Source organism: Nicotiana sylvestris, chromosome 4 (genome assembly GCF_000393655.2).
Source record: "Nicotiana sylvestris chromosome 4, ASM39365v2, whole genome shotgun sequence".
Classification (NCBI taxonomy): Eukaryota; Viridiplantae; Streptophyta; class Magnoliopsida; order Solanales; family Solanaceae; genus Nicotiana; species Nicotiana sylvestris.
Window position 1 is genome coordinate 33249660 of NC_091060.1, and position 72089 is coordinate 33321748.

General features: G+C 40.5%; 2 protein-coding genes across 2 annotated transcripts; both read left to right on the forward strand.

Moving 5' to 3' along the window:
* Positions 1-10731: 10731 nt before the first annotated feature.
* On the forward strand, positions 10732-13804 carry LOC104210009 (uncharacterized protein At4g22758-like). The gene is made up of 2 exons (XM_009758798.2): positions 10732-11560; positions 13364-13804. The coding sequence occupies exons 1-2, from the start codon at positions 11329-11331 to the stop codon at positions 13540-13542; spliced, it is 411 nt and encodes a 136-aa protein (XP_009757100.1). The 5' UTR covers positions 10732-11328; the 3' UTR covers positions 13543-13804.
* Positions 13805-39627: 25823 nt separating this feature from the next.
* LOC138889402 (uncharacterized) lies at positions 39628-41150 on the forward strand. Its single transcript, XM_070172706.1, has 2 exons — positions 39628-40142; positions 40235-41150. Exons 1-2 carry the CDS (start codon positions 39628-39630, stop codon positions 41148-41150), a joined length of 1431 nt encoding a protein of 476 aa, XP_070028807.1.
* Positions 41151-72089: the final 30939 nt, after the last annotated feature.

Sequence of the window (72089 nt, forward strand, 5' to 3'; positions counted from 1 at the left end):
TGGGTGAGAGTCTCTTGGAGTGCTGGTGAAGTAACAGGCATCTCAGGTGCCTGCTTTCTAATTAGAGCTACTGGTGGCTCCTCTGTAGCAGCTCGTGCAAGTGCTCTGGCTGCACCATATGGATGTACTCGGCCTCTACCTTGGCCTCGGCCTCTCGCGGATCTAGCAGGGGGCGCAGGTGTCTGGTCATCTGATTCGACTGTGCGTGTCCTCAACATCCGCGAGAGAATAGAAAGACAGAAGTTTAGAATCCCGAAATCAACAAATTTTGCACGATAAGGAATAAAAGAAGTGAAGTTTTTCCTAGTAGTTCCATAGCCTCCCGAAGATAAATACAGACGTCTCCGTACTGATCCGCGAGACTCTACTAAACCTGTTTGTGACTCATAATACCTATGAACCTAGAGCTCTGATACCAACTTGTCAAGACCCTAAGTTCCCTCCGTAGGATGTCGTGACGGCACCTAGTCTCTAAGACTAGGTAAGCCTAACAACATGCGAAAACATTGAACAAAAACTTGAAATCTCAAAACTTCAGCAACTACATAAATAAATCTGTAACTCAATATGTACAACTCCCCAAACCTAGTGAAATATAAGTCACAAGCTCTAAACAATAGTACTGAACAATTCTTATACATCACTATCTAAAGTAGCATAATGAAATAAGGAAAAAAATAGGATAGAAGGGGACTCCGAGGCCTGTGGGCGCTAGCAGGTGTACCTTGAAGTCTCCAAAGCAAACTCAGCTCATTAACATCTGGACTAATAAGAAGTACCTGGATCTGCACAAAAAGATGTGCAGAAGCATAGTATGAGTATACCACAACGGTACCCATTAAGTGCCAAGACTAACCTCGGTAGAGTAGTGAGGAGGTCAGGTCAAGGCCCTACTGGAGATAATAAGAAACAAGATGAAAGATATAATGATTAATGATATGAGAAAGGAAAATGAAGCAATAAGGAAATTTACAGAAAGTTAACAACACAGAAGCAAGATAGTTAATATAACACGGAAGGAAGCAAGGATTTACATGTTAAGGAAACAAACAACCAAGACAAATACTACAAGTAGAGAAAGATCAACAGAAAGCCACTACTAAGGTACCACCTCGTAGTCCCAAATCATAAAAATAACTCATAATCTTTCCTTATATCACCACATGAGCCTTTACATTTAGTTTTGAATTTTTTTCTGGAAATAGCACCCCATATTTTAGCCCACCTTATCACACCACATGGCTTCTAGTAGTTCCCCTACTAGCCACGCATATCAAGCCTACCTTATCTCACCATATGCGTTTTAACACCCATATCTTATACCCCGCATGCGTATCAATATCACAATGTATCACAATTCGCACCTCAAGAGCCCAATATAACAACTTGCAAGAAAAGCCAACAATAACAAAATTTCACAATAAGGAGCCCACGTCTCAACCACAATGTACACAAAGTCTCAACAATAACAACCGAAGAGTAACTAAGTAAAATAATATTTCACAACTTACACTTTGCCTCAATAGAAACCATGGCCTTTGCATCTCAATACCCAACTCAACAACAAGATTGTCACGACCGTAAAACTGACCCGGTCGTGATGGTGCCTATCATGAAACTAGGCCAGCCGACGCAAATCCCAAATCAAATCAGTATTTCTTAAAAGACATTTTGAAGCTATTTATTGATAAAAATTCCATAACATGAGTGTAATAACAAGTGCGGAAAAAAAACAACATAAGCCCGACATCGGGGTGTCACTAGTCATGAGCATCTACTACAACTGTCAGACAACACCAAGACCAACATGGCCGGGAAAATCACTGAATACACTAAGGAAGAATAAGGAGGGAGAAAAGCATGGCTGTGATCGCCAGGCAGCTACCTTGCTTACTCTGATGGACCTACCACTAAGTAATCAACAGCCGCTACCGGGTTCAGATATACCTGAATCTGCACACAATGTGCAGGAAGTAATGTGAGTACGCCAACTTAGTAAGTAATAAAAGTAAATAAAGATTGAGCAGTAAGAAAACACATAATCCACGTCATAATACCACAGTAAGTACAGGATGTTTTCCAAAATAGTATATAAATCAAGTCATCTCGGTAATATCAAATTTCAGTAAAAATCCTTTGAAACTGCCTTTCAACAACTTTTCAAAATGAAGTGATAAACTAATGAGTAAAAATAGTGAAAACATGATCAACCCCTCGGTCAAAACTCACTCGTATACAGCCCTCGGGCAACATAAATCACAACGTAAACCGTCCCTCGGGCATAATATCAATAGAACCAGCCCCTCGAGCTACCTCACAATCACTCGTAATCGGCCCCTTGGGCAACACCATAAATCAATATCAACCCCTCGGGCAACATCACATCACTCACACTGGGTACCCGCGCTCATAGGGGGTGTTCAGACTCCGGAGGGGCTCCTATAGCCCAAGTGCTATAACAAGCCATCTCGTGGCATAAATCAGTCAGGCCCTCGGCCTAATAGCAACAATCCACCTTGTGGCATAAATCAATCAGGCCCTCGGCCTCACAGTATCATGAATCAGTAACAACCTGCTGCGGCGTGCAGCCCAATTCCATAATATCCTCACAACACAGGCCCTTGGCCTAACTTAGTCAGAAACCTCTCAAGCCACTCGGGCTAACAGTGAAAAGGGTGCTCAGCCCAAAATATCATTTTATATAACAAACAGAGTAAATAAGACTGAGTTATGAAATTAGTAAAAGTATAGCATGACTAAGTACAGATATTAAATCAAAACTGTGAGGAGCAGTAGTAAAAAGCCCCTAAGGGTCCAAACAACTTGGCACGAGGCCCAAATATGGCATTCAGCCCAAAACATAGTAATACTTTCCAAAGCACAATAGTATCAAATAATTTTCAGTCAAATGTGCGACTGAATAGTCATACGGGATGGACCAAGTCACAATCTCCAACAGTGCACACCCCCACGCTCGTCATCTAGCATGTGCGTCATCTCAAAGTAGTGAAACGATGTGAAATCCGGGGTTTCATACCCTCATGACAACATTTACAATCATTACTTACCTCAAACCGGATAAAACTCTAACCCGCGATACCCTTGCCTCTCGACTCGTCCTCCAATCACTCCGAATCTATTCATAACCAGAACAATACCATCAACATGTGCTAATGGAATGAATTCCACAAGAAAAACTATCAAATTAAGCATAAATCCCGAAATCTACTCAAACTCGGCCCTCGGGCCCACGTCTCAGAATCCAACAAAAATGACAAAATAGAAATCCCATTCACTCACGAGTCTATCCATACCAAATTCATCAAAATCCAACATCAAATGGTTATTCAAATCCCCAAAATCATCTTTCCAATTCTCTTTCATCCCCCCCCCCCAATTTTCACCCCAAATTCCAAATTTAGATGATAAAAATCAATATACAATCATGGAATTTAACCAAAAACAAGTGAAGAATACTTACCCCAATCACTTCTCTGAAAATCTCTTCAAAAATCGCCTCAATCTCAGCTCCATAGCTCCAAAAATGCAAAAATGGCCAAAACCCTCGAAATAGAGTACTTTATAATTTGCCCAGGTATTTACCCTATGCTATCGCGGACAAACTAATGCGATAGCAAAGCACAAAATTTTCCAACAGCCTTGTCCAACTCTTCCATACAACCTCTAGTATAATGGTCATAACGTTTTGTACAAAACTCCAAATTACAATTGGTTTACCTTTCTGACAACTAGACATCAAGGGCTACAACTTTCAATTTTGGATCATCTTCAAATTCCTTATAGATTGTGAGATATAAGCTTCCAGAGCCGGGTCAATGCAGCAGAGATTTTACTCTATGCGATCGCTAGAAGACTTACGCAATCGCATAGCACAGCTCCATTTTTCCAAATTTTCTCTATGCTAATGCGGCCAGATCTGTGCTAACGCTCTGTAAACCCCTGAAGCCAAAAACCAGCAACTAGAAATGGTCCGAAACCACCCCAAAACTCACCCGAGCCCCTCGGTATCCCGCCCGAACATACCAACTAGTCTCAAAACAAATCACAGACTTAGTGAAGGCCTCAAATCACATCAAACAATGCTAAAAACACGAATCAAACCTCAATTCAAAATCAATGAACTTTGAAACTTTAACTTCCACAACCGATGCCGAAACCTATCAAATCACGTCTGATTGACCTCAAATTTTGCACATAAGTCATATTTGACATTACATACCTACTCCAACTTCCGGTATCGGAATCCGACCCCGATATCAAAAAGTCCACTCCCGGTCAAACCATTTCAAGCAAAATTCTACTACGGACCTCCAAATCACATTCCGGACGCATTCCTAAGTCCAAAATCACCCAACGGAGCTAACCAAATCATAAAAATCCAAATCCGAGATCATATACTAAAAAGTTAAGACTAGGTCAAACCTTTAAAATTAAAAGCTTCAAGCTGAGAATCATTCTTCCATATCTATTCTAATTAACGTTAAAACCAAAATCGACGATTTACATAAGTCATAATACATCATACGGGGTTAGTCATGCCCACGAACTGGCGAGCAAACTGAAAATGCTCAAAACAACCGGTCGGGTCATTACATCCTCCCCAACTTAAACATATGTTCGTCCTCGAATGTGCCCAGAGTTGTTCCAAAAGCCAACAAATCACTGTATACCCTTACCATGCACATATCCTGGGGGTGATACCATGTCACCTTACCCTATATAAGCCGATAGTACAACATAACTAAAATTTCACAATCCAACTTAGCCCATTAGCCTTAGAACCAAATTTTCACTTCCGAAATTATCTATAAGATCAGAACCTCACATCTATACTCGGAACAAGTCCGAACAAACTGTATTAAACCATATCCGTAACCCAAGATGTAATCACATGATATACCACATGACCCAAACACTCGTAGAACTAACTCCTAATCATAATAGCTGCTTAAAATAACCCAATACCGGTAATATCCTCTTATCAAGCAAAGCCTCGTTCTAACACTTTCATATACTACCAATGATGAAAGAAACACATAGAAACTCGTAACCATTCATCCGATCAACCAGTCATGGAGCTCCCCCTTCTCCGACAAGAACTATAGTAGATTTCTAAGCCGACTTCCGATATTATCCTTCCAACCATGTTGTAGTCAATTCTGATCGTATTCATTCTAGGTTCAATGACCTCTTCTCATCCAACACGATCAGTCTCATAACATGACATATTAATACAATCCAAAGCCATAACCTATGCAATTCATGCACCCAACAGCAACATCCCAAACGTACTCAAATCATAAAAAAGATTCATACGAGAGGACTGTCCCGTCAGCTTAACAAGTGCCATCACAACACCATGCTAAGAGCTTGGCACACATCGTAGAACCAAAACACACGAATCTAACCTGAAGGATCATACCTCCACCTAACTCCGCTACAATGCGTGATCCTATCAAAATGTTGGTCTACATTATATACCTCTAGCCACCCTGCTCAAAATCCACAACCATTTGGAATTCAACATCAAGGACCTAGAGTGCATTACCATAACCACGGAGAAGCAAATGACATAACACCACACAAACCTAAAAGAACATAACCAATACGCCATCCACCGAGCAATACCCAATACTCTTCCCGCTCGAATTCTACTATGAGACCCCAATAGAACCGCACCATATGTGCCTATAACCAATAACTCATAACTCCTCGCAACACAGAAGGGTAACTCATATATCACCCCAGAACACGAATAAGCTCAATAACAATCGAACGACACATCCCCCAAAAATAGCAATTCGGAGTCAACAAAGCCGACTCGAAGCAGAACGCACATCCATATTGGTCTACCAATGAACCCCTTACCAAGGAGTTCTTGAAGTTGCTCCTTTAACTCCACCGGTGCCATACGATATGGTGAAATAGAAATGGGTTGAGTGCCCGGCACCAAATCAATACCGAAATCAATAACCCTGTTCGACGGCATGCTCTGCAGGTCTGCAGGAAACACATCCGTAAAATCCCTCACCACCGCAACTGAATCAATGGTAGGAGTCTCTGCACTGACATCCCTCACTAAGGCCAAATAAGAAAGACAACCCTTCCCAACCATCCCCTGGGCCTTCAAAAATGAAATCACTTTACTGGGAACATAAATTCGCCGAACCTCGCCACTCAATCTGTGGCATCCCCGGCATAGCCAACGTCACCGTCTTAGCATAACAATCCAAAATAGCATGACACGGAGACAACCAATCCATACTCAATATCACATCAAAATCCACCATACTAAGCAATAAAAGATCCACTTGAGTCTACAAACCCCCAATAGTCACAACACAAGACCGATATGCGTGGTCCACAACCACGACATAACCTGTTTATGAAAACTCCCAGTCTCCAACTTCATAAAGCACCCCAATCACTATATCTGATCCCAACTCCACCGCCCGAATATGTAACACACCTCTAATACTCGATCATTCCATGAGGGATACTTCTAAAATTCTTCTGTGCCACCAAGCAACCTCGAATATCAGTAGTCGATCAAACAAGAAAGTGCTGCTATACTAATGAAGTATCCTTAACTCAAACACATTGCCCTTTCTAAAATGGATACTCTCATCAAACCGCATTAATTGGTGATATCATTTACCTAGCCATCTGAAACTACCCATGTTACCTAAGAATTCACGACCTTTTTTCGGAACTGAACTGTGACCTTATACATGCAATTCACAATCCTACACAACGTACCGCATATACCATGCCATCACATGATAAATATGAGAACTTCATAGTCCATTCCGAGCCACAAGCAACTATGTACTCAACTAGCCAAAAACATTCCATTTGATCCCATCTAGAAGAAAATCACTATACATCGCATGCTCATCACGCCAGTAGAAAATATACATCTCTCACCATGGTAGAAACCACCAAGAGCTCTCTGAATCTCATTTGCACAAAACCAAACTGTCAGGACTGAATCCTTCTAATTCGACCAAGCTACGCAGGACTGAATCCTCACGGACTACTACAGAATACTACAATCAATGTCTGAAGGGAAAATACATCATGTTTGTCTGATACAAGATAAACAAACAAAAAACATGGAAAGGGACTTCGGCCTGCGAACGCCAGCTAGGCTACCTCGAGAGTCCCTGGACTGAAGATAGCTCCCAGAAGTCCTACTGCTGCGGTCCGTAAGCTGCTCCCTGATCTGTGCACCAAAAATGCACAGAGTGTAGCATCAGCACAACCGACCTCATGTGCTGGTAAGTGCCTGGCCTAACCCCGGCGAAGTAGTGACGATGCTAGACAATACCTACCACAATTAACCTGTATAGATATATATACAACAAGTGCAAGAAAACAATAACAAGATAATACAAAGTAAAACTAGGAGGGGACATGCTATCGGGGAGTAACAGATAAAAATGAAATATCGGAAATAAATAGAAGAAACTCCGGTTTCCATGATATATATATATATATATATATATATATATATATAGTGGACGGCGTGCCACACGATCCCATAATATCATATATAAGTGGACGGCGTGCCACACGATCCCATAATATCATATATAAGTGGACGACGTGCCACACGATCCCATAATATCATATATAAGTGGACGGCGTGCCACACGATCCCATAATATCATATATAAGTGGACGGCGTGCCACACGATCCCATAATATCATATATAAGTGGATGGCGTGCCACACGATCCCATAATATCATATATAAGTGGACGGCGTGCCACACGATCCCATAATAATATCATATATAAGTGGACGGCGTGCCACACGATCCCATAATATCATATATAAGTGGACGGCGTGCCACACGATCCCATAATATCATATATAAGTGGACGGCGTGCCACACGATCCCATAATATAGATCGTAATATCTGACTTCATATAGTAGACCCCTTCAGGGGAGAATAACAACTCAATACCTTTAACCCGGCAAGGGTACAGCTAACAGCCCAAAATATCCCGACAAGGGAGAATATATATATCAGTCTACACATCCCGGCAAGGGAGTATTCACAACACATTCTCCTTTTAAATCATTCTTCCTCAACCGTTCACATTATATGAAACTTATCAAATAAACAAGGAGCTTGTGTCACATTATTCGAATTAAAAGCAATCAAGACTCACGGTCATGCTAGACTCCGGTGCATAGATAACCGTCACCATGCCTATACACCGTACTCCACATTAGCAAGTAGCAAATATCATCCTAATCCTATTCCCTCAAGCCAAAGTTAGAACAAACACTTACCTCGAATGCTCCAAACTCAACTCACGCTTCTAGTATAGCTTTACCTCTTGATTCCACCACCAATCCGCTCGAATCTAGTCATAAGTTACTTAATCACATTAATAATTACTAAATGAATCATCCCCAATGCATGAAAATAGATTTTTCAAGGTTTTTCCCAAAAAGGTCAAAAATACCCCCGGACCCACGTGGTCGAAACTCGAGGTTCGGACCAAAACCCGGTTACCCATTCCCCCATGAATCCCAATAGATGATTTGTTTTTAAATCGGACCCCAAATTGAGGTCCAACTTCTCAATTTGTAGAAAACCTAGGTTCTACCCAAAACACCCAATTTTCCCTATGAAAATCTTTGATTTGAAGTTGAAATTATGTTAAAAGATGTTAAGGAATAAAGAAATTAAGTTAGAAATCACTTACCAATCGTTTTGGAGAAAAAACGTTGTTTGGAAAATCGCCTCTTAGGTTTTGGGTTTTTGAAAAGTGAAAAATGACTGAGATTTTCTGAACTTGTATACCTTTCTGAGGACCTGGCGCGGACCGCACAAAATTGTGTTGCGGCCGCGCCGAGTGGGAGAAAGTGGGGCTTCTCTGAACCCTTCCAGCGCAGACCGCACTGTTTTGGTGCGCGGCCGCGCTGGCTAACCTGAAACCCTAGCCCTCAGACTCAGCCACGCGGACCGCACAGAAAGGAATCGCGGCCGCGCGGCTCCAGCACGGACCGCGCGGAAATGACCGCGGCCGCGCTGGTGTCTGCAACACCTGAACCTGCATTTTCTTAAGCCCAAGACCTCCTGGGCCCCATTCAAAACTCACCCGAGCCCTCGGGGCTCCAAACCAAACATGCACACAACCTTAAAAACATCTTACGGACTTACTGGTGCGATCAAATCTCCAAAATAACATCATATACATAAGATCAAGCCTCAAACACATGATTTTCTTTCTTCAACTTTCATAACTCAAATTCTCCATTTTTAGTCCGAAACACGTCATATGACGTCCGTTTTTAGCCAAACTTTACAGATAGTGCTTAACACATATTTAAGACTTGTACCGGGCGTCGGAACCAAAATACGAGCCCGATACCTATATTTTCTAACCCCTTTTTCATTTCAAATTTTCATATCAAATTTCAGAAAAACAATTTCTTTCAAAAATTCATTTCTCGGGCTTGGGACCTCGGAATTTGATTCCGGGCACACGCCCAAGTCCCATATTTTTCTACGGACCCTCTGGGACCGTCGAATCACAGGTCCGAGTCCGTTTACCCAAAATATTGACCGAAGTCAACATTATGCATATTAATACCAAAATTCATCAAATGTTTCACATAATTCACATATTCTAACATAAAAACTTTCCGGCTACACGCCCGAACTGCGCACGCCAATCGAGGCAACTAAAAGCGAGGTTTTCAAGGCCTTGGGAGCACGGAACAAGGAAGAATTACGGTGATGACCCCTTGGGTCGTCACACTATGACAAACAAACAAGTCTCGTAATTACAATATTGTATAATTACTACCCTAGTAATTACACCAATTTTAATTATCTGGTGGCTTTCCAAATAGACCCTAAATATTTCCTAGTTGATCTTAATCCTAAAAGGTATAGTGTTGGACAAGTTATTCCACTCCTAACAAGATTAATAAAATGATTCTATTTTAATTCTACCTTATAGATTAACAAACTTTGTGCATTGTATATAACGAAATAATTTTTACAAACAAATTCTTACTCAGTTTTAAAATTTTGAATATTAGAAGTTCTTACATAGTTTAGATAAAAAGATTTATTAATAAGTTTTTAAATTTTAAAGTCTTAACATTAAAAAATAATTAAATGACAAATATTTTATTAATTTCAAAGTTCTAAAGTTTCCTTGTTGAACTTTGCATGTAAATAATAACTGCATACAAATTATGAGAAATGCACGTGCAGATTGTTGTCCAAGTTAAGCCAAAAGATAGCGAACAATATTAGGAAAAATCTTAGTTGATGTTTTAAATATTAAGCCTTCCTACACGGTTTAATAAGAATTTTTTTATTATTATTATTATTTTGCCTTTACAAATATGTTATATGATATAATTTAAATAAGGAAGGATTCAATATATAAATTTAGTTGATTTTGAAATCTTAAATATTAAGAAAATAATTAAATGACTATTCCTAAATTTAAGGAAAATAACTAAATGACGATTTTGTCTAGTGTGAAAGCTATTTTTAAAAGGGTAAAAAATACGAACGACATTTCGCTAAAAGCGTTCGTACTTTTAATATAAAATATAGATACTATCCCACTAAAACTTAAATGACAAAATTATTGGAAAAAGGAAAACAAAGACAGGCGGTTAATATTTCACGAGAGTAGCAAAAAAGCCCGAGTCATGCGGAAAAGCATATAAACAAACAATCACCTCTCTCTTCCAAAAATAGAAATTCCCCAAATTCAGCCAAACCCTAACCCTAAGAACCAATCTTTCTTCTAAACGAATCTTCCCTTATAAATTCTCTCATTCTTCTCCATCCTTTTCCCCTTTACTCTAGAGATCTGATCTCTTCTGTAAAAAGTTATCTGCTAGGTATCCCAAATTCATTTTGGTTGATCCCTTTTTTCTTCTTTAGTTTATTGAATTCCTCTCGTTAATGGTGGAAATTTTCAAGAACTTGTTAATGAGCACCCCTTTATCTTCTATAAGGGGAATCTCCGTATCTTCTTTCTTTTCCTTCGGTTCTTGCAAAGAAGGTTGGTATTATCGTAGCGTCGGCCTCGACCCTTGATCATCTTGGCCCGAATCTTATAGGCCTACGTCCAGGACAGTGACTATTTTTCAAAGGCAAATCAGTCGGCACTATTTCTACTAGAAACTGTCTCTCGGTTCGTAGGCCAGTAAACACATTTCATTTATAAATCCAAAAAATATTTTTTCTCTATAAATTTAGTTGGAAATATTTTTTTGTTTTTTGTTTATTGGGATCGTTGAGATTAATTGATAAGATGTTGCTTTACAAGACAAAGAAGATTCAACAGGGGAAAGGAAACCGGTTGTTGATCAGCATAACGGTTCTTGGGAGTGCCGGGCCGATTCGTTTTGTGGTGAAAGAAGAGGATCTTGTGGCTGATGTTATTAATACTGCATTGAAGAATTATGCTCGGGAGGGGCGGCTTCCTGTTCTTGGGTCGGATTTGAACAATTTTGTGCTATATTGCCCGGCTGTCACAACAGAAGGTATCGTATTGTATTGTTTTTAATTTTTGTGATTATGTGTGCACAATTAACATTGGATTTCCATTGAATTTCTGATATATAATTGAATATTTCATCTGTGGTAGCTTTGGTCGCATGTTTTGGCTGTTGATTTCATCAGGTAGATGTCTTTAAGGGGTTTTCCCCACTAAATCGCTTATTTGGGCAATCAATTACAGTTTGGGAAATTTGTTTCAGTTTGGCTTTGCAGAAAATATTTGGTTGTCGGTCTTATTGCTCAAGTTAACAGGCCTGCCGCAGGGTAGACAGGGCAAGTGAAGCCTTATCTGTCAGAATGTTTCTCTGCCCTGCTTAACTTTTTCCTCCAATACTTCACCTATCAACCCTTACCCTTTATTAGGGGTGGGCTTTCAGTACTCGGTACCGAATTTAAGAACTTTGGTTCGGTGCTTCGTGTTCGGTGTATCATTTGTGCACACCAAATACCGTTCCAAAGTAATTCAGTATGGTTCGGTATTTCTTAGTGTGGTTCGGTACAGTTAACTCAGATAGCCGTTAGTTTACTTTATTTATGACTGGAGTTCTAACTATAGTCCATCCATATAATCCAAATCCATGAGATAGTCAGATTGGTTTGCCATCAACCGATTCGAAGGAATACCGCTTTCATCTATTGCACTTAATCTGTCTTCAAATGTCTTAGATTAGTACTCTAGTTGATCCAAATTTATGGTATATCACTAATCACTCCTTCTAGCCTTTAAAAGCTCCAGCCTTGAAAAATCAAATCTGCCAAATTTGTGTTCTACCTGAGAATCCGCAGTAAGCAAAAAAGGACAGATGAACCAAAGAATCTAAAACAACAATAAAAAGAGGAACTTTTCAAATATTATTTAGTTCCAGAATTAAATATATGAGATATCAACGTATTCCACCAAGTTGGATTGTGTAATCTTGGTATACATATCTGATTGCAATTTAAATGTAGAAGATTGGACTTGGGCTGGGAAATGGGAACTTGGGCTGGGCACTGAAATATTTCTGTATTTTGGTATTTTGATTTATTGAAGTATCAAAAGTTTAATACCGAGAAATGTCCGAAGCACCGAACTTTTGAAATATTATACCGAATAACCGAAGAACCGATACCGAATTAATTCGATCCGGTACGGTTTTTCGGATTTTATGCCCACCCACACCCTTTATGTGTCCTGGCCGGTTAGGTTAAATTATTTTCTTCATTTCCATGTTAGTTATTTCTTTAATATTTGTTGTTTACTTTTTCATCATTTTCAATTCTATTTTCAGCTGTCTTAACTTATTCTTTTTGTAATGTCATCAATCAATAATATTTTTTTATTTGCATGTTTAATGTATAAGCTAAATGAAAGAAGTCAAATTTCAATATATTTGAAGTTTGATATAAAGACTTGAGAATGTTGATAGGAAATAAACAAGGATATTGGAAGCTAAAAAAAAAGTTGCAACACCCCCCCTGCTCCTGCCTCACGCAGCTCTACTTGCAAAATGGAAAATTTCCCTGCCTGTCGTTTAAGGCTTCAGCCTGCCCCTCCCGGTCCAGCCTCGTTGCCATCTCTAAATTTATCTTAGCTCTCTAGTATTGGTTTCTCCACCTGTATCTTTCTGCCAAATATCTACCTTTGTATGATGCCTGTTGTCTAAGTTGCTTATCATATATGACATTGTGAAGTTGTGAACTTGAGGCTGCTTTTTCGTATTATATGTTAGAAAATTTTTGTTAGGCTTTACACCTTTTCAATTTATGTTGACGCCTTTTTGCTTATATTTGTATTGTCATTGCAGTTCTGAGTCCATGGGAGACAATTGGATCCGTTGGGGTTCGTAATTTTGTGCTTTTCAAGAAGCCGCAGGCTGAGAATGCAATTCTTGATGGGAAACAAGCAGCAATGGCTCGGAAGAGAGCTGCGAGTTGGAAGGCATGGTTCAATAAGTCACTCACTCGCAAGATAGTTTCTTACTGAGCAGAGTTGACACGAAGTAGTCTATGTTCTTGTTGGTATTTTGTTCGATTCCTTTTCTGTTTATGTGGCTATGTTTTCGTACTGTGAACTTACAGTGTTCCCTGTGACCTAACAAATGTGAAATCTTGTTGGTGTTTTTCTATGATTGTATTTATTTGATTTAGTCGTTTGAACTAAGCAAATCATGACAGAGTTCCAACTGATTTGCTGTCAAGTCTTCTTTTTATATTCAGCTCATAATAGATATTGGTTGATTTCTGCAGTGGCAGTGCAATGAATGGTTGTTGCTAACAATTTGAGGAGTTTATGCTTCTCCTCCTTTTGCTTCCTGGGAAGGTTCCTTCCCCGTTATGTTTACTTGGGTTTGTAGCAAAGTCAAGATCAAGCAAACATATTCCCGTCTTTAGGCTTTCACCAAATTCCGTTCTTTTAGATTAAGTGAAACCAAAACAAAATCTTCTGTCATTAGATGAAAACTCTACAGTTTTTAATGGAGAATATTTTCTGTGAGATTATTTGTAGATATAAGGAGTCCTAATTTTTTTGCAAATCCTAGATATTTTGTTCTCACTACACAGAGAAGAAGTTTTCTGTTGACTCTGAATTGCTTTGCTTTGGGACCACAAAAAGTGTGAAGCAGCACTTATTGGGTTTCCCATATAAGAATTTCTGGTAGTGATGATCATCATCTGTTGTAAATTTTCCTTTATTCTTTTGAGGGTTGAAGTTTTGTGATGTGGATTTATACATTAAAATGTGACGCCCTTGACGACAAATGGACTGACAAGGCCGGTGTAAACACGTGATTTTTGACCCTCTCCGGGAATTTTTACGTCCTTAAGCTTAAATATCTAATTTAGGACTAGTATAGCCATTTTAACTACTTTTACTTTATTTCGTTGCAAAAAGAAATTCAAAAAAAAAAAATATATATAAATTTTAGTTTATGTATCTCTCATAAACTTGAAAAATACAAAAATTGTACTTTATTTTTGTACTTTATAATTTCGAAAATTACAAAAAAATAAGTAAAATATAGTTCTATTAAGGTTTTATAGTCATTTTAACTTTGAAAAATACAAAAATATTACCTCATATTTTATCTTAATATTTAAAACGAAAATTACAAAAAAAAATAGTTTCATTAATATTTTGTAGCTATTTTAAATCTTGAAAAAATATTTAAAAAGATATAGTTTTGTTTAAATACTAGTCTTATTTTTGGTAGTTATTTTACTTACATAGGACTAGTTAAGCAACGTGTTCCTATTTCTCGGGTCCGGGCAAAAGAATAATATTCGGGTTCAAACTACCCGGTTTTAGGCCTAATTTTCGGACCTAACCCATAATAAACCGTGTCCAGGACACGTGGGGAACCCCACCACGCGTGGGGGACATATGCCTTGAACCCCACCACGCGTGGGGCTCATTTTTTATGGGCATTGTGTTACAAAACACGGACAAAGGCCAAAGGGACGGGGGATTTTTTTTGAAAGAGGAAATACTGTTCACGCTTCTTCTTCTTTAGAAGAAGAAGCAGAAAAACCCTACGACTGGGGAAAAAAGAAAAAAAAACAGTCCAAAAAAACCGTTCAGCTCCCATCACCACCAGTTCCCCTCCCCTCGTCATCACTGTTCATGCTTCTTCTTCCTCCATTGAAAACCAAAAAGACCTACTGAACCCTAATTCATTCATCGTCGACCCTTCCACTGTTCAAGCTTCTTCTTCCTAAAGAAGAAGAAGGAAAACCCACCAAGCGTCCGACAAAACCAGTGACCCCAACCCAGTTCAGCACCACCACCAAACGAACGCCAGGCGTTCGCTGCTTCACTCGTCAAACTCACCGTCAACCTCCAGCTCCCCCCCCCTCCATCGTCGACTGTCCAAAACCAACGCCAGTTCCGTCGACCATGACCACTCCTCCATAGCTGCTTCTTCTTCACCAAGAAAAACTTAGCAAGGAACCCTAATCCATCAACGTCGGAACACCATCAAACACCCATCCTCACGTCCGGAATACCACCAAACGACCCACCATTGTTACCTATCCAGCTTAACCCCGCTGCCCGTCGTCAAACACCACCAGTCGACGGCCAATCAGCACAGTTATCGTTGGTCGTTCACTATCGTCGTGCAGTCCATCGAGGTCGACTTTGGTTCTTCGAGGTCCGGTACGTCGAGGTGTTCGTCCGAGGTTTCATCATTGTTCCTCGTCGAGTGAAGTCCGGTTCGAGTTCCGTAGGAGGCACTGTTTGCCGTTCTAGAATTGTCGAGGTTCGAAGGTTGGTGTTCTTCGTTCCTTTGTTTCATTTGTTCGTTTCGCATGTTATGATTCAACGCGAATGAGAGTATTTGATATTGATGAATGTCGAATGCAATTTTTGTTATTTTGTTAAAAAATATTTATTTTATGGATAGTTACCGCATGCTTAAAGTAAATGTGAGAACGTATGAACGGTGTGTGAGTCTTCTTGGTTGAATCGTTTTTTTCTCATTTTACCATGGATATTATTACTTATTAGAATCGTTGTTTTCATTCAACCTCAGATGACGTCATGGGTAGAAAATCATAATTGTTTTTAGGCTTGCCTTTAATAAAAATGAGACGAGCCTCGAAAAATGCACAAGCTGCGGGGCCCTCTAAATGTATATATTAAATACTTAGATTTCGGGACGAGCCGTTTAGCAAATTTCACGGCCCTACCCAAAATAATAATGCGCTAGTTGCTTTAGGCGCGCCTTTAATAATTTAATTCTCCTAAACTCGGGTGCACATTTATGTGACCCAAATCTAAATCTCAACGAAATCGAAATGTGTCTCTAATCACGGGTGCATTGACTGTGACGTGGTCTGAGATGCATTTTCATGACGTTGCAAATTCATTTTTAAAATAACAAATGGGACGAGCCTCGACAAACAAAAAATGCAACTTGCGGGGCCCTTAGTAAATACTTGTTTAAAATTACTTAGAATTCAGAAGGGTCGTTTAGCGAATTTCACGGCCTCCGCAAAATAATAACGCGATAGTCTCTTTAGGCGCGTGTTTAATAATTTACTTTCTTAAGCTCGGGTGTGCATTTCATGCGACCCAAAGCCAAATCTCAAAACATCAAATAAAATGCGTTCCGGATTGTGGGTGCATTTCATGTGACGCAGTCCAAAGACGTGTTTTAAGCGATGTTCACATTCTTGTAAAAACAATAATAATAAAGCGGTTAAAAGTTAAAATTTGCACATAAGTTCATACTTGTATAAAATCAGATAATCAAGCCGAATATAACAATTGAGCGACCGTGCTAGAACCACGGAACTCGGGAATGCCTAACACCTTCTCCCGGGTTAACAGAATTCCTTATCCGGATTTCTGGTACGCAGACTATAATATAGAGTCATTATTTTCCTCGATTCGGGATTAAAATTGGTGACTTGGGACACCCTAAATCTCCCAAGTGGCGACTCTGAAATAATTAAACCAATCCCGTTTCGATTGTCCTTTAATTGGAAAAAACTCCCCCTGCGCCCCCGCGGGTGCGGAAAAAGGAGGTGTCAGCTCTGGCGACTCTGCTGGGGACTAAGACCCAGAACCACTTGTTCAGGGTTAGAAATTCGAGCTTAGATAAATTGTTATATTTGGTTTTATCTGATTTTTACATGTTTGAGCCTATTGTGCTAAATGCTGCTTTTACCGCTTTGATATTATTTGAACTGTATATAAATTGTGCCGAAACCTTTCTCTTCTTACCTCCGGGGATGTGCTTACTGGTTGAGACTCCCTATTCTGTTAGTGTCATACCCTAAATAAAAGAGGCTCGGAAAGTTTCTAAGCCGGCTGGCCTTTTGGTTCCCGGAAAGGAGCTCCTTCCTCAGCTCGAGTTGTCCGCTCGGGTACACTGTCTAGAACACCGACCCAGGTTTTTGAACCTAGTATAACAAAGCCACATGCCGGATCCCTAGTAGGAACGTTTATTTGCATCATGTGCATTTGACTTAGGGGACTCAACATAGGGGTTGGGTCCGTCTAGGACAAGCAACCTGAAAATAATAGACAATCTTTCGGCATCCTATGTGCTACATGTTGTATTTAGTCAAGGGCGTATGGGTCATTTGGTCATTTCCAGCATGATGTTATTTTAATCAAAGCATGGGGAACATTTGTGGAATCCAAGAAGCCTTGGAATTCCCTATGTCCCCCACGCTTGCTTTTTGGGAAAGCACATGGGGAACATTTGTGGAATCCAAGAAGTCTTGGAATTCCCATATGTCCCCCACGCTTCATATGTTGGGAAAAGCGCATGGGGAGCATTTGCGGAATCCAAGAAGTCTTGGAAATCATTATGTCTCCCATGCCACATTTTTGAAAGAAATAATAAATATAAAAAATAAAATTACAAATAAAACAAAGCATGAAAATTCAAAAAGATTTTGTATGTTTTCATTATTTTCCACAGATTAAAAAATAAATCGTGAAAAAGAGGAGAAAAATGACAGTGTAGAGATGTAACTACTTATTTTTAGAGAAAAATCAATGTCCGAGTAGTATCGAAACTCTGCCGAAATTTTGAGAAAATGAAAATGAATGTCTTATTAGTTTGTTATGTTAAAAGCAGAAAAATAGAGAAAAAATCATCATTGTTCTGTCTTGTTTTAAAAAAAATATAGAAAAGAAAATAGTTTGTTTTGCCATAAAAATAAAAAAAAAAAAGGTTTTGTTTTAAAATGGGTTTTTATTTATTTATCTGTTTATGAAAATGTCAAAATAAAAATAAAAATAATAAAATAAAAAGAGTTGGGCGTTGAAAGTAGTTTTACTATTTGTTGCAAATATATATATATATATATATATATATAAAAAAATCCAAAAAGTTTTTCTTTATTTCCAAAATATGTATATATATATCTTTATCTGTTGCAAGAACATTTGTCTTACCAAAAGTTTTTAGAATCCCAATTTTCAAAACAAATAATCCAAAAATATTTTCCATTATTAACTTCTTTAGAAAGTCTTTCTAGTTGTTTCTTTAAAAAAAAAAAAAAAAGTAAAAAAAAATATATAATATATAAAAAAAAAGAAGAACAAATCCGAAAATATTTTGATTCCTCTTTCAAAAATTGAAAAGAGAATTCAAAATTCAAAAAAAAAAAAACATTTTAGAAGCATTTCTTATATTAAAGGTAAAATTCCGAAAAATATTTTCTTCTTTTTTTTAGAATAAAAAAAAACGAAAATTCAAAAAAAATATTAGTCTTTCTTTTAAAAAGAAAATCAATCAAAAAATAATATTTCCTTGCTTCTTTTAAAGTAGTTCTTTTAAACGAAAATTCAAAAAAGGGTTAGTTCATCTGCTTATTATTATTTGCCTACTTATTCTTATTCGCCCGAACTACGCGGGTTTGATTCTCACCGGATGTGAGATACGTAGGCAACCCTCATCGGGTCCAACCCCACCTTTTGCTAAAATAGCCAAAATCAAAATTTTAATCTTGTCATAAATAAGTCGGGTGATGTCCAACCCACCTTTTTGCTAAATAGCCAAAAAACAAATAAAAAGAAAAACATGTCATAATTTTATAATAAAGAAGTCGGGTGACGCTGTTTTATCAAGACATAGCCGAATGTTCCCGAAAGGGACGCCGGAAGGCTGACTTTGCATAAACAGCCATCTTTGGGTCATTTTTTAAGATTTGGTCCAGTTGACCCACACAACCTTAAAAATCTTCGTCCCCGAGACGTTGAAAGGTCGTGTTTGCAGTATTGAGTTTTCTAATTTGAAAAACGATAAAAGAGTCGTGAATAAGTCAGGTGATGCTGTTTTGTCATAAACAGCCGAATGTTCCCGAAAGGGACGCCGGAAGGCTGACTTTGCATAAACAACCACCTTTTGGGTCATGTTTAGGATTTTTTTGTCCAATTGACCCACACAACTTTAAAAATTTTCGTCCCCAAGGCGCTGAAGGGCCGTGTTTGCAATACCAGGGTTTTATTATAATTTGAAAAAAAAAAAAAAAACAACAACTAGTCAACGGTCAGGTGAATACCGTTCAAATTTTGTCATAATAAGCCGAGCCAGCTTCGGTCGCGTCTTAAACCGTTCTTGCCGAAATAGCCTTAGAGTATCTTTCAGTTGTCGAAAGGTTATTTTCGTAAAAGAATGGACAAATTTGTAAAGTGTCATAAAATAATCCTCCCCGGCCTCAAAATTTATATGAAATTTGGAAGGGGCCACATTTGCAAAAAATAACCGTCTGGTTGCATTTGGCAAACGGGGAAAGGAACTGGCTGTTCGTTTTTGAGTTTGTAATTGCTGATTAGAGTATGCGAATTATTTTGATTTTCGAGTCCGTTTGTTGTCTCTTGTCAAAAGTCTGTTAGTTAGTTTTTAAACTTTTGCAATCAAGTTTGTTTTAATTTGAAAGTGGGAAATTCCAAAAAAAAAAAGGGTGTTTATTATTGTTTATCTTTTATTGGGCCGAACTACGCAAGGTCTGATTCATGCGGGGTCATGATACGTAGGCAATCTCCATAAGATTCGACCACACACACAAAAAAAAATGATGAAAAAGAGAAAAAAAAGAAAAAGAAAAACAAAGGTAAAAAAAATAATAAAAAAATAAAAAAAAAAAAATATATATATATATATTGATAATAATAAGGACCGACTGAGTCCATTCTAACATATTTGGTTTTGAATTGTGAAGAAAGTTGAGGTGGTTGGTTTGTGCCTCAAAGAAAAATGACAACTAACGTCGAAGCTGTTACAAGTGCTCCAGAGACTCAGAGTCGGAGGGTTCCTCGTCGTGAGTCACAATTTGCGACACAACAAGAGCCGTACCACTCTCCTGAGTACCACTCGTACTCGTTTGATCTTGCTGCAAAAACTGAAAAGCCTGCCCGAAAGATGGTACAGGAAGAAATGACCCGAAGAGTGAAAAGCTTAGAACAATGGTTGGAAAACATGCAAGGGTTGGCAGGCCAAAAGAGTGTTGCCTTCAAAGATCTATGTATGTTCCCCGATGTCCACTTGCCGCCTGGTTTCAAGACTCCAAAATTTGAAAAGTACGATGGACATGGAGATCCCATAGCCCACCTGAAAAGGTATTGCAATCAACTGAGAGGGGCAGGAAGAAATGAAAAATTGTTGATGGCTTATTTTGTGGAAAGCCTTACGGGAGTAGCCTCCGAATGGTTTATGGATCAAGACACGTCTCGCTGGTATGTCTGGGATGACATGGCACAGGCCTTTGTCAGACAGTTCCAATACAACATCGACATTCCCCCAGACCGCATTTCCCTTTCAAACCTGAAGAAGAAACCAAGTGAAAGTTTCAGGGAATATGCCATAAAATGGAGAGAGCAAGCAGCTCGAGTTAAGCCACCCATGGATGACCACGAGCTAATTACTGTCTTCCTTCAAGCGCAAGAGCCAGATTACTTTCAAAACATGGTGTCCGCAGTTGGCAAAACCTTCTCGGAAGCAATCAAAATTGGAGAAATGGTAGAGAATGGTCTTAAGACAGGCAAAATTATAAGTCAAGCTGTTCTTAAAGCCGCAACTCAGGCTGTCCGGGTTGAGTCAGATAATCTTAGCGACACAAATGAGGAGATTGAAGAAATCATGATGACATCAGGGTCTAGAAGAGGTCCCAGGAGAACATCTCGAGGGTATGAGCAGCCTCCTCAAATTTTTTATGGCTCCCCTGAGCAGTATTATCCACCTCAGGACGCTCAATACTCTGTCGCTCCACCTCAGTATGTTGTCCAGCCACCAAAACACCCCAGGAGGCGAGCACGAGCATCACAAAATCTCCAGAAGTCTCCACAAAATTTTCAGATGCCCTATAACCCACAGCCAAGCCAGTGGTATAAAGGGGAACAAATGTTGAAAGATAATTTTACACCAATAGGAGAGTCCTATGAAAGCTTATTTGAGAAATTAAAGAATCATGACATGATTGCACCTATTCCTCCAAATCGTGTGTACCCACGTGCAAGAAGCTTTGACCCTTCTAAAAGATGTGAATACCATTCCAATGCCCAGGGGCACAATGTTGAAAGCTGTCGGGATTTGAAAAGAGAAATAGAAAAAATGATCCAAGAAGGGCGGATTGTGATCAATAACAGTGACATGGAGCACTCGAACCCTATCGAGAACTTGTTGACAGAGGGTGACGATGTTGAAGCAGGTAATGGTCTTGGCAGTATTGATGCAAAGCTCAGTGGCTAAGATGCCAATTTTTTGATAAAGTGGGAGGACGCTTCGTTCCTTGGTCAGCAAGAGAGAAGCTTGTGGTGGCTCATTTTGTTGTCATTTCTGTTGTTCGGATTATTAGGATTCTGAGTCGGATGTTGTCTTGTCCAGTTTGTTTTTAGGATTTTGTTCTGGATTGTTTTGTTTGTTTTGTTATTTAAACCATTTCACCGGTAGTCTAATACAAAGTCCGGTATTTTATTATTTCCAGTCATCTTTTTGTTTAGTCCTTTTACCATTTCTTGTTCGATGCCGATTCTAGGGACATGACATGCGCACCCAGTTTGGGCCTAATCTTAAAAGTTAATCATAAAACCCCGGAAAGGTGATCAGACCATTTAAAGGAAATAAGGACGGTTGAGATTATTCAGAGCTCGAGTCATATGGAACTAGGGCAAGTAAAATATGAAGAAAAACCGTTAAAAGCAAGATTCGCCAAATTGGCATGAGGGGCGTTCATGATAATGAGAGTATCGCCCAACGGTGCTTTAGAAAGGACCAATGAAAAAGCAAATGTTGAATATAATTGTCAAGTCCAGCACCCTCAAAAGAGACTACAAATTTAAATTGTGTTGTTTGCACTTGGCATATTTTGAAGACTGGAATGACGAAGGCATTTTGTTCTGCTACCCAAACACTTTATCCTTCGTTACCCCTTTTGAGCCTTATTTATTTTCTTTCATACCCCTCGTTCGGAATTAGTAGCAACGAATAAAATATGCGAGCATGGCAGGTAAGAGAAAAGAAAGAAAAGAAAACAACAAAATGGAAAAGAAGAATAAAAGAAAAAAGAGAGAAAGAAAAAAACGACAAAAAGAAAGGAGAAATGAAAAGAGAAAAGAAAAGAAAATTGATAAAAAGAAAAAAAAAGAAAAAAGAAAGTCAAATGGAGAAGAGGAATTGGGAACTACGTTTGACCTGATTCCTCAAAGAGGATACGTAGGCGCTTCACGGCTCGGTCATAGTTTTGAAAAATGAAAAAAAATCAATTAAAATATCCCCAAGCAAGAAACTGGGGCAAAAGTTGCGTTTGTTGTAAATAAATCTAATTCCGAAGGTTGTAATTAATAACCCAAAATTAATGCATTTTTGAGCCTTTTATACCCTTTCTTTCTAGCCCTATCCAAAACCCACATTACGGTCCAAAGAAAGACCTTCCGATCAGTCTTCAAAAGATGCCAAGTCAGACAAATGAAGAGTCTTACCGGCAAACATAACATTCTGTTCCACAGCAGAAGGGACTCTAATCTCCAACAGAAAGAGTCATACCGGCGACACTCCAAATCCCCAGCTGGAAAGTGATACAAATGAGAGAGGCTTGATAGTGAAAACCCTTTGGGCACTACAAGTCGAATAGGATTGAGAATCAGAGGGGGAATTGCCAATTGAAGATCTTGAAAGATGATTGACGGTAGAGGATAGGCCACATACGCATGTCATGGCCATTAGAGTCGGTATCTGCGTTTGATAGATTTTTATTTATAGTTTCTTTTGTAAAAGAGTCATTCGTTTCCTTTGTCTTTTATTTTGTTTCTTTTATCTTTCTCCTTTCATAGAAAAATTCCCCAATAGAGTCTGTCGGGCCAGAACAAGTATGAAATGACTTCAAATATGCCATCAGCTTTTCAAGATGAGATCTGACTAGTACATCCAAATGGTATAGTCAGCAAGGAACAAGCGCGAGGCCAGTGTCAATAAAGATATCCCCAGCAAAAGGGAATTGACAAAAGGATTGACGAGCGTCAAGAGGGATATCCTTGCCAAAACCAAGGTTATAAACCTCAAAGACAAGGCCCGTGAACAAAGCAAGGAGAGCAGTGAGCATGATTTGGCGAAATCCATACTAGACTAAAAGGTCGGGGAAATGCCAGTTTCCAAGCTATGCCACAAAAGAAGAGGGATATCCCCAGCAGGAAGGGATTATCCCCAGCACATAATATCATCCCCAACAAGTCGTGGAGCACAGCGCAATGAAGGAGAAAGGGAAAGCAATCCCAATAGGAGTATCACAGCCAACCACCATGTTTTAAACTAACAAATTTTGTTTGATTTGAAACAGGTAAAGGAAATGGCATTGATGCAGAAACGCATGCCACAAGGGATATTATCAAACTGGGGCAGAAAATTTTCCTTCCATTTAGAAAATTTTCTGGAAGTCAGGTACCCCCAGCTGATAACATTTTACCCCCAACAGGTAAGTAAATAATTCCTCAACAGTGTTATCCCTAGCGGCTGCGATTAGTCCAACACAAGGTTGGAAAGTCGGTATCCTCAGCGGTTAGACTTCAAAGGAGGAAGCTAATAATAATAATAATAATGATAATAATAAATAAATAGAAAAAAAAAGATTAATAATAAAAAAAAAATATAAAATAAAATAAATGGGGAAGGTAGAAAGGGAAAATTCATCCCAACAAGTATTCAAGGTAAGACATCTTCAAGTCTTAAGGATTTGTCGGGTTCATCCGCCCTCAAATAGGATATGTCGGGTTCATCCGCCCTCAAATAGGATATGTCGGGTTCATCCGCCCTCAAATAGGATATGTCGGGTTCATCCGCCCTCAAATAGGATATGTTGGGTTCATCCGCCCTCAAATAGGATATGTCGGGTTCATCCGCCCTCAAATAGGATATGTTGGGTTCATCCGCCCTCAAATAGGATATGTCGGGTTCATCCGCCCTCAAATAGGATTTGTCGGGTTCATCCGCCCTCAAATAGGATATGTCGGGTTCATCCGCCCTCAAATAGGATCTGTCGGGTTCATCCGCCCTCAAATAGGATCTGTTGGGTTCATCCGCCCTCAAATAGGATATGTTGGGTTCATCCGCCCTCAAATAGGATATGTCGGGTTCATCCGCCCTCAAATAGGATCTGTCGGGTTCATCCGCCCTCAAATAGGATCTGTCGGGTTCATCCGCCCTCAAATAGGATATGTTTGGGTTCATCCGCCCTCAAATAGGATCTGTTGGGTTCATCCGCCCTCAAATAGGATCTGTCGGGTTCATCCGCCCTCAAATAGGATATGTCGGGTTCATCCGCCCTCAAATAGGATCTGTTGGGTTCATCCGCCCTCAAATAGGATCTGTTGGGTTCATCCGCCCTCAAATAGGATATGTTGGGTTCATCCGCCCTCAAATAGGATCTGTTGGGTTCATCCGCCCTCAAATAGGATCTGTCGGGTTCATCCGCCCTCAAATAGGATATGTCGGGTTCATCCGCCCTCAAATAGGATATGTCGGGTTCATCCGCCCTCAAATAGGATATGTTGGGTTCATCCGCCCCCCTCAAATAGGATATGTTGGTTTCAGTCTTTTATTTCAAGTGTTGAAATTGGGAGCCCGCCCAGATAACAGAGGCATAAATTCAGTCTTTTTATTTCAAGTGTTGAAATTGGGAGCCCGCCCAGATAATAGAGGCATACATTCCACGTCTTTACCCATAGGAGATGCATTTCCTCCTAAGTTTTAGTTTTACCCATAGGAGATGCATTTCCTCCTAGGTTTGTTTAGTTTCACCCATAGGAGACGCATTTCCTCCTAGGTTTGTTTCAGTTTCACCCATAGGAGATGCATTTCCTCCTAAGTTCAGTTTTACCATAGGAGACGCACTTCCTAAGTTCAGTTCTACCAATAGGAGACACACTTCCTAAAGTTTATATGTTTCACCATAGGAGACGCACTTCCTAAGTTTCAGTTTCACCAATAGGAGACGCACTTCCTAAGATATGTTTCATCATAGGAGACACACTTCCTAAAGTTCAGTTTCACCATAGGAGACGCACTTCCTAAAGCAAGTTTCACCAATAGGAGACGCACTTCCTAAGCAAGTTTCATCAATAGGAGACGCACTTCCTAAGTCAGTTTCACCATAGGAGACGCACTTCCTAAAGTTCAGTTTCACCATAGGAGACGCACTTCCTAAAGCAAGTTTCACCAATAGGAGACGCACTTCCTAAGCGAGTTTCACCATAGGAGACGCACTTCCTAAGTTCATTTCACCCATAGGAGACGCACTTCCTAAGTTCAGTTCTACCAATAGGAGACGCACTTCCTAAGTTTATTGTACCCATAGGAGACGCACTTCCTAAGTTTATTGTACCCACAGGAAACGCACTTCCTCAAAGTTGAGTTTTACCCATAGGAGATGCATTTCCTCCTAAGTTGTTTTTGAAGAAAAAAAAACAAGACCTAGTCTGATGAACCTTCTCCTAGGATCCAAATCTTAGTCTGACGAATTTTTCTCCTAAGATAGAGACCTAGTCTGACGAACCTTCTCCTAGGATCAAAATCTTAGTCTGATGAATCTTTCTCCTAAGATACCAAAAAGAAAAGACCTAGTCTGATGAACCTTCTCCTAGGATCAAAATCTTAGTCTGACGAATTTTTCTCCTAAGATAGACAAAAAATGACCTAGTCTGATGAACCTTCTCCTAGGATCAAAATCTTAGTCTGATGAATCTTTCTCCTAAGATACCAAAAAGAAAAGACCTAGTCTGATGAACCTTCTCCTAGGATCCAAATCTTAGTCTGACGAATTTTTCTCCTAAGATAGAGACCTAGTCTGACGAACCTTCTCCTAGGATCAAAATCTTAGTCTGATGAATCTTTCTCCTAAGATGCCAAAAAAAATGACCTAGTCTGATGAACCTTCTCCTAGGATCAAAATCTTAGTCTGATGAATCTTTCTCCTAAGATGCCAAAAAAATGACCTAGTCTGATGAACCTTCTCCTAGGATCAAAATCTTAGTCTGATGAATCTTTCTCCTAAGATGCCAAAAATGACCTAGTCTGACGAACCTTCTCCTAGGATCAAAATCTTAGTCTGATGAATCTTTCTCCTAAGATGCCAAAAAAAAGTGACCTAGTCTGATGAACCTTCTCCTAGGATCAAAATCTTAGTCTGATGAATCTTTCTTCTAAGATGCCAAAAAATGACCTAGTCTGACGAACCTTCTCCTAGGATCAGAATCTTAGTCTGATGAATTTTTCTCCTAAGATAGAGACCTAGTCTGACGAACCTTCTCCTAGGATCAAAATCTTAGTCTGACGAATCTTTCTCCTAAGATGCTAAAAAATTTTTGCTAAAAAAAAAAACATTTTGAAAAAGAGTCATTTTCCTAAAACCAGGCACCCACCTGTATAACGAGAGGAATACACTTCAGTTTTACTTTCAAGTGTTGAAATTGTGAGCCCGCCCATAATAACAGAGGAATACATTTCAGTCCTTACATTTCAAGCATTGAAGTTAGGCGCCCACCTGTATAACAAGGGAATACATCCTAATCTAGTGTTTAGTTCACTCTCAGCACTGCATCAGTAGTATCAGTGGGCTACGATTTTGCTAACGACTCACAAACCTCCCCAGTGCAAACTGGTTTAGGAAATTTTGTTTGTTGTGTTTGTTTTGATTGGCAGGGATCCGCCTGTAGAACGGAGTTTGTGGTATGTCAAAGATTGAAGAAGTCAGGAGTCTGCCTGTCAAAGATCAAGCAGTGACCCACTGGAAAGCAGAAGGATTACAACAGAAATCCCCAGCATTCAACCAAGTTATAAATAGCAGAAGCTCGCCTCAAGAATGCGAGTCAACATCTGAGATGGTCGACAAAAGCTGGACACAACATAAAAGAAAAAAGAAAAGAAGAAGAACAAGAAAGGAGGAAAACAAAAAAGGAGAAAAATACGGAAGTGGAGAACAGATGTGATCTGTTCAAGAACTAGCGCCTACAACTAGCAAGTATCAAGATTCAAATCCAAAGTCTGTATGAAGCACCATTCAAGACTCAAGACCAAGTTTCAGAAGACTTAAAGATAGGAATCCTTGTAACAAGTAGCTGATAGGTTTAGTTAGTCTTTTTCAGTTTTCATTTTGTTGTAATGACAGGACCGCGGACCGGAACCTCAACGGAACGGCACCTCGATCGGCTCTTCACCTCGGTACACTTCACTATCTCTCCCATTCCCGAACTACACGTGGCCTGATTCCTATATAACCAAGGATATGTAGGCAGCTCAGATACCAGGGCTCGGTCACATTCCCTCCCTTTCCTCAAGTGTAGTCCGTCCAAGTAATGGTCGGGTCAAAAACACGTCTAGTCGTTCTTTGTCGGAAAACTCTTCGTGTTTCCAGTCAAAGAGGGGCAGCTGTAAGCACGTGATTTTTGACCCTCCCCGGGAATTTTTACGTCCTTAAGCTTAAATATCTAATTTAGGACTAGTATAGCCATTTTAACTACTTTTACTTTATTTCGTTGCAAAAAGAAATTTCAAAAAAATATATATATAAATTTTAGTTTATGTATCTCTCATAAACTTGAAAAATACAAAAATTGCACTTTATTTTTGTACTTTATATAATTTCGAAAATTACAAAAAAATAAATAAAATATAGTTCTATTAAGGTTTTATAGTCATTTTAACTTTGAAAAATACAAAAATATTACCTCATATTTTATCTTAATATTTAAAACGAAAATTACAAAAAAATAGTTTCATTAATATTTTGTAGCTATTTTAAATCTTGAAAAAATATTTAAAAAGATATAGTTTTGTTTAAATACTAGTCTTATTTTTGGTAGTTATTTTACTTACATAGGACTAGTTAAGCAACGTGTTCCTATTTCTCGGGTCCGGGCAAAAGAATAATATTCGGGTTCAAACTACCCGGTTTTAGGCCTAATTTTCGGACCTAACCCATAATAAACCGTGTCCAGGACACGTGGGGAACCCCACCACGCGTGGGGGACATATGCCTTGAACCCCACCACGCGTGGGGCTCATTTTTTATAGGCATTGTGTTACAAAACACGGACAAAGGCCAAAGGGATGGGGGATTTTTTTTGAAAGAGGAAATACTGTTCACGCTTCTTCTTCTTTAGAAGAAGAAGCAGAAAAACCCTACGACTGGGGAAAAAAGAAAAAAAACCAGTCCAAAAAAACCGTTCAGCTCCCATCACCACCAGTTCCCCTCCCCTCGTCATCACTGTTCATGCTTCTTCTTCCTCCATTGAAAACAAAAAAGACCTACTGCACCCTAATTCATCCATCGTCGACCCTTCCACTGTTCAAGCTTCTTCTTCCTAAAGAAGAAGAAGGAAAACCCACCAAGCGTCCGACAAAACCAGTGACCCCAACCCAGTTCAGCACCACCACCAAACGAACGCCATAACCACCACCCCCCACGTCCAAACACCTACTGTAAACGATCCCTACCCCCCCAACGCAAAAACCACCAGGCGTCCTACAACCACCGGCAGTCCACCCTCGCTGCTTCACTCGTCAAACTCACCGTCAACCTCCAGCTTCCCCCCTCCATCGTCGACTGTCCAAAACCAACGCCAGTTCCGTCGACCATGACCACTCCTCCATAGCTGCTTCTTCTTCACCAAGAAAAACTTAGCAAGGAACCCTAATCCATCAACGTCGGAACACCATCAAACACCCATCCTCATGTCCGGAATACCACCAAACGACCCACCATTGTTACCTATCCAGCTTAACCCCGCTGCCCGTCGTCAAACACCACCAGTCGACGGCCAATCAGCACAGTTATCGTTGGTCGTTCACTATCGTCGTGCAGTCCATCGAGGTCGACTTTGGTTCTTCGAGGTCCGGTACGTCGAGGTGTTCGTCCGAGGTTTCATCATTGTTCCTCGTCGAGTGAAGTCCGGTTCGAGTTCCGTAGGAGGCACTGTTTGCCGTTCTAGAATTGTCGAGGTTCGAAGGTTGGTGTTCTTCGTTCCTTTGTTTCATTTGTTCGTTTCGCATGTTATGATTCAACGCGAATGAGAGTATTTGATATTGATGAATGTCGAATGCAATTTTTGTTATTTTGTTAAAAAATATTTATTTTTTGGATAGTTACCGCATGCTTAAAGTAAATGTGAGAACGTATGAACGGTGTGTGAGTCTTCTTGGTTGAATCGTTTTTTTCTCATTTTACCATGGATATTATTACTTATTAGAATCGTTGTTTTCATTCAACCTCAGATGACGTCATGGGTAGAAAATCATAATTGTTTTTAGGCTTGCCTTTAATAAAAATGAGACGAGCCTCGAAAAATGCACAAGCTGCGGGGCCCTCTAAATGTATATATTAAATACTTAGATTCCGGGACGAGCCGTTTAGCAAATTTCACGGCCCTACCCAAAATAATAATGCGCTAGTTGCTTTAGGCGCGCCTTTAATAATTTAATTCTCCTAAACTCGGGTGCACATTTATGTGACCCAAATCTAAATCTCAACGAAATCGAAATGTGTCTCTAATCACGGGTGCATTGACTGTGACGTGGTCTGAGATGCATTTTCATGACGTTGCAAATTCATTTTTAAAATAACAAATGAGACGAGCCTCGACAAACAAAAAATGCAACTTGCGGGGCCCTCAGTAAATACTTGTTTAAAATTACTTAGAATTCAGGAGAGTCGTTTAGCGAATTTCACGGCCTCCGCAAAATAATAACGCGATAGTCTCTTTAGGCGCGTGTTTAATAATTTACTTTCTTAAGCTCGGGTGTGCATTTCATGCAACCCAAAGCCAAATCTCAAAACATCAAATAAAATGCGTTCCGGATTGTGGGTGCATTTCATGTGACGCAGTCCAAAGACGTGTTTTAAGCGATGTTCACATTCTTGTAAAAACAATAATAATAAAGCGGTTAAAAGTTAAAATTTGCACATAAGTTCATACTTGTATAAAATCAGATAATCAAGCCGAATATAACAATTGAGCGACCGTGCTAGAACCACGGAACTCGGGAATGCCTAACACCTTCTCCCGGGTTAACAGAATTCCTTATCCGGATTTCTGGTACGCAGACTATAATATAGAGTCATTATTTTCCTCGATTCGGGATTAAAATTGGTGACTTGGGACACCCTAAATCTTCCAAGTGGCGACTCTGAAATAATTAAACCAATCCCGTTTCGATTGTCCTTTAATTGGAAAAAACTCCCCTTGCGCCCCCGCGGGTGCGGAAAAAGGAGGTGTGACAGGCGGTTCAAAGAGAAGGATTGAAGGCTTTAGACTTGGTAAGCTTATGAAGAAACAAATCCCACATTAGAAAGGGAGAAGTGAATGAAGTGCTTTATAAAAAATAAAGAAAGAATTAACCTGAATAGCTGCCCACCCAGCAGCTCAAACTAACAATAGCTGGTGGAGGTATATGCAAAGTTTATATATTATATGTGTATAATTGTGTATGTGTAATGTATGATCTCTGTATATGGCTGGATGTGTGCGCTTTTGGGTCAATGATGGGTAGCCCACGGTGCAAATCCATAATGTCTGTGTGGCCAAAGCGGAGAATGCGTTACCATGAACTTGGTTGTGACAGATATGGTATGAGAGCTAGACTCCTATAGTACAATGGTGGGGCAAACCCAATCAACGATATTAAATCCCTAGAGGTAGGTGTATGTGACACCCATGACAGAGGACAATTTGCTGAGGGCAGATAAAAGAGAAGGACGAGCAACCTTCGAGGGTGACAAGCTTTCAAAGAAGGGGTGCATATGACACCTTATGTAAATCTCACTTTAGAAAGGGAGAGGAGCGAATTATCAAAAAAAAAAAAAAAGAGAGAGGGAGATGAGCGAATTGCTATATAAGATATAATACAAGTTCATATGGTACACACACTTTTAGGCGCGATAATTGCGTTGCCCAAGGGACAAATCGTGAGGTCTGTTGGTCCAAAGTGAATAGCATGTACCATGAACTTGGGTTGTGACAAGCTAAATTATCACGATAGAGGAGGTGGAAGGCTGGAGACTCGTTCGAAGACACTTATCTTTTGATTGATTTAATTAAGGATGTTTGTTTCGTGCAAAATGCTAAAAACGATGAAGCACTGTAGTTAGTTGGTTGTTCTTGTTAAGTCGCTCCAAGAACAAGAAATGAGATCTCTTTAGATTGCCAACTAAAAGACCATGTAGCAATTCCAACATAAAATAAGTAATAGATGTTATACATGGAAAGTTTGCGTTAAATTAGAATAGGAGGTTATTGTTGAGAAGATGAACTAACAGACAATTTTTCCTACCAACCATAACCAAAGCTCAATTTTTCTTCCTATTTTTCACAACCCATCTATCTATATAAACTTGTTCAAAATGAAGCCTAAAACATAATCAATCAATTATAACATACTAGCTAGTCTTCAAGCATTTATCACCTTCAACAATCTTCAAGCATTTATCACCTTCAACAATGGCTTATCACCTTAACTCATCTTTTATCTTGCTATTACTTGCCACTTTGTCATTAACAAGCAGCAACATCATTCAAGCAGAAGCGCGCCATCTTCTTGAAGTAACACTACCTGAGCTTCCTAAGCCTGAACTGCCACATTTGCCGGAAATTCCAGCTTTCCCTAAGCCTGAATTCCCTGAAATTCCAAAACCTGTGCTGCCAACTCTGCCAAAGCCTGAATTGCCAGAAATCCAAAAGCCGGAGCTTCAACAATGCCAAAGCCTGAACTACCAACGTTGCCAAAACTCGAGATCCCTACCATTCCTAAGCCTGAGCTACCAACTTTCTAGAAATTCGGAAAAAGCGACCGCAAAAATCGACCAGAGTTGGTCGCTATTGGGCTAAAAAGCGACCAAAAGGGCCTGGTAGCTATATTGATGGTCCCTTTTATTTAGGGACCAAAGTTGGTCGCTAATTAGCGACCAACTTTGGTCACTAAGCTAAATGGACCAATTTTTCCGGATATTGACTATAGAGACCAACTTTGGTCGCTTTATTAATTTAATAATATACATTTGGCGACCAAAGTTGGTCTCTAAATATAAAATACGTTATTATTTATTTATTTATTATTAATCATTAAAAAGCGACCAACTTTGGTCTCTAATCCAAATATTATATTTTAAAATCTGGAAACTAGAGACCAATGTTGGTCGCTTTTTTATTCAATTATTTATTTATTTTATTAAACTAGCGACCAACTTTGGTCCCTAAATACATGAATTTAATTTATTTTTTAAATATTAGCGACCAACTTTGGTCGCTATATCACCAGAAATTTTATTTTTTTAATGAAATAGCGACCAAGTTTGGTCGCTTTTTGTAGAAATCTGGGTAAATAGCGACACACGTTGGTCGCTATTCTCCAGAAAATTATTTTTTTAAACATGAAAAGCGACCAAATGGAGACCAACTTTGGTCGCTTTTCTGTGTATTATTTTGGCAGAAACTGCCTGTTTTGGCAGCTACACCACCTGCCAGTCATACCAAAACCCTAACAAGCAACAACAACAACAATTCAAACAACAATTCCAATAACAATACCAAACAACAACCCAACAACAACAACAACAACACAAAAACAACATTAAAAGCTACATTAAAACCAAGAAAGTGTAAATTTCAATAGAACTACCAAACTAAGTTAACTCTTATTACAACCCAATGGAAAACAAATTGTATTTGTCTAGTTCAAATTGTCTAAAATTCATTCATTGTTTGGTACATCATTATCATCACCGTCTGATGAAGTTTCATCATCATCACGATATTGAGAAGGGTCTACTTGTCGATGACGGGAATAATGATCACAGGGAGGACGGGAGGAATGACCACTTGGAGGACGGGACGAACGAGCACGGGGACGGGCAGCCTCTGGCGATAATGGCCGAGACCGAGGAATTGAAAAAAGATCCAGCTAGGAGATTTTTGATCTGCTCTTGCATTCTCTAGCACTGAGCGACCACGCCAATATACTGAGCATCTCTAAGCTGTTCTCTTTCCTTGGACGCTTCTAGCTCGGATGTGAGCTTTGTTACAGTCTCCCGCATAGCGGAGAGGCTCTCCCCATCAAGTTGCTCGACTTGCGAGGAAGTCCCTATTCCTTGCATTCCACACCTATAGCGATGGAATGTCTTAGTAGGAAGGCCGTATACCTTCCCCATTTTGGACCGCCTGCAGCCCACGTCCATAGTATTTCAACATCCTCGGCCAAAAGTTGGAATGGCGCGCCCGACTCATTAGATTGCTGGCTGTGTATGAATTCCTCAGCTTCAACTCTGAAGCGATTCTATAAGAAAAAGTAAATTGAATTAGTATTTCAAAATTTATATAAAAGTAAATGAAAATACTTAATGAAAAGTGAAAACTTACATGTACAGTCGAGGCACGTCCCTCGACCCACCTTTCTTGATCCGTCTCTTTCTTCTTCTTCACAATATGAGTCTCCCTGAATAGCTCATCTTGGTTCATCGGACGACCCAACTTCTTTTCCTGAAAACTCATAAATTTTAATTAATAAATAGAATAGATATACTTTGAAAATTAAAATAAATTAAGCAATTACGTACCATTCTTCTTTTTATTGTCCCCTGGCTGACCGCACCTCCAGTGTGCAATGATCCTCCCTTCTCAGATGCGCGAGCTTTCTTTCCCTTTTCGCTCTTCTGTAAGAACTCTGCAGTAAGCCATTGCCTTTGCAAATCATCCCAAAACTCCTGAAGCAACCAGCCAGGCTTCTGGTTCAGCTGTCTAGCTATGGAGAAAGAATGCGACAACCGCTTGCGAGCTTTGAGATTAAAATTTGCAGCCACGTCCGCGCTATACTGGTGTTCCCATACACACTTGCTCTGTATTTCAAAAGTTAAATATTATATGGAAATATCATAAATATAAATAATTATACTGCTTAAAAGAACATTTATACCTTAAATTCATTGAAAATTGCCTCCTTCAGTGAGAATGGGAATTCACGCCAAGACGCATAAGGGGCATCATAAAGCTTTCTGGTTGCTTTGGTGATTATCCTCGTAGTAATATTACTCGGGAGGAACCTGCAATTTAATAAATAAAACAAATTAATATCTTAGTAAAAACTGTACAAAAAAATAAACATAAAAAAAATAAATAACTCTTACCCATCACCCTCAGGGACTATGATGATCCTGCCATACTGATCATAATGCACCTCCTCGTCAGAAGCAGTAGCAGCATCAACATCATCGTCCGAAACATGTGTATCAGAGGCATGTGTGGAAGGAGTAGGGGGGTCAGAGCTACTATCCCGCAAGCGAAGGCCTCCAATAGGTGAAGTCACTGATGACGATAGATGTGATCCCTGTGACTGCGACATAGCTGCACGAATCGCAAGTGGCTGTGATACTGACTGCTGTGACCTGAGTGGCTGTGACCCGACTGGCTGTGACACTGATGGCTGTGATCCATGTGGCTGTGATATGGATCGATGCGATCCATGTGATGCTGCTGGGTGGGATCCACGTGGTAGTGAGGCAGGTGGACTGTATGTCGGACGCACAGTCCGATGGCCCTGTGAAGAAACGCCCGGGGTCTGCACAAAGGTGTAGGGCTGGTGATGCTGTGGCAGCTCAGTATAGCCATGGGGTAGAGGCTGTGGCATAGTGATAGGCAAATCAGAAGATGGTGGAAAAGATTGATGAATAGTATCTTCTACCCTCCTCTTTTGCTTTCTAGCCTTTTCTCGACCCCGAGAACCACTACCTTCATTGTTACCTCGACCCTTGCCTGTCATCTACATAATATAATACATATTTAGATTGAAACATATAAGGAAACTATCTATAAACGAGAGTTATCGAAGAAACCAACTTTTTAAAGCTCATCGACGTATTCTTCCTCGTCAGAGAATTCTTCTTCCTCACTAGTTTGAGCTTCATCAGTTGATTCTTCTTCCTCGTATTCTATAATTCTTACTTCATTTATATCAACTTCTTCCAATATGTGTTCAGGATGTTCCAAATCATTTTCTATAATATGTCCGATATGTGTTCAGTACATGAATTTAATTTAGCGACCAAATTTGGTCATTAAATTTTAATCAGATTTATTTATATTTTATATAATATTTAAATTAATAATAAAAATTGTTAAACGTTAGAACTGGGTCCCACATTGGTGACCAACGTTGGTCTCTATTTCATTAAGCGACCAACTTTTGTCGCTAGCTTTTGAATTATATTTATTTATATTTTAATTTTTTTTGAATAAATATATATTTATTAAAATATTATAACTGGGTCCCATGTTAGCGACCAATGTTGGTCGCTATCAACTTATTCTTCAATTAGCGACCAACGTTGGTCGTAAGTTTTAAATTATATATATTTATATTTTATAAGTTTTATAAAATAATAATAAAATTATTAACAAATTTAATGTGGGTCCCACTTTAGCGACCAATATTAGTCGCTAATTTCAGTATATATTTGACCAAGCAAGTCTGACCAGTCCAGTCAACAATTTGACTAAATTTGCGGCCAAATAGCGACCAACTTTGGTCGCTAAAGTATTTCAAATATTTTTTTTATTGTTTTCGGTAATTTGGCGACCAACTTTGGTCGCTTTTCTTGACCGACCAAATTTGGTCGCTAATTTTTGGTCGCTTTTTCCAGGAATTCTAGTAGTGAATTTGCCAAAGCTAGAAATCCCTTAAGTGCCTCATAAGCCTTGATTTTGAGGCGAATGACGTCCTCTTTGCCTCACTGAAGCAGTGTTATTCTTGAATGTTACACTTCTCTTGCAGCTTCCCTTTGGAACTATTAATTATGTGATTTTTCTGTCATCAGTTTCAGCTTCCTCTAGGAAGAAATATTTGTGTGATTAATTATTAGTTCACTACTGTATTTGTTTTCAGTGGCATTACACCTACAATATTTGAGATTTTACCTATGGTGATTTTATTTTGTTTTTTTTCTTAATATCATACTTTTCCACTCTCTCTTTGGTGATGAATAGATTTAAATTTGTAGTTAACATAATCTCCTAAGACTGGTGAATGCGATACAGACCTACGTTCAGAGGCGGACCTATGCTATACAGAGAGGGGTCACGGCACCCGTAAAGTTCGGAAAAAATTTCATGTATACATGCATATGTCTTTAGAAAATAATGATATATTAGTAGTGGACATCCTATGTACAAAACAAATTTTGGTTGAATCCAAAAGCGCACCCGCGACCTTCAAATCCTGGGTCCGCCTCTGCCTACGCTATACCGAGAGGGGTCCCCGGCAACCGTAAGTTCAGCAAAAGTTTCATATATACATGTCTATATCTTTAGAAAATAGTGATATATTAATATTGGCACCATATGTATACAAAACATATTTTGGTCGAATCTATAAGTACATCGGCGACCTTCAAATTCCGAGTCCGCCTCTGAACGATACATTTCATGAGCTGGTGCATCCCAAACTCAACATAGAATATTTTATTATCATTTCTTAGGTTAGGTGAAGCAATGAACTTACAAGCAATCCACTGTAACGTTGTGGAGATTTGATCTAATGTAATATTATCAATTTCATCCTCGACTTGGTTACATAAATGGAATTGAATTCAAGGTAAATAGTAGTGTCTCACTGTCCTTCAAGAATACAAGATAAGATTTCAAGGATCTTGTCACATTATCTTGCCATTCTTGCAAGGTGTTATTGTTTGCATAAGATTTGATTATCTCAAAATCAACATTTTCTTTAAATATTTTCCTTCGGACGGGAGTCTTGGAGCAATGGTAAAGTTGTTTCTGTATGACCTATAAGTCACGGGTTCGAGTCATGGAAGCAGTCACTAATGCTTGCATTATGTTAGACCGTCTACATCACACCCCTTGAGTGCGGCCCTTCCCCGTACCCTGTGTGAATCTTGTGCTCCGGGCTGCCTTTAAATATTTTCTCTGGAAGGGGAAGGGGAATGGGAAGGGGGAACAGAGTAACGAGAATTGAATCCACACCTATTATGTGTGAGGTTTTCACTGATATCACTAGACTATTAAGCCTTTGTCCTAAATCTCAATATGACATTCATTTTGGGGAGAAAGCTGTGAGTGCATCAATACACTCACGTACTCACGTACACAAAGAATATCAGGAAGTGATTTCTACATTCTGAAGCATAGTGTAGACTGTAGAAAATAAACAAAAGCTAGATTTTCGTTTTCAGTGTCAGTAATCTTCAACTAATTGCATGTTGATTCTAATCCTGGAGTTTAAAGAGGATCTTGTTACATAACCAACAACACTTTAACAAGCAAAAGCAGATCCAGGATTTAAACTCAATGGATTCAACCTTGCATTGAATATATTGTTTAAAATGATGAGTTCAGATTTAAGATTTATTGAGATTTTAGTAGGTTTTTGCATATATATATATACACACACACACTATGTTGAAAATTCTACGTTCAGACGAACCCATAGCCAAAAGACATTCGCCTCTGTCAACAATAGGCTGCCTGCGGTTCTTATCCCCCAATTATAGGAATTTCCTACATTATCCATTGTCCTGGGGTATATACAGTCAAACCTCTTTATAACAGCATCTCTGTATAACAACAATTCAGTATAAAAACTAAGTTTTTCTTAGAATCGATTTTATGTTATAATATATTTTGCCTACAAAAGCACTTCACTATAGCAGCCAAAAGATAATGGAACAAACAAGGCTGTTATAGAGAGGTTTGAATGTATATGGAGGTTTTGTAAAAATAGCTCAATGACTAGTCAAGAAAACCACTAAGCATGTTGATGGGCTTAATGACTCCTAGTTTATGTTTTGATGATCTAACAAACTTTCCGATAGAACCAGATAAAAGACCTGATGCATGCCTAGAAGAATCATTCAACAATGGACTCAAGATAATCTAGGCAGTGTGCCTTTAGATTCGCAAGAACTAGATTAGGGACCTGATCCCTTGGTGTTCCCCTGACAGAACTATAAGTCAACTATACAGTTGGAAAGCAACTACAGAAAGTGACTGCCTGGAACTGTGCACGCTACAGTGTAGCAGTCACTTCCCATTGGGAAGAGGCGTGTACCAACCAAGAATAGACATCATCCTTGGGATATCTTGGGTAGTATAACAACATGGTGTAAGGCATAAGATATTCACTTGAACATTTAGTGATATTCTCTCAAGCATTGAAGATCTTATACAGCATTGATGTCACAAGCGTGTCAAGAACAAGAAGACAACTTCACTACGGACGAGTTTCACTAGGAGTCCATGTGTGTCCTTAGTTGAGTTGTAATCTTGTATTTTGTTCTTTATTGTAACTCCTATATTGCTTCTTTAGAAGCTTTGTTTTAAGAAACTCAAATCATAAACCATCTGAGTTTGTGTTGTGACTAGAGTTAGTCATAGGTTGAAATCTTTGTAACTAATGAGTGACAAAGTGGCTTGTGATGAGTGTTTACAAGTTAGAGTGAGTAAAGTCTCTGTAATAGAGTCATTACAAAGTGGCTTGTAATAGTATAGTTACAAGTTAGTGGAGTTTAAATCCTACCAGTGTAGGTCGTAGTTTTTGTCCCCTTGAGTTGGGATTTTTCCACGTAAAATCATGTGTCTTATTTACATACTGTTTCAGTAGTTAGCATTGAGGGAACTGATATAGGACCAGGTCTCTATACAGTTGGTGGACTCATATAAACTATCAATTGGTATCAGAACAGGTTCTTTCTAAAAGGTTAACACCTAGAAAGGATCTCAATGGCTGCTCCACCTAACTTTGAGGAAGGACAATCAACCTACAGACCTCCTAGATTCAATGGTCAGTATTACGGCTGGTGGAAGACTCGTATGCATGATTTTATAATGGCCGAAGACTTCGAGCTATGAGACGTCATTTGTGATGGTCCACATGTTCCTATGAAGAAGCTTGGAGAATCTGGACCAATGGTGCTGAAAACCAGAAAAGAATACAACGATATTGACAGAAAAGCTGTTGAGAAGAACTTTCGTGCCAAGAAGATCTTGGTATGTGGTATAGGACCTGATGAGTACAATAGAATCTTAGCCTATCAATCTTCCAAGGAAATATAGGAAACATTGCAAATGGCACATGAAGGAACTACTCAGGTTAAACAATCCAAGATTGACATGCTCACCACTGAGTATGAGCTTTTTAGGATGAAAGATGATGAGTCTATACAAGACATGTACACTAGATTCACATCTATCATAAATGAGCTTCATTCACTTGGAGAAATTATTCCTAGAAACAAGCTTGTAAGAAAGGTTCTCAGTGTTATACCTAGCTCTTGGGAGAGTAAGGTGAATGCTATCACTGAAGCTAAAGATTTACAAACTGTAACCATGGATGAGCTCATTGAAAATCTGAAGACATATGAGATGAAAAGAAAGAAAGACATTGAAAGAAGAGAGCCAAAGAAGGAGAATAACCTGGTGCTCAAGGATGAAAACAATGACTCAAGTGAAGAAGATAGTGATATGACCTATCTCACTAAAAGATTTCAAAAGATGGTTCGAAGAAATGGAGGTATACATAAGACGGTCAGTTTAAGTAAATCAAGGAACTATGATCTCTGTCACAAGTGCGGAAAACTAGGGTATTTCATTAATGACTGCCCCCTTCTGAAACAAAAGCATTACAAATACAACTCTGACAAAGCAGGAACCCGGTTCCCGACAAATGATTCAGCCGAAAAAGTGTAGCTGACAATGTTGTGAAGCAAGCTCTTGCTGCATGGGGAGACTCCTCCAGTGAATCAGAAGAGGAACCAGATGTAGGAAATAGTTCCATGATGGAAGTGGAAAATGAAGCAAAGGAATATGATTCATTGTTTGCATTGATGGCTCAGTCCGGTGATGATGAAGAGGATGGCAATGATGAGGTAAATTTCAGGGATGTTCAGAGAAATCTGAAGTCCTACTCTTCTAAGAAATTGATATCATTAGCAAATGCTCTAATTGATGCATATTATAGTCTTGTTAATAATAAAGATGCCCTAATCATAGAGCTAGGAGATGTTGAACAATCTAGAGATGATTTGGTGGTCTGTATGGTTGATTTAAATGAGACCATAGGCAATCTTGAAAAAGAAAAAGAAGTTCTAACTAAAAAAATAAATAGTGTAGAAAATGAGAGAGATGATTTGATGGCAGTGGTTGTTGACTTGAAGAAAACCATAGAGAACCTTAGCAAAGAAAATAATACTCTAGTAGAGAAAATTGTAGCTACTAAGCAAGAAAGGGATGATTTTTTGGTGATAATCACAGACCTAGAGGAAACAGTTGAGGGACTCAAATCAGAACATAGGCCTGTAAGCATTGAGAAAGGGAAGAAAGTAGTTAGCGAGACACACATCAAGCTTGAAAAGGAATTAAATGATGTGAAAACTAGTCTATGTGGTGAACTTGAGAAAAATAGGCAACTTCAAGCTGAATTGGAGAAAGTAAAAATTGATCTTGAAAAATCTCTTAAGTGGACCTGGTCCTCAGTTGCTGTCACTGCCATGTACTTTAACAGTAGTGGAAACAGGCAGGGAATCGGCTTCCAAAAGGAGAAAGTTCCTTACAACCCTCACAACAAGTACGCCACTGTTCCTGATAACTAGCTTTGTACCCATTGTGGGAACAATGGACACTTCAAAGAAAATTGCCAGGCCAGGGTTCAATCTGTTCAGAAAAATAAAGTGTTTGCTGAAAAAGTGACTACTAAAGGGGGACCAAGTACCACTTGCAAAAATTGCATATTGCCTGCATGGACTAGAAAAGCTCTTATCCACCCGTTTCCTCATTACAAGGGACCCAAACTAGTTTGGGTTCCTAAATATAACCAATAATTTATATGTGCAGGGAATAGTGAGAGGAAGCAGACTATAGTGGATCATGGAGAGTGGATGCTCAAAGCACATGACTGGAAACACCATGGATTTTCTCTCACTGAAAGCCTTGTAAGGAGGGAATGTATCCTTTGAAAATGGAAAAAGGGGCACATTCTCGGTGTCAGAAAGGTTGGAAAGTCTCTTTTACACTCAATTGAGAATGTATACTATGTGGATGGCCTGAAGTACAGTCTCTTGAGTGTCTCTCAAATCTGCGATAAAGGGAACAAAGTAGAGTTCTTGTCTAAAGTGTGCATAGTTACTAATCTGGTAACTGGCGAAGTGGTCTTAGTAGCCAAAAGATACAAGAACATCTATGTTGCCGACTAAATCTCTACAAGCTAGTGATATGAGCTGCTTGAAGGAAGTTGATAATGATGCAAAACTTTGGCATAGAAGATTGGGTCATGAAAGCTTCTCACTTCTGAATAAATTGATACAGAAGGACCTGGTTCGTGGTCTGCCAAATTCAAATTTCAAGGAGCACAGAGTGTGTGATGCATGTGATAGAGGAAAACATGTGAAATCATCTTTTAAGCCAAAGAAGGATGTTAGAACATCAAAACCACTCGAACTCCTTCATATGGATCTGTGTGGTCCTATGAGAATACCAAACAGAGGTGAAAATATGTATATTTTTGTGATTATGGACGACTATTCAAGATTCACCTGGACACTGTTTCTTAGAACAAAGAATGAGATTTTTGAGGTATTTGTGGCCTTTGTCAAGAAAGTCCAAGTGAAGATGGAATTGAAGGTAGCATGCATCAGATTTGACCATGGGACAGAATTCGACAACGCCAAATTTGATGAGTTTTGCAATGAAAATGGAATCACTCACAACTTCTTAGCACCAAGGACTCTACAACAAAATGGTGTTGTTGAAAGAAAGAACAGAACTCTAGAAGACATGGCACGTATAATGTAATGCTTATTGACAGTAGAATTGCCAAAAATTTCTGGGCAGAGGCAATAAACACTGCGTGCTACTTGGTGAACAAGTGTATGATCAGGTCCCTCTTGAACAAAACCTACTATGAGCTACTCAATGGAATAAAACCAAAGATAACTCATCTGATTATCTTTGGATGCAAATTCTATGTTCTCAACAATGGTGTCACACCTCCTTTTTACCACCCGAGGGGGATATAAGCGAGTTTTTCCAATTAAAGTGACATTATTCGAAATGTGATTATTTTATTTTATCAGAGTCGCCACTTGGAATAATTTTTTTGGGTGTCCCAAGTCACCGGTTTATTTTAAAATCTCAAATCGAGGAAATTTTTACTTTATTTTAAAAGCCTGCGAACTAGAAATTCTAAGTAAGGAATTCTGTTAACCCGGGATAATGTGTTAGGCATTCTCGGGTTCCGTGGTTGTAGAACGGTTGCTTACACTATTAATATTGACCTAATTATCTGATTAATTACATGTTTTAAACCTATTGTGCATTTTAACTTTATAACCGCCTTTTAATTATTTTATAATCTCTTTTAGGTTTTAGAAATTTTTTCTTGAACAAGTTACGAGTGTCGTACACTCGTTTGTTTTGGAACAAGCCGCGAACTACGCTACATGAAATGAACCCGCGATTTACGACATGTTTATTTAATTAATATTTGAAGTTGTTACGATCGGGTTACATAAAATTCACCCCCGATTTTGGGAATTAGGTATCACAACTACATCATGGAAACCGTACCCATAGCTATGATAATTTTATTATAACGCGCCTAAAGCAACTGGCGCATTTAAATTATTTTCTAATCTTTGAGACTGTTGGGATGCCAAATTTATAGACGGGATATTATTGGGGAGCAAATAGGCTAGCTAACATGATATATTACTTGGCCAGATTCCTTATGGTTCAAGACCCACCTTATGGACCATTATTTTTCTTTGCCGAGAAAGAAACAACTCAAATTTTCCCATCTACCCACTTAAAAGCATTTATTCAAGAACCAAGACTACATACATCACAATCGAAATAAAAACTAACTAAAACAATTTAAATGACAACTAAATTATGCTACTCCAACAACAGAGAATCACAAATCAACACGATATCATAACAAAATAAAATGAGAATGAAAATTGAGAAATGAACCTTTTATTGATGAATAAATTCGAAGATTGCAAATCGATCGTGCTAGACAAAGCAACAATCCTTGGATTGAAACACCAAAATCGCGAACTGGAACCCCGAATTGACACCGGCATACCCGAAACCCAAAATCCATCCCAATCAAACGATAAATTAAAACCCTCAATCAAATCAGACCCTTGAAAACTGATAAAGCTACAATGAAGAAGAGGACGAAAGGAATTTTAAGCTCAGCAAAACGGATGAAATCCAAGACAGAGAATCTCAAATCGAAGAAAAGGTTGACCAAGAGATTTTCGAACTCAATCCCTACCCTCTTTCCATTCTGTATTTTCTCGTTTTTGAAAATGGACGAACACAAAGCCTTGTTTATCAACTGCAAAACAAGAACTTTCAATCAAGTTCAACCTTTCCCTTTTTTTCTTTTTTGTTACGACTCTTTTTTCTTTTTTCCTTTTTAGTCTAGAAATCCCTTCTTAGCTAGCTCTTAGCTCTTTTGGAATGGGAAGCCTGCTATATTTTTGGGGTCTAGATCTAGGAATTGAAAACTTAGGGTATGGTTTTTATAATTGTGTATTTTATATGGAGATGAGAAGGGATGATGTCCATTGGATTAGAAGGAAATATATGACTAGGATTAAATCTTGCACTTAAGTGGGCTAATGGGTTAGGAAGAATAGGCTAAGGGTAATTGAGTTGGACCATATTTTTTGGGTTTGAACTTAGGCTAAAAAAACCAAATAATACAATGTATCTATAAAAATGTAAATATTATTCTAAATTAAAATAAACTAATATAAAACTAAATACTACACGTGAAACTAATTTTGTTTTTTTGTATTTTCAAATGTTATAATACTATAAATATAAATATACTAATTGACTTTAACCTAAAGGTGAATTTTTTTTTTGTCATCTTTTTTATTTTTTGTGATAAAATAAAGTAAAAGAGTCAAAACTATTTAAAATAACGACACTAAACCTAAATTAAATATTACGCTAAAATGTGTAAAATCTTGGAGAGGGTAAAAAATTACATGTCTACAACTGCCCCTCTTTGACTGGAAACGCGAAGAGTTTTCAGACAAAGAACGACGAAACAGGGTTTTTGACCCGACCCTTATTTAGAGAGATCACAAACTAAGAGAAAGGAGAATGTGACCGAGCCCTAGTATCTGAGCTGCCTACATATCCTTGGCTATAAAGGAATCAGGCCATATGTAGTTCAGAATTAGGAAGAGTGATGGAGTATACCGAGGTGGAGAGACGATTGAGGTGCCGTCGAGGTTCCGGTTTGCGGTCCCGTTATTACATCAAAATCAAAATTAAAATGACTAACTAAGCCTATCAGCTACGAGTTACAAGATTCCTATCTATGAGTCTTTTGAAGCTTGATCTTGAGTCTTGATTGGTTCTTCATGTGGACTCTGATCTGAATCTTGACGCTTGTTAGCTACAGGTGCTGATTCATTCCTTTTCAACTTCTCGGATCAAGGCGGGACATGCAAAGCTTGTGACTTCAATCACGTCTTGATCACTCCACAACTTTTCTCTGCTTCTGCACTTTGAGTTCACTTCTTTTTCTTTTTTTCCTCTCTATTTTTTCTTCTTTTATTCTGGATTGAGACTTCTTCTTTTGGTCGTCTCGAACCCTGTACCTCGAGGTAAAACCTGCTCAGACACCAAAACAAACAAACGAACGAAATTTTTCTGCCACAGTTTTCACTAGGAAAATTTCGTGAGATATTGTAACAAAATTCTAAACTACTTCTTTATTAAAAGCAATAAAAGTCAGGATTGTGTATCCTTGAGAAAAAGAGATTAGGGAGTGGAGACCCTATATCTAAAATGAAATCAACTGGGTATTGGAGGCCCTAAGTTGGAAAGATTACCAGGTTATGCTTGCAACAACTAAGGAGTGGGACCCTATGTTGGAAAAGATTACCAGGGCATCAGCTAGAGAGTGAGGCCCTATGTTGAAAAAGATTACCAGGTTATGCTGACATCAGCTAGGGAGTGGGACCCTATGTTGGAAAAGTGAGACTACTGAATTGTGTACCTATCCTAAAATGAACCGAGAAGGATTTTCTTTTTTAGAAAAATCATCATTTTTTTCTTTTGAGAAAATCATTCTTTTAAACAAATTGCCCCAACTTTTTTTTTTCAAAGGCATGAACAAATGATTTTTTTTAATCGAGACATTCTTTTTTTTAAAGAAATTATTATCCTAGGAGAAAATTCATCAGACTAGGTTTTAACCTTAGGAGAAAGATTCATCAGACTAAGACTTCAATCCTAGGAGAAAATTCATCAGACTAGGTCCTTTTTTTTCTTTTGGTATCTTAGGAGAAAGTTCATCAAACTAAGATTTCTATCCTAGGAGAAAGTTCATCAGACTAGGTCTTGTATATTAGGAGAAAAATTCATTAGACTAAGATTTCTGATCCTAGGAGAAAAGTTCATCAGACTAGGTATTCTATCTTAGGAGAAAGATTTATCAGACTAAGATTTTGTATCCTAGGAGAAAAGTTCATCACACTAGGTCTTTTTTTGGGGTATCTTAGGAGAAAGATTCATCAGACTAAGATTTTGATCCTAGGAGAAAATTTATTAGGCTAGGTTTTCTATCTTAGGAGATAGATTCACCAGACTAAGATTTTGATCCTAGGAGAAAGTTCATCACACTAGGTCTTCTATCTTAGGAGAAAAATTCATTAGACTAAGTTTTCTGTCCTAGGAGAAAGTTCATCAGACTAGGTCTTCTATCTTAGGAGAAAGATTCATCAGACTAAGATTTTGTTTGGAAGGAAAATCCATCAAACTAGGACTTTTTATCATAGGAGGAAAAAATATGAAGATCAATGGTAAAATTTTATGCATAATAGCAAGACAAATAAAAGATTTGAGAAACTTCCCTTTGTCGGCTCTTCTCTTCTTTTATTTTCTTCTCTTTTTTTGTTTTGTTTTTTTTTGAACCACTTTCCTTGCACTGCTTTGTTCCTGTTTCATACAAAGAAAAATTTGTCAGTTTTGAAAATGGTGGTCGGTTTGTGGCCTTGAGTCTTGGGTAGCTTGGCTTCTGCTCAATCAGCTTGAGTCGGTTTCAAAGGACTTTTGCTCTGCATCAACCCTAATTGTTTCACACCCAATACCATTTGTATTTGCGGCTCAATCAGCCTTATCCCAACTGGAGATCTTTGCTTAGGTGACCTTTTCTGATATCTTGAATGACTTCCTGCTTTTTGAGCAATTTGTCTATCAGAGAGAATCACCAGTTATCTTTGCTTGTGCCAAGTAGGCTGACAAGAGTCTTTTGGGGAAGCCTTTGTATTAATCCTCAAGGTATATTGACAGTAACAACTGAGTGTGTTGTCAAAATTTACTTTATGCAACTGAAAAGCTGGTAGCAGATTTTGAAATCTTTTCTTGCTTGTTTTGACAGGACTGACTCAGAGTGAAGGACACAATAATGCAAAGAAACAAGTATCAACAAGAAATGCCCCAGCCGGAAGGACAACAGGAAGAGTTTTTGTTTCAATAACTAGCCTTAATAATTATGACATGCATTTTGGACTTAGTGGCCGATCTATCAAACTAATTCCATCTTCCATTTTACTATTCTTATAACATTTGAAGTCGGGCTATGTTTGCGTCAATCCTTTGCATCAGCTTCACGATTCACTTTCGACTAGTGGTGCCCCAAGGGGTTTTCACCAACAAGTCTCTCTCATTTATTTATCTCTGCTTACCGCCGCCTTACAGTGCCCATAAAAGTTTTCACTAGCAAGACTCTCTCATTTTTTCCCTTTTTTTTATGTGAGCAACTTGACAGTATTCTATGTCGCGTGACGGCCGTTGCTCATTGCATGCTTCTCTTGGCATTCTTAAAGTCATATCGGGAGGTCTTTATTTGGAAAGTTTTTGGATAGTATTGGAACGAAGATCGACATGAAGGCTTAAAATATACTCAAAATGAGGGGCTGTAGACTTACAACTCTTGGAATCGACTCTTTCAAAAGTGAAATAAAATCTCTGCCCCAGTTTCAGATACTGGGAATATTTTTTTTTTGATGATTTTTTTTTGATTTTTCTTCTGGATTCTTATTTGGTTGGACAGAACCGTGTAAAACTGCCTACATATCCTTTTTAAGGAATCAGGTCTAACATAGTTCAAACATCTAACCTAACTATAATTTCTTTTCCCGAGTTACAACCCTAAAATAACCTGAATAATGAAAATAGAAATAGAACAAATGGACAAGACTCACATATACATAACGGAGGGATAGAAAGGTTTGACTCAATAAAACAAACAAAATCTGGATCACAACCCTGAAATAACCCAGATAATAAAAAAAATATCAAAACAAACTGCCAAGATTCCTTCCTAGTAAGGAGAGAATGACTTTTCAATTGCTAAGCTTGACATTTAACCATAAATTTGCTCATCAGAATCACCATGGCCTTCTCCAATTTCAGTCGGCAAGTTCCTAAGAGGATTCTCATACTCCATGTCACCAAGCATCATCCCTACAAAGTGTGCATCATCACGTGCAAGTAAAGGATTCTGCGTGATATTCTGGGTGTCACTGTCTTGGATCACAATTACTTTTTTCTGGATCATCCTTTCTATTTCTCTTTTCAAATCCCGGCAACTTTCAACATTGTGCCCCTGGGCATTGGAATGGTATTCACACCTTTTAGAAGGATCAAAGCTTCTTGCATGTGGGTCCACATGATTTGGAAGAATAGGTGCAATCATGTCATAATGCTTTAATTTCTCAACCAAGCTTGCATAGGACTCTCCTATTTGTGTAAAATTATCTTTCAACCTTTGTTCCCCTCTATACCCCTGGCTTGGATGTGGGTAATAGGACACTTGAAAATTTTGTGGAGGCTGTTGGAGGTTTTGATATGCTGCTGCTTTCCTTCTGGGGTGTTTTGGTGGCTGGACAACATACTGAGGTGGAGCGACAGAGTATTGTGGGTTCTGAGGGTGTAATGACCCGACTGGTTGTTTTGCCTTTTAGAACCCCGTTCCCTTAAAATAAAACTTCCCGCGCTTGTTTTAGCTAATTTACAACTTGTGGGGACAGTTGGTTCGGGATTTGGAAGAGTTTGGAGTGAAATATGCCCATTTCATTCCTTAGGATTTTCTTAAAAGGCTAAGTTTGACTTTGGTCAAAATTTTGAGCAAACAGACTTAGAGTGTTATTTAACGGTCCCGAAGGGTCCGTAGGAAAATATGGGACCTGAACATATGCTAGGAATCGAATTCCGAGGTCCCTAGCCCGAGTAATAAATTTTTATTAGAAATTGTTAATCTGAAGTTTTAAGGATTTAAAGAAACTAATTAATGATTTATCACATGGGTATCGGGCTCGTATGTTGGTTTCAAATCCCGGTACAGGTCCAAAATAACATTTAAGACTTGCCCACAAAATTTGGTGTCAATCTGAGTAGTTTAAGGGCATTTTGGTCCGTTAGAGGAAAATTAAGAGCTTGAAGTTCATAAGTTTGATTCAATTGGTTTTAGGGGGTGATTCTTAGATTTAAAGTTGTTTCGGGCGTTCCGAAGGTTTGAGTAGGTCCATTTTGTAATTTCAAACTTGTTGGTATGTTCGGCGGGGCCCGAGAGCCCCGAGCGTCAATCAGACAAGCCTCGAGTGAAGTTGAAAATTTTGAGAAGTGCTAAAGCTGCTGCTTCTGTCATAACCGCACCTACGGTTGGTGGACCGCAGGTGCGAAACCACAGATGCGGTCCATCTATCGCAGATGCAGCCCAGGGAAGGCTAGGCCAAACCGCAGAAGCGGCTCTCGAACCGTAGAAGCGGCCTCAAGACCGCAGAAGCGGTCCCAGCCCTTTAGGCCCCTTTTCACAGATGCGGTCCTTTCTCGCAGATGTGGTCCTCTGACCGCAGATGCGGAAATCGCTGAAGTAGTGGCTTCATTTAATACAGTTCTAAGTCAATTTTTACCACTTTTCACTCCTCCATTGGAGAATTTGGGAGCTTTTGAGAAGAGACTTCCACCTAGAATCTTGAGATAAGTCTATCCCACTAATTCTTAGTTTAATACTTGTGTTTTAGGTAGATTAAATACTAGAATTTAGGTAAATTAAGGGGTTAGAGCAAAACCTAGGGTTTTTAATAAAAGTTAGATTTAACCACGAAATTTGTTATGGAATGAATTAGAAATCATTTATTTTTGATCCTTAGGTTATAGAGAACAACTTCCTTCGAAAGATTTCGGAATCTGGGCATGTGGTCTCGGGGTCGGATTTTAGGAAACTTGTGTTAAAGGTTGGGAAATTGCTTTAATAGTTAGAATTCGATATAGTGAGTTTATATTGACTAGCTCCTACCTCATTTAACTAGTTTGGGATTGTTCGACTCCGAATTAAGGTCTTGGACTCGTTCTTGATATTGGGAGTGCACTGTGGAGCGAGGTGAGTCTCCTTTCTAACCTTTTAAGAGGGAATTGTCCCCATATGTATAATAATTGAATTAATTGCTATTATATGCGGGGGCTACATACGCACTAGGTGACGAGAGTCCGTGTGTAGCTACTATTATGTTAAGTCCGAGTAGTCTAGGGCCCAAAAGCATGCTCTACGTGATATTCTTGTAACTTGATGATGAATTCAGATTCATATAAATTATGTTGATTAAGGTAAATGAGACTAGTAGAGGAACCTTATCTTGCTTGGTCTTTTAAAAGAGAACTTGAATATTCTTGTGAATAACTACTCCCCAGATATATATTATTGTCTGCTTTTTGATGAGTTTATTTATATTTGACCGCGTCGCACGTGTGATTCGTGAGCGGGGTAATACATGCATCTATGGTTTGAGCCATTCGACCCTTGGCAGTGCACAATTTACTTTTATATTAGATCGGGCCGTATGTCCCTTGGTGTTACTTGCGCATGCTTTACTTAGTATTTTTCTGTGGACTGAACTTTATGTATGCCTTGAAACATAAATGGATACCCATGATATTACTTGGAAGAAGAACTATTATTCCCTGCCATACAATGTTATTAAATTGCCATGCTTATTATAAATTCTTTTCTCATATTATTTGACCCTAGTATGTATCAGGTCGACCTCTCGTCTCTACTTCTTCGAGATTAGATGGGATACATACTGGGTACATATTGTTTATGTACTCATACTACACTTCTGTACTTAATTGTACAGGATCTGAGGTAGGTGTATTTGGCTATTTTTCTGGTGCGCATCACTGAGCGGATTTTGAGACTTCTATGATGAGCTGCTTCCCTTCCCATGCCGTTCAGTAGCCTGAAGTAGTCTCTCTTATGTATTTTTGCTGTCTATTCTGTCTCGGATAGTAGGATAGTGTGATTCTTTTGTATATTCTACTAGTTGCCCATAGCTTGTGACACCAGGTCTTAGAACACACATTAGTAGACCGTATTATTTTTGGGGTTGTATGATTATTTTTGGCTTTACCGATCATTCTGATTTTATTACAACTTTAGGAATAATTGAAACTATTTTTAGATAAAATTAAATGAGAGCTTATTTAGTATCTTCCACGTTGGCTTGCCCGACAATGGTGTTGGGCGCCATCATGACCTATTATGAAAATGGGTCGTGACAACATGGTATCAGAGCACTAGGTTCACGTAGGTTTCACAAGTCATAGGCAAACCTAATGGAGTCTTGTTGATCGGTACGGAGACGTCTGTATTTATCTTCGAGAGGCTATAGGGTATTAGGAAAACTACTCTTTACTCATTTCCTATCGTGAAGTGGTTGGTATACTAAATTTCCCTTTTTTATTCTCTCACAAATGGCAAGGAAACGCACGTCTGATGTTCTAGACCCAGGTGAAGCTGCTCCCCCCGTTGCTAGAGGCTGAGGCAGAGGCCGGGGGAGGGCACCAACCTGTGGTAGGGGACGAGGGGGTCCCAGAATTATCCTAATAGTACCACCAGCAGATCCCGCAGGAGATCCTATCATCGAGGAGTAGGGTGAGGTGCCCACAGCTGAGCCTACCCCTACGGACTTTATGACAGTACTGGGATTCCAGGAGGTCATGTGCCGTATGCTGTGGTTTATGGATTCTATGACTCAGGCTGGTTTATTTCCAGCAAATCCAGCTACATCACAGGCAGGAGGGGGAGCACAGACCCCTATTGCTTAGGTTCCTGGACATGCAGCTGTAGTGTATCAGACTCCGGGTGCATTACCCACCGATGGGCCCTAGCTAGTTGCTCTAGTGGTGCCCCAGCTCAGACCAGCTGCGAACGGTGACCCGTAGAAATTATTGGATAGATGGACTAGACTTCACCCTCCTATCTTCGGGGGGTGAGCGTCATGAGGATGCCCAGGATTTCATTGATAGGTGCAGGGACAAACTACACAACATGAGGATATTGGAGTTGCATGGAGTTGACTTCACTACTTTTCAGCTGGAGGGCAGGGCCCGTAGATGGTGGCAGTCCTATGTTCTCGACAGGCCAACAGGTTCTCCTCCCCTCACCTGGGGTCAGTTCACCCAGTTATTCTTGGATAGGTATATTCCACCCTCTGAGAGGGAAGAGCTACGGTACCAGTTTGAGCATCTTGAGCAGGGTCAGATGTCTGTGACCGATTATGAGGCGAGGTTCTCTGAATTGTCTCGCCATGCACTCATGATACTTCCCATAGATGCAGAGAGAGTGTGGAGATTTGTTGTGGGGTTGCACCTTAGTATTCAAGCTAGCATGGCCCGAGAGTTGGAGATGGGTACCAAGTATCAGCTAGTGGTAGAGATTGCTCACAGGATTGAGGGGTATCGCCAGAGGGGTAGAGAGTAGATTCAGTAGGACAAGAGGGCCCAATTTTCGAGAGAGTTCAGAGGTGCCCCAACTAGGGGTAGAGGTCACTTCGGGAGGGGTCATCCCAGCAGACCCCCATATTCAGCACCACCACCCCCTCCTCGAGGTGCTCTAGTGAGGCCTTATTTTAGTGCGATGCCGGAGAGTTCATAGTGCCCACCAGCTGTTCAGGATTCCACCGGCGGGTATGCTGGTCATCAGGATTCTCCCAGTGCTTACTTCAGTGCCGCACCAGAGAGTTCGTATCGCCTACCGGTTATCCAGGGCTCTTCCAGTGGGTATTCGGGTCAGCAGGCTCAGACTTTAGGGCAGCAGGCTATGGTATCGAGAGTATGCTATGAGTGTGGAGATCCGGGTCATATGAAGAGGACCTGTCCCAAACTTCGGGGCAAAGGCAGTGCAGTAGGGTCAGCAGCCTATGATTTTAGCACCGGCTGCCCCACCACCTAGAGGAGGAGGGCAGACTGGTAGGAGTCTTCCTAGAGGTGGAGACCAGGGAGGGAGAGGTCAGGCAACTATTACTTAGTCAGGTGGAGGCCAGCCAGCCGGTGCTCCAGCCAGATTCTACGCCCTTCCAGCCAGGCTAGATGCATTGGACTCAGATGCCCTCATCACAGGTATTATTTCCGTCGGCAATAGAGATGCTTCAGTATTATTTGACCCAGGGTCTACTTATTCATATGTATCATCTCTGTTTGCTAGTTTCCTGGTTATTTCTCCTGAGCCTTTGGGCACCCCTGTTCATGTGTCCATCCTGTGGGTGATTCTGTGGTTGTGAATCGGATCTAGCAGTCCTGTGTGGTCACGTTCTGTGGTTTTGAGACTAGGGAGAACCTCATGTTGCTTGATATGATCGACGTTGAGATCATCTTGGGCATGGATTGGTTATCCCCATATCATGCCGTCCTAGATTGCCATGCCAAGATGGTTACTTTAGCGGTGCCAGAGTTGTTAAGGTTGGAGTGGAAGAGTTCCACAGTTGATACATCTAGTTGGGTTATCTCTTTCTTGAAGGCTCGACAAATGGTCGAGAAGGGGTGTCTGGCTTATTTGGCTTATTTTTGAGACACCACCGTAGAGTCTCCGATGATTGATTAAGTTCCAGTAGTTCGAGAGTTCGCTGATGTGTTTCCTTTTGATCTTCCTGGCATGCCACCGGATTGTGATATTGATTTCTGCATTGATTTGGCTCTAGGCACCCAGCCTGTATCTATCCCACCATACCGTATGGCTCCGAAGGAGTTTAAGGAGCAGCTTGAGGAGTTCTTAGCAAATGGGTTTGTTAGACCCAGTATATCGCTTGGGTGCACCAGTGTTATTTGTGAAGAAGAAGGATGGAACTATGCAGATGTGCATTGATTACCGCTGTCACACCTCCTTTTTCCGCACCCGCGAAGGCGCAAGGGAGTTTTTCCCAATTAAAGGACAATCGAAACGGGATTGATTTATTTATTTCAGAGTTGCCACTTGGGAGATTTAAGGTGTCCCAAGTCACCAATTTTAATCCCGAATCGAGGAAAGAATGACTCCATATTATAGTCTGCGTACCAGAAATCCGGATAAGGAATTCTGTTAACCCGGGAGAAGGTGTTAGGCATTCCCGAGTTTCGTGGTTCTAGCACGGTCGCTCAACTGTTATATTCGGCTTGATTATCTGATTTTATATAAATTGAACATATGTGCAAATTTTAATTTTTGACTGCTTTTGTCGTTATTATTATTTTACAAGAATTGCAACGTCGTGAAAACATATCTCGAACCACGTTACATCAATGCACCCGTGGTTATCGATATATCTCCACTCAGTTGAGATGTGGATTTGGGTCACATAGATGTGCACCCGAATTGAGGAAAATAAATTATTAAAGGCGCGCCTAAAGCAACTAGCGTCTTGTTATTTTGGGGAAGGCCGTAAAATTCGCTAAACGACCTGTCCTCGAATCCTAAGTATTTTAGTATGTACATTTAGAGGGCCCCGCAGCTTGTGCATTTTTGTTTGTCGAGGCTCGTCTCATTCATTATTAAAAGGAATTTGCAACGTCATGGACATGCATCTCGAACCACGTCACAATCAATGTACCCGTGATTAGAAACACATTTTGAATCCGTCGAGATTTGGATTTGGGTCACATAAATGCACACCCGCATTTAAGAAGGTAAAATTATTAAATACGCGCTTAAAGAAGCTATCGCGTTATTATTCCAGGAGGTCGTGAGATTTGCTAAACGACCCACCTTAGGGGCTGAATTCTTCAATATAACATTTAACGAGGGCCCCGCAAATTTGTGCGTTTTCTTTATTTTCGTCGAGGCTCATCTCGTCCTTATTTTAAAAGGATATCCTATAGCAACTACGTTTCTGGTCGCGTTTGTCTCTACTACTTGAAGACAATAGATAGCCTTAATTAATTACATGCTTGCAAGTTATTTATAACAGAATTCCGAATGCTTACGCAAAATCAGAAGCGCGGCTACGTGCAGAGTCAGTCGAGCAAATAATCACGGGCCCAAATCCAGCCCATGCGTGATGGGCCAGACCTGGGCCATGGTTTGTTCGATGCGGGCCTGCTTGGTCCGTTTCGACCTGGGCTCGACCTTCGCGAGGTTGAGATTGCAAGCTATGTGTTCTTTGTCTTAAAACATGGTTTACCAGTTATATGAAACAGTTTATCGGAAAGGAAAGAACTTAACTAGTAGAGTACGATTTTCATGCTTGGCCTACATTAAAGGACACACTACAAAGTTAAACTAAGTCTAAGAAACAACTTATTACATTGGGAATATTTTCACCTATCAACATACGTATATAAACTATCATTCAGCTTAATCTACATTGATATACATTGGGCATACAGGCTACTTCTATTGTCAACACAGGAATGAAAATTATTATACAGTACATGATATCTAATGTAATAATCTATGTATGAAAGTCGACTTCAAGTCTTTTCATTTCGTATTCATGCTCAATTTTCCAATTACATTTGATAGTGTATTGGTTGTGTACCTGGTATAGAGGACAAAGAAGAAAGGAATGGTCAGCTGGGCAGTTTGCAACAAACACAGCAGCAGCAGATACACAGCAACAACACAGCAACAAACCAACAACCACAAGTGTTTTCCACAGTCCACAGACAACCAGCAACAATTTCCAGAACAAAGAAAACCAACAGATGGTCGAGCACCAAACAAGTGATCCCAGAAAAGAGTAGTGAAACAAACAGAAATAACAGAGTATTCAATGCAGCAACACCAGCAGTTCAACAATCACGAGCAGCTCAATCAGGGCAAACAACAGAACTTGGCCAAGACAGCTTGGCCAATATGAATTCCTCAGTAGTTTTTAGACAGTGTTTGGTTATAGTGTTTCTGGAAATTTCCTTATATTTTTTAGTTTTCTTCAACTCACAAGACCTCTCTCAAGACTAAAATTTCCAGCCCTCTCTTAGCTAAAAATAACTCTATTTATAAGCCAATGTAGGTCAGTCATCCTGCCCGGATCTTCCCCAGGTTGTAACCTGCCCATACCCCTTAACTCCACATGCCTAAGTGCACTTTCTTGAAGTGTATGGCATCTGCTCCCCATGCTTGTCCTATTGCTCTAATCAAGAGTTATGGGTGCAATAAAGTATTCATTTGAACCCATGCTCTTATGTTTTGTTCCCCATTGTTATTAGGTTAATAGTATTTTAATTACCACTTGACATATTCTTAAGTTAAACCCCTAATCAGACTTTGTCTTATGCCAAAACTACCCTTAACCTTGCATGTTACTGTATTACCATAACTCTTAATAATTAGTATATAAACCTCTCTGATTTCAGCTAACTACTGACTACTTAACTTAAACTCAATGCTGCCTTCAGGTGAATCTGTTAGCTTTCCACAGTTAACAATCAATTTTCAGCCTAAATTCAAGCCAATGATTCCAATTTAATCAAACAGGGGTGCCAATTAAAGGGTACAAGTTGGTCATACCGATACAAGTAACACCAACAAGAAACAGGCATAGTAATCAATACTGAAATTCAACTCCTGATTTTCTAATCTTTCAAGTGAATTTAGTTGACGACGCTTATTTAAACGACTACGCGAACTATAATATACAGCAAACAACCAACAAAATCAACAAACAAATCAACTTTAAACTCAAAATGTACACACATGGATAGACGAGTCAGAAACCAAAACAAACCAGAACATGTACGACAGATAGAGTTTAGGATGACAAAAGAAAAAAGGGAAAATACCTCCGGGACCTGAAACTAAGACTGACTCAAGCTCGAACTCGGGCCAGGTGATTTTGGGGTCTAATGGACTTTAACCGAAGCGTTCTCGACTGAGAACACTTCGGTAAAAGTCTGCTAGGCCCTGATCCTGCCACTGATTCGGACAAAACCCATAGATCTGAATCCTAGGGCTCTTGAGGTTCGATTTGGGAACCGTTCAATTCCAGTCAGATTCGAACGGAACCAAAGCCATTCAGGGGGTGAGGGAGGTCAGGAGGGGCTGTGGTGTGAGTTTGGGGTCAATCGGTGTAGATCTGGTTTTTGCTCGAATCTTCGTTTGAAGATTCGAGAAGCTACGGGTTGATTCGAGGTGAATGGTTAACGGATTCATGTTCAGGGTGGTTGGGTGCATCGGGGATGTTATTTTGGTGGTCATCAGAACTGTGGTTACCGGGCTCACGGGGGGAAAACCTAGGCTGCTAGGGTTTGAGAGGAAAGGGGTCCTGGGGAAGATGGTGAACAGTGGCTGAAGGGGGGTGTGGCTTGGGGCGTGGGGGTAAGGGGTTAGGTTTATATATGTATTGAGGGTTTAGATCCTGGCCGTTGGATCAAGTGAGATCAAGGGCCAGGATCTACTCATTGAAGAGAGACGACGTCGTTCGGGGGCTGATAGTGGGTTAAGACCGGGTAGGGGATTGGACCGGGTCATGTTAACGGGTTTAAAGGAGGGCTTGGATCCATTGGATAAATGGGGTTGGACGGCTAAGATCAACTGGCCTGAAACGGCGTCGTTGAGGTGAGATGAACAGCCTGATCAGGACCGTTCGTTTGAATCAGATCAACGGCTTCAATAGGGACGCTGATACGGCGTCGTTTGAGTCCGTGCTTGGGCAGGCTCTACTTGGACTGGATCAGTGCTTTGGTTTTGGGCCTCATTTTGGGGCCCAATCAGATTTTCCCCACCTTTTCCCCGTTTTTTTTTGATTAACAAAAAATTGAAATAAACTTCCTAAATAAATTGTAAAAATTAAAAATTAAATTAAAACACAATTACACACATATTAGTTAACACCTATAACAACTAACACACATTTTAACATTAAATACAAATCACTCAATGACAAGACATATTTTTTTTGATTTTCTTTTCCTTTTGGAGTAACTTTCGCGAAGCAAAAATCACGTGCTTACAGTTGCCCCTCTTTGCCCGAAGACACGAAGGGTTTTCGCGCAAAGATAAAGCGAGCGATTTTTGCCCGTCGGAATACTCCATGTGAAGCATTTTTTTGAAAAAGATTTGACCGAATCTTTGCTTCAGAGGTTTCCTACATATCCTGGGCTGAACAGGAATCAGGTCAATGTAGTTCGGGAAGCTTTGGTAGCTGGGACTACCGTGTGACTGTAGTGCTTGCTGTTGTTGTGCGCTGTTGCATGCTGCTGTAGGATGCTACTGCTCACATGATCTCCTTGTTACATTGTTCTTGAAAGGAAAAACAAGAAGCTAAGTTAGAGTATGAGATCTCATCTATTTTCAACTTGTTCTTGTTGCCTTGCTTTCTTGTCGGATAACGCTTTCCTCTGATGCCCTTATTTTGTGAACTCGGGAGATGATGCTGGTCCTTCGCCTTTTCTGAATGCCAGTTTTCATCACTTTGCTTGATTTGCTGGGAACATGGCCCTCTTCTTTAAACCTTCCAATGGTTTCTTCAGTGGTATCACAGTTTGTTATGTTGGGCGTGCTATAACGTTCCCAAACTGCTTCTTTTGAGACGCGTTCCTTCTTCCTTTTGAATTGCGCGCTTGCCTTTGCAGCTTTCTGCTTCTTGGTGCTGGGGATTTTATTGTATACTGCTTGGGGGACCTCTGTTGCAACCTTCCGTCTTCAGGTGGGGTTACTGATTCCAAAATCTAGAGCTGAAATGTATTCCCGCATTTTACTGGTGGGCGACCTAGAACTTAAATGTATTCCCGCATTATACTGGTGGGCGACCTAGAACTTAAATGTATTCCCGCATTATACTGGTGGGCGACCTAGAACTTAAAAGTATTCCCGCATTATACTGGTGGGCGGCCTAGAACTTAAATGTATTCCCGCATTATACTGGTGGGCGACCTAGAACTTAAACGTATTCCCGCATTATACTGGTGGGCGACCTAGAACTTAAATGTATTCCCGCATTATACTGGTGGGCGACCTAGAACTTAAACGTATTCCCGCATTATACTGGTGGGCGACCTAGAACTTAAATGTATTCCCGCATTATACTGGTGGGCGACCTAGAACTTAAATGTATTCCCGCATTATACTGGTGGGCGACCTAGAATTTAAATGTATTCCCGCATTATACTGGTGGGCGACCTAGAACTTAAATGTATTCCCGCATTATACTGGTGGGCGACCTAGAACTTAAATGTATTCTCGCATTATACTGGTGGGCGACCTAGAACTTAAATGTATTCCCGCATTATACTGGTGGGCGACCTAGAACTTAAAAGTATTCCCGCATTATACTGGTGGGCGACCTAGAACTTAAATGTATTCCCGCATTATACTGGTGGGTGAACTAGAACTTAAATGTATGCCCGTATTATACTGGTGGGCGACCTAGAACTTAAAAGTATTCCCGCATTATACTGGTGGGCGGCCTAGAACTTAAATGTATTCCCGCATTATACTGGTGGGCGACCTAGAACTTAAATGTATTCCCGCATTATACTGGTGGGCGACCTAGAACTTAAATGTATTCCCGCATTATACTGGTGGGCGACCTAGAACTTAAATGTATTCCCGCATTATACTGGTGGGCGACCTAGAACTTAAATTTATTCCCGCATTATACTGGTGGGTGACCTAGAACTTAAATGTAATCCCGCATTATACTGGTGGGCGACCTAGAACTTAAATGTATTCCCGCATTATACTGGTGGGCGACCTAGAACTTAAATGTATTCCCGCATTATACTAGTGGGCGACCTAGAACTTAAATGTATTCCCGCATTATACTGGTGGGCGACCTAGAACTTAAATGTATTGAAAGTGTTTCCCCGTTCTTCTGAGAAATTTTTTGACAATTGGCAGAAAATTTTCTGCCCCGGTTTTTGGTGACTTCCCTGGCGTTGCATCTTGCTGCCATCATCAATCCTTTGTTTTCCTACAGCAGACAAAAGGATTTAATTAGTTTTAATCGTGGTGGTAGATGGTGCCCTTCCGGCGGATGATTTTTCCTCTCTTCCCCTTTTCTTGCTCTATGTCCCTATAATTGGTTAGTGGACAAAATTGCCTGCTGGGGGTCTCTAGCCTGCTGGGGCTGGTTTTCAAATTGTTCCCTTTTCTGCTTTATCTTTAAGCACATGCTGTGGGAATCTGCTTTTACTCCCGAAACCATTCCCTTTGGGAGCTAACTTCCTCCAAAACTGCGAGGCACGATCATTGCATTGCCTAGGGCCGGCTTTTAAGACTGTTTGTGTTATCCTGCATTGGATGAATTCCCCTTCGGTCTCTGGTAGTAAGCTTTGAAAAATCCTTCTCAAGTAAAATTTTTAGGAAGAGAAATAAAAAATAGGAAAGGAGAAAATCTTTCTGAACCAATATTTGGTGGGAGAAGAAACTCAGAAGAACTTACCTGGAGGACATGACTAGTCCTCGTGATCATGACGTGCACCATAGATTCCCGACCCAGTCTATTTGTATCAATCGATTTGCCCGATGGTCTGACTTGCTGGGGATGATAAATGAGTGTCCATTTCGTTGCGAATGTGGTCGCCTTTTGTTGATCTGTCCTGTCGTCTCATAGTGCCCTTCGAGGGTTTTTCGCTAATGAGACTCTCTCTTTCTCTCAGCTCCCGGCGCCTTATGGTGCCTATGAAGGTTTTCACCAATAAGACTCTCTCATTTTACATTTTTCATCTTACGTCGCCTTTCGGTGCTTGTGAAGGTTTTCACCGATAAGACTCTCTCATTTTATATCTCTCATCTTACATCGCCTTTCGGTGCCTGTGAAGGTTTTCACCGATAAGACTCTCTCATTTTATTTCTTTCGAGGAATCGGGGTGTTGTCGATACGACCCTCTCTTCTGGAGATTCCTTTGACCATCAATTCATTCCCAGTCTTACGGTCCTCTTCTTTGCTGGGGCTCGGTGTATTATTCTCGGCCTTATTTGCCTGACTTGGCATCTCTTGGATATTGATCGGGAGGTCTTTTGGACGTCGATGTTAGTTTTGGTGTGGGGCTAAAGAAAGGCTATCAAAAATGAAAAAATAGTTTTGACGGGTGATCTGCTACAACTTTTGGAATCAAACCTTTGTTGGAACTTAAAACATAACCTCTGCCCCAGTTATTCTTGCTTGGGGAATTTATTTTTTACACTTATGTTGCGCTATGTGCGTTACGCACATTGTGCCTATTATGCACACTATGTACATTATGCATCCTATATTCACTATGATGCATACTATGACCGAGCCGTGAGGCGCCTACGTATCCTCTTTGAGGAATCAGGTCAAACGTAGTTCCCACGTTTTGCATTTCTTATGATTTTTATCTTCTTTTTCTTTTCCTTCTTTTCATTTTTTTTAGTGATTCCGAAAGAGGGGTATGAAAGAATAACTTAAGGCTCAAAAGGGGGAAGCGAGGGTTAAAAAGTGTTTGGATAGAAGAAAGAATTGCCTCCGTCATCCCATTATCCAATAAATGCCAAATACAAACAAACGAACCAATACTTGCCATAATTAAAGAAATTACGCATAATATCTCTTGACTGCATCAGAATTGACAGCCATGTCGACACATCTCCCCTCGACATCTATCAAACACAAGGCACCGTTGGACAATACTCTGGTCACGATATAAGGCCCTTGCCAATTTGGGGCGAATTTGCCTTTTGCCTCGACCTGATGTGGGAGGATCTTCTTCAATACCTGCTGCCCTACTTCAAACTTCCTGGGGCGCACCTTCTTATTATATGTTCTTGCCATTCTCTTCTGGTACAGCTGACCATGGCACACTGCTGCCAATCTTTTCTCATCTATCAGGCTCAACTGTTCCAATCGAGCTTTGACCCATTCATCATCATTAATCCCGGCTTCAGCGACAATTCGGAGGGACGGAATTTCGACCTCCGCCGGTATTACGGCTTCAGTTCCGTACACCAACAAATAAGGAGTTGTACCTATGGAAGTCCGGACAGTAGTGCGGTAACCCAACAAAGCAAAGGGTAATCTCTCGTGCCATTGTCTGGATCCTTCCACCATCTTTCGCAGTATCTTCTTGATATTCTTATTGGCTGCTTCGACCGCTCCATTCGCCTTGGGACGATATGGGGTGGAATTGCGGTGTGTAATCTTGAATTGTTGGCATACCTCTCTCATCAGGCTGCTATTAAGATTCGCACCGTTATCCGTGATGATCACTTTTGGGATCCCAAATCTGCAGATGATATGGGAATGAACAAAGTCCACCACCGCCTTTTTGGTTACTGATTTGAAGGTTTTAGCCTCAACCCATTTGGTGAAGTAATCAATGGTCACTAGAATGAACCTATGACCGTTGGATGCTGCCGGCTCGATGGGCCCAATGACATCCATGCCCCATGCCACAAACGGCCAGGGTGCTGACATCGTATGTAACTCTGTTGGCGGAGAATGAATCAAATCTCCATGTATCTGGCACTGATGGCATTTCCTCACGAAAGTGATACAGTCGTGTTCCATGGTGAGCCAATAACACCCTGTTCGAAGGATCTTTCTTGCCAATACATATCCGCTCATGTGTGGCCCACAAACTCCAGCATGTACCTCTGCCATAACCGTCGTTGCTTGACTGGCATCTATGCATCTCAACAATCCCAAATCCGGGGTTCTTTTGTACAATACTCCTCCGTTGAGGAAGAAACCATTCGACAAACGCCGAAGGGCTCTTTTTGGTCTCCAGAGGCATGTTCTGGATATATCCCCATTCTGAGGTATTCCTTGATATCATGAAACCAGGGTTCGCCATCTACTTCTTCTTCTATGGCATTGCAGTAGGCGTGCTGATCACGGACCTGGATGTGCAGAGGATCAACATACATTTTGTCAGGGTGGTGCAGCATTGATGCTAAGGTGGCCAAGGCATCCGCAACCTCATTGTGAACTCTCGGGATGTGTTTGAACTTCACCGATCGAAATTGCTTGCTCAGATCATGCAAGCATTGTCGGTATGGTATGAGTTTTAGATCTCGTGTTTCCCATTCACCCTGAATTTGATGTACCAAGAGGTCCGAGTCTCCCAAGACCAAGACGTCTTGGACATCCATGTCAGCAGCCAAGCGCAGACCCAGAATGCAAGCCTCATACTCGGCCATATTGTTGGTGCAATAGAAGCGTAGTTGAGCCGTAACAGGATAATGCCGTCCTGTTTCAGAAATGAGTACTGCTCCTATTCCAACCCCTTTTGCGTTTGCAGCTCCATCGAAGAAAAGCTTCCAACCCGGTTCCTCAGGTAATTCCAACTCATTTGTATGCATTACCTCTTCGTCAGGAAAATACGTTCTTAAGGGCTCGTATTTTTCATCAACCGGATTCTCCGCCAAATGGTTTGCCAGCGCTTGGGCTTTCATGGCCGTCCTCGTCACATAGACGATATCAAACTCTGTGAGCAGAATTTGCCACTTTGCCAACCTTCCAGTGGGCATAGGTTTCTGAAAGATATACTTCAATGGGTCCAAACGGGATATGAAATAAGTAGTATACGAAGACAGGTAATGCTTCAGCTTTTGAGCTACCCAAGTTAGGGCACAACATGTTTTCTCGAGTTGAGTGTACTTGACCTCATGTACTGTGAATTTCTTGCTAAGATAGTAGATGGCCTGCTCCTTCCTTCCTGTGTCATCATGTTGCCCCAATACACAACCAAATGAATTTTCCAAGACCGTTAGGTAAAGAATTAAGGGCTTCCCAGGCTTCGGCGGGACCAATACGGGTGGATTGGACAGATACCCTTTGATTTGGTCGAAGGCCTCCTGACACTCTGCCGTCCAACCTACCGCAGCATCCTTTCTCAGCAACCGAAATATGGGCTCACAAGTTGCTGTGAGTTGGGCGATGAACCTGCTGATGTAATTGAGTCTACCCAGCAAACTCATTACCTCTGTTTTGTTCCTTGGCGGTGGCAAATCTCGGATGGATTCAATTTTGGATGGGTCTAACTCAATCCCCCGTCGACTGACGATGAATCCTAGCAGCTTTCCTGATGGAACCCCGAATGCGCATTTGGCCGGGTTGAGCTTGATATCATACCTTCGGAGTCTTTGGAAAAATCTCCTTAGGTCTGCTACATGGTCTTCCTGACGCCAAGATTTGATGATCACATCATCGACGTACACCTCGATTTCTTTGTGTATCATGTCATGAAACACAGCAGTCATTGCTCGCATGTATGTTGCCCCGACGTTCTTCAATCCGAACGGCATTACCCGATAGCAGTAAGTTCCCCATGGCGTAATAAACGCTGTCTTTTCCGCATCTTCCTCGTCCATTAGGATCTGATGATAACCCGCATAGCAATCTACAAAGGATCCGATCTCGCGCCCCGCGCAATTATCGATCAAGATATGGATGTTGGGCAATGGAAAATTGTCCTTGGGACTTGCTTTGTTGAGGTTGCGGTAGTCGACGCACACCCTGATTTTTCCATCCTTCTTTGGGACTGGTACCACATTGGCCAACCACTCGGGATATCGAGTGACCCGAATGACCTTCGCTTGCAACTGCTTAATCACTTCTTCTTTGATCTTTACACTCATTTCTGTTTTAAATTTCCTTAGTTTTTGCTTGACCGGAGGGTATGCCGGGTCAGTGGGCAATTTGTGAACCACTAAATTGGTGCTTAATCCAGGCATATCGTCATATGACCATGCAAAAACATCTTTGAATTCCATGAGGGTTTTGATCAATTCTTCTCTGACATTCGGCTCAATGTGGATGCTAATTTTGGTCTCTTGGACGTTATCAGCGTCTCCTAGATTCACAGCCTCAGTGTCATTTAGGTTAGGCTTGGGTTTCTCTTCAAATTGGCACAGTTCTCGGTTTATCTCTTCGAAGGCTTCACCTTCGTCACATTCAGATTCATCATCACAAACGACCTCTTGCATCATTGAGTCGGATTCAGATTGATTTATTAGACTAGGTCGAAGATCCGCTGTGCATGCCATGTCATTAGAACCAGTAAAAAGAGAACTGTTCAGAAAGAAAAAGAACAAAACAAAATTAAAATGGGACAAAAGAAAAGAACTTTATTAAACTTGCGGGATAAAAGGGTTCACACTTTTACAAAAACTAAAGTAAAATTTGGATTACACCCTTGAATAATCCGGACAAAACAAAACACACAAAACATAAATCAAAGCCTACTACCAAGACTCCCCTCGGACAGGAAGAGGAGTAACTGTCCAATTGTTGGTCTTGGCCTCAGGCCCCACAAACTGTATCTCTGCTCTGCTGGAACCTTCTCCAGCTTCCACCATACTGACATCCGCGAATAGCTTCTCAAAACTCTGATTCAGGTCTTCATTTATACCGATCAAAGGTCCTAGAATCTTTGGGACCGGTGATCCCTTGGCACTTGCTTTAACAAAAGACCTTGAGAGACGGGGCACCGGCTTAGGCAGATACCAGACCCTCTTCTTCATTTTTTGCGATTGCTTCCTATCTGCTGCGGTTGGTTTGAACCCCAATCCGAAAGTTTCCAGATTTTTAGGTAAGGTGACAGGTTGGACAATCCCTTGAAGCTCGACTCCCAGGCCTTTTCCTGGAACAAATCCATTACCCAGCATTTCTGAGACCATCATGACTGTTGCGGCAGCTACCTTAGGGTGCGGGATGATTTCTCCTTCAGAAATTTTGTTGGCCGACCCTGTATCGAAAATCTGGTAGACCCAAGGACCTTTGTCATCAACGGTCTCTATGAAAGGTACAATGGCTCCGCCCATGGTGCATGTTGTATCCTCACCGTGTAACACGACCTCTTGTCTTTCCCACTCGAACTTCACCATTTGATGTAGGGTGGAGGGCACCGCCTTGGCTGCATGAATCCATGGCCGACCTAACAGCAGGTTGTAAGATACCGTGGTGTCTAATACCTGGAATTCCATGGTAAGCAGGACCGGTCCGATGGTCAGTTCAAGTACAACATCCCCCACAGTGGCCGTTCCGTTTCCGTCAAACCATCGGACACAGATACTGTTCTTGTGGATCCTTCCATGGTCGATCTTTAACTGGTTCAAGGTAGATAGTGGGCAAATATTGGTGCTTGAGCCATTATCCACCAATACTCGAGTTACCACCGAGTCTTCACATTTGACAGCTAGGTATAGAGCTTTATTATGCTCCGTACCTTCCACCGGTAGGTCATCATCTGAGAATGTTACCCTGTTCACCTCGAAAATCTTGCTGGCAATGGTTTCCAGGTGGTTTACAGAAATCTCACTGGGTACATGAGCTTCGTTCAATATCTTCAACAGGGCCCGACGATGCTCCTCAGAATGGATCAGTAATGACAACAGTGAGATCTGGGCCGGTGTTTTTCTCAGCTGTTCGACCACAGAATAGTCTTGTACTTTCATCTTCCTCAGGAACTCTTCAGCCTCTTCTTCGGACACAGGTTTCTTGGTTGCAACTGGGTTGGTTCTTCTTAGCTCCACCGGAGCAAAACATCGACCTGATCGAGTCAGCCCTTGCGCTTCACAACTGACTTCTTCCACCTGTTTTCCTTTGTACATCACCACCGCCTTTTCATATTTCCAAGGCACAGCCCTGCTGTCAATCATCGGCAGCTGGACCACAGGCTTTATGGTCACCCGTTCTCTACATACCCCTTTCAACACGACCGCCGGTGTGGGCGGGATCCCTGGTATTACCAACTTGCTTGGCTCGGGTTTGCTTGTTATGGCGGACGGGCTCTTTCCCAATATCACTACCGGCTTGACGCCTTCTCCCTGCGACTGTACACTCGTTCCTCCACTGGTTGAGACTTCTTTCGGGGCGGCTTGGATCATCATCACTGTTTGTGAGGGTTTTCTCAATTCTCCTCCCTCACACACCAACTCAATCATGTGAGTTTCGTGGTGTGCTGGCAGTGGGTTTTGGTTGATGTTAGGAGCTTCTGGTGTCTGGACCTCGATCTTATTGGTGTCGATAAGATCCTGTATGGCATGCCTTAATTTCCAGCACTTCTCGGTATCATGCCCGAGCATCCCTGAGCAGTATTCACAACTGATTGATCGATCCAAATTCTGAGGTGGGGGATTTGGTTCTCGAGTCTGGACAGGACTAACCAAACCCAGTTGCCTCAGCTTGTGGAACAAAGCGGTGTAGGTTTCTCCCAACTCCGTGAAAGTTCTCTGTTTCCGCAACCTGTCATTTCTAGCATCTGGATTTCCCCGAAAACCTGCCCCTAGAGGGTTTCTATACGCCCTTGGTGGTGGATAGGCATTTTGTGGTGGTGCAAATATGTTCTGGGGAGCCGGAGCGCGCCATTACGGGCGAACCGGAGGCTGGGTGTATGCTTGGGCCTGGTGTACGGAACAATGTGGTTCTCGAGGTGGATAGAAATTTTGTGGTGGGTTGTATGGGTAGTTTGACCTGTGAGGTCTGGGTTGGTTGTAGTGCAGCCTGCCAGCCCTAGACCAACTACCTGCCTCGATCGTGGCAACCTCTTCTTTCTTTCTTCTCAGCACACCTCCCGTGCCGCTTTGAATAGCCTGGGTTGTGGCCTTGAGTGCCGAATAGTTCAAGATCTTGTCAGACCTCAGACCCTCTTCTATCATGACCCCTATCTTGACCACCTCGTTAAAAGATTTTCCAACCGTTGTCACCAAGTGACCAAAGTAGGTTGGATCCAATGTCTACAAGAAATAGTCCACCATCTCTCCCTCTCTCATGGGAGGATCGACTCTAGCTGCTTGTTCTCTCCAACGGAATCCGAACTCGCGAAAGCTTTCCCCTGGTTTCTTCCCAGTTCTCAATAATGTGAGACGGTCAGGGACTATCTCGAGATTGTACTGGAAATGACCTGCAAAAGCCTGCGCCAGATCATCCCAAGTATACCACTTACTGGAATCCTGCCTGGTATACCATTCTAGTGCAAATCCGCTCAGACTTTGGCCGAAATAAGCTATCAGCAGCTCATCCTTGCCGCCTGCCCCTCTCATTTTGCTACAAAATCCCCGCAAATGTGCCATGGGATCACCGTGCCCTTCATATAGATCAAATTTAGGCATCTTGAACCCAACCGGGAGTTGGACGTCTGGGAAAGGGCACAGATCTTTGTATGCTACGCTGACTTGATTGCCCAGCCCGTGCAAGTTCCTGAAGGACTGCTCCAAGCTTTTGAACTTTCTCAATACTTCATCCTGTCCAGGGGCCTTAGCCGGCTTCTCAACCTCTGCCGGCACTTCCAAATGTGGATTGTAAGCCTGTGGTTCGGGGGCATGAAACGTAGGCTCGGGGGGATAGTATTGTGTATCGTGAGCCTGAAATAATGGCTCACTGGTCGTTCTTTGCAAAGGGGCTGATGTTGGTCCCACAAAAATGGGAATATTGGGTGTTGGGAGAGGTTGATGGGGTGGTGGAGCTTGGGAATCATGAGGGCTTCTTTCTTGATGATAAAGGGGATTTGGGCGGCTTGTGGAAGGGCCAGAGTGAGGGTATTCCGGCATGTGCCCCAGTGTTTCAGGGCTCTTTTGTGTTTTGGCTATGGGCTAGCTGCATTGCATTCATCTCTAGTCCGATCCTTTCGATCTTTTCCATTGCTTCTTTTAACAACTGGCTCATTGGCCTTTCTTCCTCATTACTATTCTCTGAAGTAGTCATGCTTGTTGCTACCGGTCCTTTGGATCTGGTTTGGTATGAGTGTGTTGCCAGAGTTCTTTAACAACTAACTTGTCTGGTATCAAGACAACAACAAACTTTGTTAGCGTTAGAGTTTAACAGATTTGATCATAACACATAAAGGATGCCATGCTCCTAGGCAGTTAACCGTTTCTACATGCTTTGCTTCGAACAACATACGTCATCCCGACTTGCTCATTCGTCCCTTTTTAAAGTATTTTGGGAAACCCTGTGTTTTATTTTATTTTGTATTTTCTTTTCTTTCTTTATTAAAAGCGGTCGAATCTTATGGGGATTGCCTACGTATCACGTCCCCGCGTGAATCAGACCAGGCATAGTTCTGCCATGAGGCTAACATTTATAAAAAGATGAACAAACATTACATTTGAAAACTTTGTAAAAAAATTCTTGAAATACACACATTCAAATTGAAATAAAAAGATACAATTCTTAACATCTCACAACGTGCCCCACTTTCCACTTGTGTTGTAAATTATTAGATCATTTGCTCAAGGCGGGGCTTGACCTGGATGACCTCCCAATGTACGATACATCCTTTCCAACTCCACTGCTAGATGACGGGCAAAAGTGGGTGCATGCTGTGTAAACCTTTCATAATCCATTCCTTGGCAGTTTACATAACTTTGAGAGGTGTAGACCGCCAGATCGTGGATCTGTGCCCTGAAATCTTGGAGATGTTGGCCTTGATTCTGCAGTTGCTGCTGGCGAGTGGTGGCTATATCTCTGATACGGTCTTCACGATCTAGGGCTGACTCTAATAGAGCTCGGAGTCTGGCCTGCTCTAATCTCATCTGCGCTCTTTCTCTATCAGTGTCCGCTTGTTGATGCTCTCTGTACCTTCTTGCCTCTTCTAGTTGTGCACGAAGTTGGTCTTCTGATCGTATCCAATGGTCTTTTTCCTTCTTGAATTGTGCCCTGTCTTTCTCGGATTGCCTATCTTGGCGTTCCTTATCAGATCTGGCTTCTTCGTTTAATTGTTGGATCCTTTCTTTTGCTTTGCTCAACGCCCTTTCATTTGCAGCAAGAACGGAATCATAATCTTGCATTCTTTCAAAAAGATTGGCGATGGTTTTTTGATCCTTCCAATTCCTCATTGGCGTTTCAGAAGCCTTTTTCATTCTCAGAAATCGAGCATGAAGACTTTCATTCTCACAGGCTAGACTCTTCTTCTCGCCTTCAGCTTCTTGTGCTTGCAAATCCTTCTCCAGACTGAGGTTCCTTAGATTTTCCTTTAGGGCATGGATAGTTGCTTTGTACCCCTTCTCTTTTTCTCCCCAGATCAACCGCTCTTGGATTTTATCATTAAAGTTTTGAATATGGGGTCTTTTAGTTGGCCTTCTTAGCTCAGGTTCTGGTACATCATCCACGCGAGACCGTTTCTCGAACCACCTTGCATATCCAGGATTTATCTCACCCTTTGTAGTGTCTGGGACTTGAGTATCGCTTTTCAAGTATCGACATCCATTCCACATCTGCTGAAGTAAAGCCTCAGGAATAGTGGCCTCTGGGTGTAATTCGATTTCTTGCGTACTCAAATCTTCATCATCAGGAACTACTTGATATCTTCCTAGTTGTCTTAGGACTCTCAATGGCGCATACGGCTGGATGCTTCTCAATCCCAATAGTAGCAGATAACTATTTGAGTTTGACATATGTATCACTTCCCTCATCGGGAGCCATCCCAGAGTCCATTCAATTTGATTTGCCGTTAGAGCCCTTAGACGAGATACCCATGCTTCTATCCCTTCTGGAACCTGATAATTTTTCACTCTTTCCTCATAACCCTCGATGTAATTATCGTTGCTTGGCCCATACTGTATGATCTTGGGCTGTTGTTGGAGATGTTCAATCAGCCACATTTGCAACAAAATTTTGCATCCTTCGAAGACTTTCGCTCCTGCTTTACATAAAGTCAAAGCCCGATAAATGTCTGAGAGAATGATGGGGACAAGGGTGTGGTTTTCCTTGGTGGTGAGGATTTGCACAACTTTTGCGGTGCGAATATCGATTGTTCGTTCTTTGTTCGGGAAGACCATGATTCCTAGAAAAGCCACCATGAAGGCGAAGCGACGGTGAACCTGCCATGCGTCTTTGTCTTGTTTGTTAGTAAGGCCTTTCTCATGAATTTCGAACCCATCTGACTTTCCGAACCTTGAATACAAAAAGTTGAAAGAACAACATCCGTTGACGACATTGCTTTTCCTGATTTGACTGCTGATGTTCAGAAGACCGAAGAATCGATGTACCGAGGGAGCCTTCGTGAATATCAAGCTTTGATTCCTTAAACTTCCGTCAAAACCAACATATCCAGCTACCTCCTCTAATGTAGGAGTGAGCTCGAAGTCAGAGAAACGAAAGACATTGTGAACAGGGTCCCAAAAAGTTACTAATGCCGCAATCAGATCATCACGGGGTTTAACTTTCATAATATCCGGGAGATTTCCCAAATGCTTGATGACCCACTTTTGACCATCTTCGCCTAATTCACACCACCACATTTGAAGCTGGAATAGAAACTCTTCTGTATTTGCGGATGAGGGGTTTTGTGTGGTGCTCATTTTGTATCTGAAATTTAATTTAATAAAGTCAAGACTCATTTTGAAAACATACTCTAATCATTTTCAGTCAAAACTATTTTCAAGATTTAAAACTATTTTTGGGAATTTTTCAAACTATTTTCAAGATTAAATACCTTTCAAGATTAAATACCTTTATTTCAAGATTTGAAACTATATTTTACCTTTTTATTTTACTTTATTTATTTATTTATTTTTTATTTTTATTATTATTTTTTTATATTATTATTATTATTATTTTTTTTTTTAAAAAACAACCCATTTTATTCCTCAGCTCTTACCATGATTTTATTTAAGCCGGTTAGCAAGCATGTTCGAGGCAAATGAATGCACATATAGCAAGTAGGATGCATCAGGATGGTCTTTTTATTTCGGGTTCACCTGTCCTAGACAGACCCAACCCCTATGTTGAGTCCCCTAAGTCAAATGCACATGATGCAAATAAACGTTCCTACTAGGGATCTGGTACATGGCTGAGTTATTCTAGGTACAAACCCGAGGCATATTGTTCTAAACCTGGCTTACCCAAACGGACAGTTTGAGCCGAAGTGGGGGCAATGTACCGAGAGCACGAAAGTCTACCCGGCCTAGTTACTTGTCCCAAATTCGTCTTATTTGGTATGACTTTAACAGAAAGGTGGGTCACGCGCACGTGTACACCATAAATTTAGAAGACTCAGAAAGAAGGGTTCCGTAGCAGTTTTTTATACACAATTCAGATAATATTAAAGCGGTAAAAACATCATTTATCACATTAAGCATATATCATGTAAAATCAGATAATAAATAAAGCCAACTATAACAGTTATTTTAAGCTCGAATTCTTGAACCCTGAACCAGTGGTTCTGGGTCTTTCGTCCCCAGCAGAGTCGCCAGAGCTGTCACACCTCCTTTTTCCGCACCTGCGAGGGCGCAAGGGAGTTTTTTCCAATTAAAGGACAATCGAAACGGGATTGATTTATTTATTTCAGAGTCGCCACTTGGGAGATTTAGGGTGTCCCAAGTTACCAATTTTAATCCAGAA

What these genes read in the sequence shown, in the direction of transcription:
- LOC104210009 (XM_009758798.2), top strand. Translation starts at nt 11,329, where the DNA reads ATGTTGCTTTACAAGACAAAGAAGATTCAACAGGGGAAAGGAAACCGG. An exon ending in CCCGGCTGTCACAACAGAAG is followed by an intron (nt 11,561 to 13,363) that starts GTATCGTATTGT and finishes TTGTCATTGCAG; the next exon opens with TTCTGAGTCCATGGGAGACA.
- LOC138889402 (XM_070172706.1), top strand. Translation starts at nt 39,628, where the DNA reads ATGGCACATGAAGGAACTACTCAGGTTAAACAATCCAAGATTGACATG. An exon ending in CACAAGTGCGGAAAACTAGG is followed by an intron (nt 40,143 to 40,234) that starts GTATTTCATTAA and finishes CAAATGATTCAG; the next exon opens with CCGAAAAAGTGTAGCTGACA.